Below are 53,705 nucleotides of genomic sequence, written 5' to 3'. Positions count from 1 at the left end.
CGGGCAGCTCGGCTCTGTTTAAGAGCCGGGCTGTCCGAGCGCTACCGGCTTTGGGCAGCCCCCGTGCCTCCGGACCCTGCACTGCCGGAGCCCGGGAGGGGAAGTGCCCGGCTGGGGGCGCAGGGTCCGGAGGCATGGGGGCTGCCCAAAGCCCGAGCACTACCGGCTTCGCGGTTTGCCGGGCAGCCTCCAGACCCTGCGCCCCTGGCTGGGCACTTCCCCTCCCGGGCTCCAGCTGCGCTGGGAAAGCGCCGGCTGGGGGCGCAGGGTCTGGGGGCTGCCCGGCAAACCCTGAAGCCGGTAGCGCTGGGGCAGCCCTTTCCCCCTGGCTGGGAGTGGGAGGGAGGAGGGGGCAGAGTTAGGGCGGGAAGGGGTGGAGTTGGGGCGGGGCTAGGGTGGGGAAATGGGCGGGGCCAGGGCCCGTGGAGGGTCCTCTTTTTTTATTTATGCGATATGGTAACCCTAGGCTATTTGAAAATGTTGAGCTCAAGTGTGAGGTCTTCTAGTTGAGACAGATAAATCTGCAGCCTCCAGTACAGCAGGTGAAAGATTCTGCAACAGTTTCAGCTAATCTAAGAAATGGAGGGTACTATTGAATTAAATGAGACTAAATTCACTGACATCGCCTGTGCCTTATTTTTTGTTTTATATCAGCACTGTCAATTAATCGCAGTTAACTCACGTGATCAATTCAAAAAAATTAACTGAGATTAAAAAAATTAATCGTGATTAATCTCACTGTTAAACAATAGAATACCAATTTAAATTTATTAAATATTTGTGGATGTTTCTCTACATTTTCAAATATATTGATTTCAATTACAACACAGATTACGAAGTGTACAGTGCTCACTTTATATTATTTTTTATTACAAATATTTGCACTGTAAAAATTATAAACAAAAGAAATAGTATTTTTCAGTTCACCTCATACAAGTAATATAGTGCAATCTCTTTATCGTGAAAGTGTAATTTACAAATGTAGATTATTTTTATACATAATTGCACTCAAAAATAAAACAGTGTAAAACTTTAGAGCCTACAAATCCACTCAGTCCTACTTCTTGTTCAGCCAATTGCTAAGACAAACAAATTAGTTTACATTTACGGGAGATACTGCTGCCTGCTTCTTATTTACAATGTCACCTGAAAGTGAGAGCAGGCATTCAGGCGTTGCAAGGTATTTACGTGCCAGATATGCTAAATATTCATATGCCCCTTCATGCTATGGCCACCATTCCAGAGGACATGCTTCCATGCTGATGATGCTTGTTAAAAAAAGAAGGCGTTAATTAAATTTGTGACTGAACTCCTTGGGGAAGAATTGCATGTCTCCTGTTCTGTTTTACCTGCATTCTGCCATATATTTCATGTTATGGCAATCGCGGTTGATCACCCAGCACATGTTCGTTTTAAGAACACTTTCACAGCAGATTTGACAAAACGCAAAGAAGGTACCAATGTGAGATTTCTAAGGATAGATACAGCACTCGACCCAAGGTTTAAGAATCTGAAGGGCCTTCCAAAATCCAGGGCTGGCTCCAGGCACCAGCCGCGCAAGCTCGTGCTTAGGGCGGCAGATTCTACGGGGCGGCATTCTGCCCAATCCTAAGGCGGCACGGCCGCTTTTTTTTTTTTTTTTTTTGGTTTGGTTTGCCGATCTGGCCGCCCTGTAGGGAGTGGCAGAGTGGAGGAGGGGAGCACACCGCTTGGAGCGGGCTGCGCACTCCGTCTGCCCCAGCTGGTGCCAGGTCTGTAGCAAGCCCGGCAGGACAGCCCAAGTCCTTCCCTCCCCACCGACCAGAGTGGCGCGGAGCCCTCCCAGCAGGCAGCGTGGCGGTCGGGGCTGCGTGGTGAGCACCCCGCTGAAGCCCTGGCCGCCCCCTTCTCTCTCTCCCCCCGCTCCCTCCGCCTCCTCCCTGCTGCCCGGGGCATGTCTGCAGCGCAGGGAGTCCCGCTACCCCCTGGCTCCGGCCGCTCTGCAGGTTGTTGGGTTTTTTTTTGCTTTGCCGTTGTGGCCGCCCCGGTTTTTTCTTTTTTTCTTTTTTTTTTTTTTTTTGCTTGGGGTGGCAAAAAAGCCAGAGCCGGCCCTGTCAAAATCTGAGGGACGAGGTGTGGAGAATGCTTTCAGATGTCTTAAAAGAGCAACACTCCAATGAGGAAACTACAGAACCTGAACCACCAAAAAAGAAAATCAATCTTCTGCTACTGGCATCTGACTCAGATTATGAAAATGAACATGCATCAGTCCACTCTGCTTTGGATCGTTATCGAACAGAACCCGTCATCAGCATGGACACGTCTTCTGGAATGGTGGTTGAAGCATGAAGGGACATATGAATCTTTAGCGCATCTGGCACGTAAATATTTTATGATGCCGGCTACAACAGTGCCATGCGAACGCCTGTTCTCACTTTCAGGTGGCATTGTAAACAAGATGTGGGCAGCATTATCTCCTGCAAATTGTAACCAAACTTATTTGTCTAAGCGATTGGCTGAAGTAGGACTGAGTGGACTTGTAGGTTCTAAAGTTTTACATTGTTTTATTTTTTTAATGCAGTTATTTTTTGTACATAGTTCTACATTTTTAAGTTCAACTTTCATTATAAAGAGATTGCACTACAGTACTTGTATTAGATGAATTGAAATATACTATTTCTTTTGTTTTTATAGTGCAAATATTTGTAATAAAAAATAAATATAAAGTGAGCAGTGTACACTTTATTCTGTGTTGTAATTGAAATCAATATATTTGAAAATGTAGAAAACTTCCAAAAATATTTAAATAAATGTATTGTATTATTGTTTAACAGTGTGATTAATTGTAATAACTTTTTTAATCACTTGACAGTCCTATTTTATATTAATTTTAATTTATTTTATGCTACCCCAACATTTTCAGTTTGCAACATGCTGCAGAGCTCTGTATTAAAAATGCATCACTGTTGTTAGATGTTGTCAGGTGGAAGCTGGAGGTTTTTGCTCATGAGTAGTGGACAGTTGGGTTTTGGTACATGGGGAAGCAGATTGGGATTGTGGGCAATCTCAATCGCTGGGTGTCAAAATGATTAGCAATGGAGTATTTAACAATGTTGACAACAACACTAGTGTGGTTAGATTTCAAAGTTCACACACCATTGAGAAGAATGGAACAGTTCACACCCCTCAGAAGTATCTTTTCAGGCTAGCCCCAGACGCAGGTAAATATCGTTTTATAAGTTCCAAAGTTCCATTGGAAAGGTTTTATATGCAACTATAAAGACTAGAAACTTGGGGGAGGCTTAGTTTCTGACATACAAATCTGCAACGAAGAGTGGCCTGCAGCAAAATCCACACCTGCAGAATCACTGAGCACACAGGGCCATAATTGTATTGACTCTGAATAGCACAGGATGTTGAGTCAGGGCAGCGGCACCTGTTCCAGGAATAGCCGCCCTATCAATTACTTCCTTGATGCTAAAACAACGAGGAGTCCTTGTGGCACCTTAGAGACTAACAAATTTATTTGGGCATAAGCTTTCATGGGCTAGAACCCACTTCGTCAAATGCATGGAGTGGAAAATACATTAGCAGCTCTATATATACATAGTACATGAAAAGATGGGAGTTGCCTTACCAAGTGAGGGGTCAGTATAACAAGACAATTCAATTAACAATAGAATACCAAGGGAGGAAAAATCACTTTTGTAGTGGTAATGAGGGTGGCCCATTTCAAACAGTTGACAAGAAGATGTGAGTAACAGTAGGGGGAAATTAGTATGGTGATGCTGTGACCTGTGTAATGAAGAGGTAGGCTGTTCCATGACAGGATGTCCTCTGTTCTATTCTTACTTACCACATCTCAACACAATAGGAGCTGTTATTAATTAACCCGAAATGTAGCAGGGGAGTGTGGCCTCCCTCCAAGACTGACAGGGAGGAACCCCCTCTCGACCTCTGGTGAGCAAAGCCGGGCAAGCCATGCTCACCCCACCAGAAGCAGGGGGACAGAACAAGAAGTATAAAAGGTGGGCCCTGCAACTCAGTTGGGCTGGAGCGGTGAAGAAGACAGATACCTCCCACCTGCTGCTGGAGCAGGAGCCTGAAGGGGACCTCTGCAGTTCTGAGGAGTCAAAGGGACTTCCAGTTGATGAGAATGCCAAGGAGCTGCTGGGACTGCGAGTAGCAGTGAACCTTCGGGGAGACAGAAGACTCCCATGAGACACACGTACACAGTGAGGAGGTTGTAGGAAGTAGCCCAGGGAAACCAGAATATAGTCCAATTGTATGGCCAGAATCTTGGTCAGTGTGCTTCAGTGAGATCCCCACTGACCAAGTGACAGAGCCCTCCGCCACAGTTAGAGCCCTGGGCTGGGACCTGCTGGAGTAGGGTGGGCCTGAGTCGTCCTACCCCCTGCTGCCAACCCCACTCTTGGGGTGTCAGCTCCCCACCTTAGGTCAAGAGGCTGGTGTTTGTCTGCCATCTGCCTGAATCTGGATGTCAGGCAAGAAACTGTTTGTTGCTCCGCTCCACCCCACCTGGAGAGGGAATGAGGCCCCTAGACTGTTTGGTGCTCCTTCCTGCCTGGGGTAGGTGGCTGAGGCCCCTAGATTGTTTGGTGCTCTGTCCTGCCTGGCCTAAGCCCTGGACTACTTACTGTTTGGCCCTGCCTAGAGGTCTAGGGCCTCAGAGACCGTTACTTCCCCAGTAGACATTGCCTTGACAGAGGCGTGGCAGCGAGGGGGTATGGCCTCCCTCCAAGATTGATGGGAAGGGATGCCCACAACCCCCTACACCAAATCTTTTGTGCTATAGGTAGGGCCCTACCAAATTCATAGTGCATTTTAGTCAATGTCATGGTCATAGGGTTTTAAAAATCATAAATTTCATGATTTCAGATATTTAAATCTGAAATTTCACGGTGTTGTAACTGAAGGGTCCTGACCCCAAAAGGGGTAGTGGCGGGAGTTCACAAGGTTTTTGTAGGGGGCTTGTAGTATTGCCACGCTTACTTCTGCGCTGCTGCTGGCAGTGGCGCTGCCTTCAGAGCTGGGCAGCTGGAGAGCAGCAGCTGCTGGCCAGGAGCCCAGATTGGAAGGCAGTGCTACCACCAGCAGCAGCGCAAAAGTAAGGATGGCAGGGTATGGTATTGCTACCCTTACTTCTGTGCTGCTGCCTTCAGAGCTGGGCCCTCGGCCAGCGGCCACCACTCTCCAGCCATCCAGATCTGAAAGTAGCATAGAAGTAAAGGTGGCAATAACATGACCCCCCTACAATAACCTTGCAACCCCCCGACAACCTGTTTTTGGGTTGTGACCCCCACTTTGAGAAACGCTGGTTTCCCCTGTGAAATCTGTATATTATAGGGTAAAAGTACACACAAGACCAGATTTCACGATGGACACCAGATTTCACGGTTCATGACACGTTTTTCACGACTGTGAATTTGATAAGACCCTAATTATAGGCTGTAGTACAAACACTCAGTCAAGTTAATATATTTCTGTGGTCCACATGACATTAAGATTCTGCAGAATCTAATCTCTTATTTAAAAAGTAAGTTTCCAGGCTTTGTGAATGCAAAGAAAATCTTCCAAATGTGAAGCAAGTATAGATTGATGCAGCACTGTCTTCTTGAGTCTGCAGACAGCCTAAAACAATGAGTCTTTAGAGATACGATCTCCCTCACCCATACGAAACTCATTAGGATGTTGATTCTAAAGCCTAGGGATGACACTTTAAATGTCCGCATTAACTATCTCACCTGTGATCGTTTTAGCAAATGGAATAGAGAAGGGATCGGAATGAGGCACATAAGGTGTGGAAACTGGGAGTTGCTGCAAGGAAGAAGATGCAGAGGAAAGAAAGGGAGAAAGCAAAAAGACAGGGAAGTGGGAAAGAAATGGATTCCTAGATTTTAAATCCCAAAGAAACTATCATCTAGTCCAGGGGTTGGCAACCTTTCAGAAGTGGTGTGCCGAGTCTTCATTTATTTACTCTAATTTAAGATTTCACATGCAAGTAATACATTTTAATGTTTTTAGAAGGTCTCTTTCTATAAGTCTATAGTATATAACTAAACTATTGTTGTATGTAAAGTAAATAATTTTTTTTAAATATTTAAGAAGCTTCATTTAAAATTAAATTAAAATGCAGAGCCCCCTGGACCAGTGGCCAGGACCCGGGCAGAGTGAGTGCCACTGAAAATCAGCTCGCGTACCGCCTTTGGCACGGGTGCCATAGGTTGCCTACCCCTGATCTAATCTTATCTTTCTGCATTATACTGCCCATAGACTATCAACAGTAATTCCTGCATCAAGACCATACTTTCTGGTTCAACAAGAGCATATACTTTTAGAAAGACATCGCAGCTTGATTTAAAGACTTTGAGTGATGAAGAATTCATCATGTCCTTTAAGTCATTCACATGATTAATTATCCTCACTGTTAGAAGTTGACAACTTACTTCTGAATTTGTCTAGCTTCAGCATTCTATTACTGGGTCTTTCTGTCCCTTTTTCTGTTAGATTAAAGAGCTGTCTATTATCAGACATCTCTTTCCCATGTAGATACTGTAGATCATGATCAAGTCACCTCTTAAGCATCTCTTGAATAGACTAAATAGATTGAGCTTCTTAAATCTTTCACAATAAGACATTTTAAATAGAGAAAGGAGAAGAGGGAAAGAAGAACAACAAAGAGCAGAAACCGCAAGTATCCTGAAGATGAAACAGCTTTCAGGATCAATGCTGAATGTAGCAATAAGGTCTGAAGAAATAATAACATGTTTAATTAGTAGATGCGAACCATATTTGACCATTGATCTTAGTGCAAACCTCCCATTGATGTCCATAGGAGTTCCCCAGTAGATTGAAGGGAGTGTGTAAGGGCTGCCCCTAATTAGAAATAGAATTCAGCCCTCTCCATAGGAGTTTGACACCTTTGCTGTAATATCTTCCTACAGCAATAATGGGGAGAGGGGAAGGGGCTATTTGTTTCTCCCTCTCCAACAGCCAAAGTGGGACCAGAAGCACAGAGGCCCTTGTTTGGGCACTAGCATTCTCTACAGAGAAAACAGATTATTATTTTTTCTGTTGCAGTAGTGCCTGGGAATGATTGGTACAGCCCCTACAGTGTATCCCTGTGGAGACACTGCTGTTTTTCTGTTCTGTTCTCTAGCATCACATGGCAAACCTGACTCATCAGAGCGGGCCAGGAGAAAAGCCCTTTTTAGTTTAGTTTGATGCCAGTCAGAGCAGAGTTGCTGCTCTGTCAGTGGAGCCAGGCTGCAAAATGGGGTACACCATTCCCATGGGACACTAAAAATGTACAGGAGTCACTCTTCCTTACCCATGCTACTTGATTTCCATGCAAAGCACAATGTAACAGTAATAAGGTTTATTGCAGCTGTGAGGAGCCCAGTTTCTAGAATGGTTTTAGCGCTGAACCTGTAATCAGTGTGACTATTGCCTGTGTGACCATTGCCTGTGCAGTTCCAATTGCAGGATCTTGCAGATTACCATGGTGGGCAGCCAACAGCTGTCAAAGGGTAGCCATAGCACTGTTGTGGTGGGGGAATGGAGAGGGTAGGTCTAACAGGCTCCTTCAAGCAGAATTACTCCTGGGGGAATTCTGCCTTACTATGCATGTGCATAATTAATGAGATGTGCATATTTTTATTTTTTTGCGCAGAAAAAACGTTTTGCCAAGATATTGCTGCAGTTCCAGTTTTTGCCCACCGAGGGCGCTGTGGCAATAGAATACAGCAGCAGCAATCCTGGCCAGCTAGGGAAAAGAAAGAGCCTGCCTTCTTCACAGCGCCTGTCCAGCTAGGTCAGGAGACGGGGCTGTGGGGAGACAAACAACGTGGCATGCTGGGGGTGGGGGTCAGACGGGGCTCATAAGGGTTAATGGGGGAGGACAGACTGGGGCAGGGACTGAATGGGAGTGGAGGCATAGGGCCACAGGGGGGAGGGAAGTACAGGGCCACATGGTGATGGGGGAGGGGTTGCAGAGCTACATAGGGACAGGGCAGTGGCTGAGTGGGGACACAGACACACATGGGGACTGGGAGGGGGTACAGAGCCACATAGGGACAGGGGAGTGCCTAGGTGGGGGCACAGAGACACATGGGGACAGGGGAGCGGGGTACAGAGCCACAAAAGGGACAGGGTGGTGGCTGAGTGCGGGCACAGAGACACATGGAGACAGGGGGAGGGGGTACAGGGACACATAAGGACAGGGGAGTGGCTGGGTGGGGGCACAGAGACACATGGGGAAGGAGGTACAGAGCCACATAGGGACAGGGGGAGGGGGTGCAGGGCCACATGGGGATAGGGGGAGGGGGTGTCTGAATGGGGGTGGAAGAACATGTGGGGGTGCAGGAATACATGGGGACAGGGTCAGATGTGCCTGACTGAATGGGAGAGGCTAGGGGGTCAGCTACGGTCTCCATGGGGGAAGCTCACTAACAATCCCTCCCTGCCCCTCCCACACAAAAAAAACTGTTCCATACTTTCCCACCCATACCCAACAACCCTACAAGTTCACACCCAGGCTCCTTCTCAGCAATTTATTTCCCTCTCCTTCAGCTCCTCCATTACTCCTGACTCCCCTATTTCTTTGCTCTGCTTCTGAGGGGTGTGGGAAATACGGTTCTGTATCGTAGTTTAAATTAATTATTACTCAGAGGTCTGTATTAATATGGCTAGTAAGGAATCTACTTGTCAAAAAAGCATTTCCTGAATCTTTTTTGTTGTCTGTATTGTTACAGACAGACAGACTTGCTGACAGGTATTTTGAAATAAATGACCAAAAATCATTGAAATTGATGTGATTATATTATGTTATTTTGACAAATAAAATATGCAGAATTTTAAAATATTGTATGCATAATTTTTAATTTTTTTGTTGCAGAATTCCACCAGAAGTAAGATATTTTACAAACATTAGAACATAAGAACTGCCATATTGGATCAGACCAATGGTCCATCTAACCCAGTATCTAGGGTTGCCAACCCTCCAGGGTTGTCCTGATGTCTCCAGGAATTAAAGATTACGCCCTGTGATGAAACCTGCGGAAATATGTCCAACCAAAATTGGCAACCCTATCAGTATTCTGTCTCTGACAGTGGTAGTATCAGGGCTTCAGGGGGAGTCTACAGAACAGGGCAATTGGAGGGATCCACCTCCTGGCTTCTAGCAGTCAGATGTTTAGAGTTGTCCCAAGCATGGATTTGCATCTCTGACCATCTTGGCTGATAGCCATTGATGGACCTATCCTCCATGAACTTATCTAGGTTTTTTTTAACTCTGTTATACTTTTGGCCATCACAAGGCAATGAGTTCCATAGGTTAATTGTGCACTGTGTAAAGAAGTACTTTCTCTTCTATGTATTAAACCTGCTGCCTATTAATTTCATTAGGTGACCACTGCTTTTTGTATTGTGGGAAAGGGTAATCTCGCCATTCACTTGTTCCACACCATTCATGATTTTATAGAGCTCTATCATATTCCCCCCTTCATCATCTCTTTTCTAAAGTAAATAGCCCTAATCTTTTTAGTCTCTGCATATGAAAGCCATTCCATACTCTTGATGAGATTTGTTGCCCTTCTCTGAACCTCTTCCAGTTCCGCTATACGGGGGTGGACAAACTTTTTGGCCCGAGGGCCACATCGGAATAGAAATTGTATGGTGGGTCATGAATGCTCACAAAATTGGGGTGGGGGTGTGTGAGGGGGTGCAGGCTCTGGGGTGGGGCTGGGGATGAGTTTAGAGTGTAGGAGGATGCTCTGGGATGGGACCGAGGGGTTCAGAGGGCGGGAGGGGGATCAGGGCTGGGGCAGGGGTGTGGAAAGGGGTGCAGGTTCCGGCTGGGGTGAGGACTCTGGGGTGGGGCTGGGGATAAGGAGTCTGGGGTGCAGGAGGGTGCTCCGGGCTGGGATTGAGGGGTTTGGAGAGTGGGAGTGGGATCAGGGCTGGGGCAGGGGGTTGGAGCACGGGGAGAGGCTCAGGGGTTGCAGGCTCTGAGTGGTGCTTATCTCAAGCAGCTCCCGGAAGCAGTGGCATGCCCCATCTGGAGCGCTGGAGCAGGGCCAAGCCATATGGTGCGGCCCTAACCCAGTGGTACCCCAGCTGGAGTGCCGGAGCAGGGGCCGGCTTAAAACGGTTCGCGGGCCGGTAGTTTGCCCAGCTCTGCGCTATACCTTTTTGAGATGGGGCAAGCAGAACTGGTCACAGTATAGTGTGATTGCACCGATGGATTTTTGTAGTGGGATCGTGATATTTTCTGTCTTACTTTCTATCCCTTTCCTAATGGTCCCTAAACATTAGCCAGATTGTGCTCAGAAATTTTTTATTATTTTAGTGGAAACGTTCTTGTTTGGGTTTAAAAGTCACGCTCAAGTTTGGCCCAAAATTAAGGGGTTGTATAAATGGGCTTCAGCAAGACAGGAATGATCACAGGCACTTTGGCTGGAAAAAATCCCACTGGAAATGGCTTTCCGTGCCCTTGCCGTGTTTGCGACCCACACGCTAGTGTGGCCTTGGGCAGGTGCATGAGACCCCGAGAGGGAGCTTGGCTGCTCTTGTTGTAGGTGTCCCCAAGGGAGGGAGGAGGCGGGCAGCAGCGATGAGGCAGGCGAACGGGAGTTTGACACCTAATCTCCGGGAGGCGTGAATAAAGAGCCCCAGGCTAGCAGGCGGGGCTGCGGGTGCAGGATCAGGAAGCGACAGCGCTCCGGAAAGCCAGGTAGCAGCAGCAGCAGGAGGAGGAGGAGCCCCCTGCACAGGAGGAAGGTGAGCGACAGATCGGAGTGCGGGGGGCTCCGGGACCGGGAGCCCGGGAAGGGCGGTGGGTGTCTGAGATAGGGACCTGGCTCTGGCAGGACACGTCCCCTTTAAGCCATTACCAAGGCGCTGCGTCTGTGTGGGCGGAGCTGAGCGCTGGGGTGGGTGAGGAAGTGAGTGCGGCGGCTCCAGCCGGGTCCCTGGCTCCAGCCTCCGGCTGTGCGACCTCGCGCTGCACGGGGTGTCCCCGCTGCGCTGCAGTGCACAGGGGCGCACTCGGTCCCCGCAGCGCACAGGTGCCGCCCGTCTCCGAGCCGGGATCCCGTGCTGCCTGCCTGACTCCAACTCGCTGCTTCTCTGCTTTCCCCCCTCTGCACCTCTGTCATGAACAGGACGCAGCTGAAGCGCTCTGGGATCCTCAGGATGGCTCTGAGCGGCTCCTCTGACCCCCTGCTGCAGCAGGAGGAGGGTGACAGCGGCAGCAGGGAAACCCCCTTCCTGTTGAAGGCTATCCAGATCGCCTTGGTAGTCTCTCTCTACTGGTTCATCTCCATCACCATGGTCTTCCTCAACAAGTACCTCTTGGACAGCCCCTCGCTGCGCCTCGACACCCCGCTCTTTGTCACTTTCTATCAGTGTGCTGTCACCGTCATCTTCTGCAAGGCCCTCAGCCTGCTGGCCTCCTGCTGCCCACTGGGCTACTTGGACTTCCCCTCCATCCGCATGGACCTCAAGGTGTCCCGCAGCATTCTGCCCCTCTCTGTGGTCTTCATCAGCATGATCACCTTCAACAACCTGTGTCTCAAATACGTTGGCGTGGCCTTCTACAATGTGGGGCGCTCGCTCACCACTGTCTTCAATGTCCTGCTCTCCTACCTGCTCCTCAAGCAAACCACTTCCCTGTATGCCCTGATAGCCTGTGGGGTCATTATAGGTGAGTAGAGCCTGTTGAGTCTGGCTATACCTGTGTGTCCAGTTTAATGTCTTGCAACAGCTCAAAAGTGGATGAACTTCAAAGGAAAAATAGTTGAGCTTATACCTTTTCTCCTCCCCCTTTCTGCCCCTCTACCCCCCAATTTATGGAGGAGAAAAAGATCCTGGAAGGTTTTTGGAAATGTTTGTTTTGTTTTTGTTTGTCTAGTAAAGTATGCCAACCCTTTTTCTTTTTTTACTTTAGACATTTGGTTCCTCTCTAGGCTGGAAAGACTCTCTAGTAACTGGAAAAGTAGAGAAATAATGACAACCCTGGAGCCAAGAGAGTGAAAGTTGAGCAACTGATGGAATTTTTAGTTAGACTGGTTTAGTTCTTAGGGAGCTGTCAGTTCTTAAGCATTAAAAAACCTCTATCTTATTCCAATGACTAAATAAATATTTTGTGAGACCTCATAATACGCATCCTCAAACAAAACCAGGGAAGACAAGATTTGACATTCCTGAGATTGTAAAGATTATAAAAACAAAACAAAAAAACCCAAAGAGGAGAACCTTAACCTTGGTGCTGCACTCTGGTCCTCTTCCTCCATATAAAGTGGAGGGGAGAGTCAGTCACAGACCCATTTAAAAAGCAACTAACAATGGATTTTTTTTTTTTTGAATGTGTACAGTGTTTGAATCTCTGGTGTCTCTAATTCCTTGTCAGTATGTCACTAATTCTGTATGGTTGCAGGTGGATTCTGGCTGGGCATAGACCAAGAGGGAGCAGAGGGCACTCTGTCATGGATTGGCATAATCTTTGGGATCCTGGCAAGTCTCTGCGTCTCACTCAATGCCATCTACACCAAGAAAGTGCTGCCTGCTGTGGATGGCAGCATCTGGCGCCTGACCTTCTACAACAATATGAATGCCTGTGTCCTATTCTTGCCCCTCATGCTGCTGCTCGGTGAGTTCCACACCCTCTACCACTTCGACAAACTGGGGAACCCTGGTTTCTGGGGCATGATGACCCTGGGAGGAGTGCTTGGCTTTGCAATCGGTTACGTGACGGGACTCCAAATCAAGTTCACCAGCCCACTCACCCACAATGTGTCTGGGACGGCTAAGGCGTGTGCCCAGACAGTGCTGGCTGTCTGCTACTATGAGGAGACCAAAAGCTTTCTGTGGTGGACAAGCAACATGATGGTTCTAGGAGGCTCCTTTGCCTACACATGGGTAAAAGGGCTGGAGATGAAGAAGGCACAGGAGGAATCCACTCCAAAAACAGGCGAGAAAAATGAGACTGGCGTCTAGGCCAGCTCCAGTCTGCACTTCTGCTGCTGTGCCAATGGAGTGGAGCTTCAGTGGGAAAGAAGCCAGGATCAGGAACCTTCAGGGCAGGAAAACATTGAATTATGCAGTGCATAGAAAGGAATGTCAAGAGTGAAGCCAAAGGCGTCCCGTATATACAGTGTGTTTACTAAAATTGTGATGGAGGGGAGAATGTTACTTCCTTTGGATTTCACCGTTTCTTGAATAGGAAAGGGCATTTGTTGATGGGACGAGGGTGTATTGGGGGACCTTCTGGCAGTACTGGGGCTTTTTTAAACTGCTCTACCGTTTAAACACTATATGGACACCCAACTGCTCCCCTGGTGATGGATAGGGAAAAGGGCATGAGGTGTGTGTGTCTGGGGACAGATAATGGCTACTTCTAGATTAGCCACAAATTTAAGTGATGAGATCTTGCACCTAAATGTAGGGGAGGGGCAGGTAGCCAGACTTTCCAGGCTTCTCCTTCCTCCTATTATAAGTAAGGTTAAGATTTTGTCACAGTTATTTTTAGTAAAAGTCACAGACAGGTCGCGGGCAGTAAACACAAATTTACAGAAACTCATGACCTGTCTGTGACTTTTACTAAAAATAATAGGCGGGCGGAGAGGGCTGACAGAGGGTGACTGAAGCCTGGGGAACGGGGGGGGGGGGGAGAATGAGGGCCAGAGCACTTCTGCAGGGATGGGGGGGCAGCACCCACCACCGGGGGGCTGTCCCCCCCCACACACAGCAACTGAGGGCTGCGGGAGAGGGTGGGCACAGCAGCTGATAGCTCTGGCCCCACCACCCCGGGCTGAGGCAGAAAATGTCATAGAGGTCTCTGGAAGTCACGGAATCTGTGACTTCCGTGATCTCTGTGACATAACCTAGCCTTAATTATAAATGAAAATGGATGTCCTTCCTGTTCCTACCCCATTGCAATATACACTTGGAAATCCCCTCACCAACAGTTCTGGGGCTTCTAAATTGCCTGTCCAAGGAGTCAGTATTTCTTGGTGTGGATCCTTCAAGGTTGTATGTTAACTCTGTTTTTCTCCCACACCCAAGGGGTTTGCTTGTCCAATAAATGACTAAAAGGATGGGACAGAATTTTTATCCCACTTCCAAAAGCTAGCAACATTCCTTGTGTTGGGCAGGGGGATGGTGCTGGCCCTTTCACATAATATTGCTCGGTCCTTACTGGGTACCTGGGACTTTGCCTTGGTGAAAGAGTAGCTGGCTCTCTCTTCTTGTGGGTTTCTGAACCATTTGCTGTTTTGAGTACCCCATAATAATGAATTGGGAAATTCAAGACATTTCTCATTAGCCTTCTGTATTAGGGGTAGAGTTGCCTTTCTGGCAATAATGCTCTTGTAATTAGGCCAGTTTCAGGGTGAATTGCTCTCTGCCCCAGATGGTTGCCTTACCTGGTGATCCTCACTAGAAGGGGTGCCCACTGCGTGAAAACTGACACTGTAGCATGGAAAATGCCATAATTCAGCTGCACCAAGAACTTACTGGGAAGTTGCAACTCTTTTACCAAGAAATCCCAGATCAGGGATGAATGCAGTTGGGCTGAATCCATATCCAGTCTCCCACTTAAGAGTCTGATTAGCACAGAAACCTCTGTGCCCTACTCTGTCTCATTCAAGTGCCATTGTGGCTACAGAAGAGCTACCTTTTTCTCGTCTTGATTCACAGACATCGATTTTTCCTCTCTAGTAAATATCTAACCTCTGAGCTCCTTCACCTTCCAAGGATTACTAAAGTGGGGTATGGCGGGAGCTGGTGTGATCTATCCCACAGTGCACTAACAAGTCCCAAAGAGTACCAGGCCATTATTATGAAAGCAGTAGGACATTTTTTCTCTCTTTCCTCCACTCCCACTCTTGCTGGGTGAACTGTTCCTGATTCCAGGAGCCTAAACCTCACTGGAGTTCTGAATCATATTTGCCTCATTGAAGGCCACTTTTTTTGGTAAGGGGATGGATTTTTTCCATGGTCTCTGTTAATTTTTCTACTGGGATAAATTTTAGGTTGCAAACACCGACCTGTGATTGTCAAACTTGTTTAATAAAAGTGTGGATTGGAACCTTGGGGACTATTTTGGTCTGCAAAGCTGGCGAAGTGTGCAAGATGAATAGTTGTTTCTGCAGTGCTCCTAGCACACAGGGAGACCCTAAATTCCTTCTACTTGCTTCAGCATGGTAGCAATCCTGGCCTTTCACTATTGCCTATCACTGAACCTGACACTGAATTGTCATTGTAACCTCTCCCCTCAGAGCTCATGGCCTGTAATCACTTTCTGAGAGCCATAGTTTCATGTTTGTTAAATGATGTAGTCTGGCATTTCTGATATTTTCAGTACTGAGCTCAGATGTGGCTGCATGAAGGACATTACTCTTCTCCCTCCATACCTATTCGCTGCTGTGTGTATGGATAGGACTAACTCCTGTGTTCTGCTGGCCTGAAGGAACTGTTCTGGTAGTTTATGGTCTCAAGCAACCAGCACCATGTCACCAAACAGATTCTGGGTGCTCCCTGAGTGCCCCAGATAACTGGTTTTGCAGTCACTGAGCTGATATTCTGTTCTCCTTAAGAGTGCTGCGTTAGGAATCCCCTATCATCTGCATCCCCCATACTTGCTCTCTATGCAGCATCAGACCAATTTCCCTGGGATTCATAGGACTGGTTTTCAACCTGTGGTCTTATGTCTAAGATTTCCAAAGGGGTCTGCACCTGCGCTAGAAATTTTTTAGGGGTCTGCAAATAAAAAAAGGTTGAAAATCACGGTGCTAGGAGAAGGATTTCTCAGCTGATTAACCCCTTTGCCTCTAGTCAGGTGTGTGTCTCAGTCCCACACCGTGGACGCAGCTACACTGTTAGCGCTGCTCACAGAGATCACCGAGGAACGAGGAGGATGGGAGGCAAATTAGAACACTGGGTTTTTAAAAAGTGTTGCCAAATCTCGTGATTTTAAGATCAGACTTGTGATAGTCTTTTCCTCAAAGCCCTTGGCCCTGAAGTCACGTGAACAGGGTTGAATCTTATCTTTAAAAAAAAATTCAGTCCTTGAGATTAGCTTGAAAACTTCAACCCGGAAGGCAGCTACGCACAACTCCCGGTGTGTGGCTCTGTGTAAATCTCATGAGTTTAGGGGCCTAGGAACGAGTGGAGTCCCACGGCGTGGCAAGGCCGCTCTAGCTGTGTAGCGGCGCCGGAGGGAGGGCTGCCCTCCGGGAGGAGCTCGCGGTGTAAATGGAGCTGAGCGGAGGGGTGCAGGCTCGGGGCTCGTGCACCGGGCTGCGGAAGTCACCGGGCGCCGCGGGGTTCTGTGTTCCCAGACCGTTAATGCCGGGCCAGGCCGCCCGCTAACAACGGCAGCCGCGTGGGGGCCCCTGCGCGCGAACAGCCCCGTCCCTCCCTTATGCGCCGCCCCCATGGCCCTGTTCTCCCCCCTCACCCTCTTCGTCCTGCCCCCTCGGCACGCGGCAGGAACGTGCAGCTGAGGCTTTGCCCAATGGAGTCCCCGGCCAATGACGGGCGCGGTGGGCGTGGCGCCGGCGCGCGCGGGAGGCGGTTCCGGCGGGCGGGGCGGACTTGGTGTCGGCAGAAGCGGCGCAGCAGAGATGGCGGCTGTAGGTTCGACTCCGCCTGGCCCGGCCCGCTCCGTCCACTGGTTCCGTCGGGGGCTCCGGCTCCACGACAACCCGGCGCTGCAGGCCGCGCTGCGGGACGCCAGCTCCGTCCGATGCATCTACATCCTGGACCCCTGGTTCGCCGCCTCCTCCGCCGTGGGCATCAACCGCTGGCGGTAAGGGGGGAGCGGGCGCCGCGCGCGGCTCTCTGGGCGCCCGGGCTCGCGGGCTTCCTCCCCCCCGGCCTCCCTTCTTCCCCGTATCCTGGGGGGGACACGGAGGTTCCCGGGCTGGGCTCCCCCGGGCAGCGGCCCCAGGGGGCGGGGAGTCCGGAGCATTAGCGATGCCGCTGGTGTCTCCAGGAGCCCCTCCCCTGGGGCCCGTCTGCTGCCCGCGCCCGCAAGGGTGGGCTCGGGAAGGGCCGGTAGCCCCAGCCCGGCTAGTCCTCCCGCTGCCGTTTGGGGAACAGGCCCCGATTTTGTTGCCCCTTCCCGTATATGTTGAGTCTGTACTGCTGCTGCCTTTGCTACGCTGCAGGGCCCTGGGCCCTCGCCCCCAGGACACGGGCGTTAGGTATGAGAGGCCTGGCTGCGTGTTCATTTGGTCACTGTCTTCTCCCCATCTGGGATCGGTGCATCAGGGTTGCAGGTCACCAGTCTGTCCGGGTGCCTGACACGAGGGAGGAGTGAGACACCTCTCAGCCCCGTTACATGGATATTTGGGTCATTCTGAGATCAGAACCAGCGAAAACAGCACAGGCTTCCCTTTATCGTCGTAACATGTCAGCAAGAAGCGTGATCTGCTTCGGAGTATGTCAGTGTACTGGTGATGGTTGTGCAATGTGTTATTTAACACATGGGCTGAGTATATTTTGTTGGGTAGATGTACTTCATTGCTGTAGAGGCCAAGCTGTGCTTGCCTTTTACGTCATTCTCCCACTTACTGCTTCAGTAGTGGCAGACTCTTCCCAAACACTCCCTGAGTCAGTAAAGAAGCGAATCTTAGTGGTCCACAAACAATGTTAGTAAGATGAGCTACAGCAGCAGAGAAGTGCACCACTTCATGTGTTTCATCTCCATGGTTATATATTCTCCCTAATGGTAGTTAGAACAAGCAGTGGGGTGCTGACCTGTAGTTGGCAATAGTAAACAAGTCTTTTGTCTGCTCTGAGTCATGATGTTTCTAAATAGGAAGTGAAAAGAGGAATTCTTCACCTTGGGCACCTATGGGTTTTGTGCATGGTGTTTTTAAGTGCTCTCTTAGTTTTTTCTAAGTCATTGGCCATTAACTGTGTTTTGACCAGTTTTGTGATCCCCGCTGAGATGAGGGCAGTTTAAACACTATAAATGTCTACTTTTTCACATAATTGAAGGGAATGCCCTGTGCTCCCCACTATACAAACTACAGACCAATCTCTAAAGAATGTTTATAGTGTGAAAGAACTGGAAAAGATTGGAACCTGCCGGGAAGCCCGCAGATGGGCGTAATCTTGTTGTTGATGTCTGGCTCAGCTTTTGGAAGGTGTTGGTATGTAATGCCGGTGCTGCACCTCTTTTAATTAGTAATCCATTCCTGTTCCACTGGTCTGGAAATGCTTCAAATTTGTAGCTGGCCTTGACCTGGCATATAGAATCCTAGATGTTAGAGATAGGAAAGACCTCTTATGTCACAGGTAGTTAATCATCAGGGGCCAGTGCAGGATTGTTCTAATGCTTAATCTGTGACAGTCCTGGTGCCCTCAAACATCACTCAGCTATGTTAAAAAGCAGCTGGTAAAGGACCGATCCTGGCCCTGAAAAACAGTGTGTTCCAATATTCTATGCTCCAGTGAAGAGTGATGGTAAAAGTGTTAGTCCCAAATTAGTTCACCCTTCCATTGAGAGTAGCATTTATCACATACTTTAAAGATGTGTTGCTTTAAGGGGGAAGGGAGAGAATTTCTTCCTAAATACTAGAACATTTTTGAGGAGTTACTTTATTTGTGTGGGTCTAGCTGATCTTGCTACTCTGTCTTGCTGCACAGTAAAAAAATTCTGTATGCTCCCCCTAAGCTTGGACTTTCAGTTCTACTAACTTTGCTCCAAACCAGTTCCATGCGGAAGTTACCTTGTTCATGTCACCAGCCCAGTTGGAGCCTTTGGAATCTCACTTCTGACCATGTGGGAAGGTGCTATGAGCTTTAGAAAAATCTCATAACCTACAGGATGCCCGATTATGTAAAGCAGCTGTGGCTGGTGCATGTTTCACTTTGGGAAACTCCTTTTCCCCAGTTACTCTGTACAAGTCCCTGAAACCTCAGAGCTATATGATAGCAATAAGCAACTCCCTGTCTCTAACTTTCAGGCATTGTGTGGGCTTGCACTTATACACACACCCTTATCCTCTTCCCATCTTCCCCCCCTTCCCCCCCCCAATTCTTAGGGAAATATACTTTGGCTGCTTCTGGGAGGACAGGGATTGGGGTGGACAGATTTTTTTCGTGTTTTTCCCTCAATTATGGAACTGAAGCAATATTCTGGGTGTGTAATGCCTGTGCGAGGAGCAGAATTTTTAACCTAGTAGGCATCGAAGTTGTGCTCTCCTAATATTATATAATACTGATATTACTGTCTTGGTTGCCTGCGTATTTGGACAGCCAAGTGGGGATTTACCTTAACAATGCTGCTGTGCACACACAAGCAGGAGTTCTACACCCAGGCAAGAGCAGGCATAATCTGATCTCCTTCTTTGCACCCCTTCAACATTTGTGTCCAGTTGCAAGGTTTTAATGAGGGAACAATCACTTGGTTAAAAATCCTCTGCGTGCTCTTTAGAATGTAAAAATTTCTGAATGAGATTTGGGAAATTGTTTGTAGGACTAACTCATCAGTCACTCATGTTGTGCATCACCGCTTAGTCTTTGAGTGGCAAGATTATTGCTAAATTCTGGCTTCTGATGATGGTTTTTAAAAGCACTACATAGCACAACTCGAAAGTACCAAAACTACTAGAAATGCAGAAATTCGGGTACTCAAAATTTTCTGTGAATTTTTGTTCTGGTTTAACTTTAGTTTTCAGGACTGCAATCTATCCACAAAACAGGAGTAGCCTGGGTAGAAGGGAGGATTACACTGCTGCACCAGTGACTCACTCCTGGTCTGGGAGGACCGCAGTTTTGTGTGAGAGGGGTTAGTTAATCTGACCCATTCAATCCTTGGCTTTTCCACCGACACAGTGAATCGGGAGCAACTGTGGTGCTTCTGTTTCCTACTGCGGAAGTGCCTGTAGGATCCAATCAGGGCTCCATTGACCTAGGCACTATTCTTAGTGATATGGGCATCGTTTACTACTAAATGAATAGGCTGCTTGTGACCCTTTTCACATGGGCCATCAAACAACCATAAGCAGGTGAGACTTTGTCACTTCCAACTTAAATTGAAGTAGAAAGACTCCCTATCCATTAATGTCCCCCACTCCAAGCTGTCTGGTCCCCTGGATCAGAGGTTCCCAAACTTTTTTCCTTCAGGCCTATCAGTGCAGCCGCGATAAGCTCCGTGGCCCACTATTCACACTTCTTGAGGAAAATTATTAGTTTTAATTATTGCATACATATAAACTATAACACTGTAAATAAACAATGTACATATTTCCTTTTCTTTTTGTTGTAAACAATTGTAATGATAGAAATCCCTAGCAATATGCACTCAAAGAAATGCTTCGGGATCTTTGAAACCAAACAGTTTTAGTAAAACTACAATTTTAAAAAATGTTGAGAGCAAAATGTGTCTTAAAACAGGGAAAAGACAATTTTGTATAAAACTGAACAATAAACAACACAACAATGTTAACAAAATTGTTTAAAGTGTTTGTTGATTTTAAAACAAAATAGTTGTCCAACTTTGAACACTATATTTTTTTATTTTTTAGAAATCTGAATCTCTCTGCTGTGTAAGTAAAAACCCAACCCTACTCTCTAATTAGAAAATAATCAAATATTGTAAATAAAAATATAAAATAAGTTATAACACACTGATGCAACAGGTATTCATCCAAGAATCCAAGCTTCAAGTGTGTCTTATCATATTTTCTTACCAGTTTATTTTTTTGGCCAGTTCATCTTGTGTAGTTGTGGATGGTCCAGGACTTTCATTTTCTTCTCCACTAGTGCACCCTTCTCATTTTCAAAAAATAAAGTGATTCATGTCAGATTACAATACTGCTTGCCATTTTTTTACAGTTGTAAATGATGGACTGTGTGTACACTGCTAGGTTATCTTGGAGTGAAATGCACCGTTGTACTCATGAGAATTAAACTTGACATGTTGCAGCTCTTTTTTTTTAAATAGCTTTTTCTATACTCTGTCCAACTTATATAGCCCAAAACATTACATTTACATAGCTTGTACTTAGATTACCCAAGTCACATGGAGTTAAAGAATGCAGTTGGGACAGCGGACCACCCAGGACTGTGTCATGATCCACCTTTGGGCACTGCTGCGCTGGATAACCTGTTATGAGAATGCACTTTAAATTACATAGGAATTCATTAGGAATCCCACGTTCTCCCTACAGTTACATCCCCATAGCCACAATTCTCAATGTATGAGATTATTACACCTGATTGTTAGGCAGAAAGGTGCTATGTAAATATATAATATTAATCGGGACTCAGATTGCCTCTGTGTAGGAGAGGTTTGTATTTTACTTGCTTTTCTGCCACTCAGTTGGACCAGAGAGCTACATCATAAGGCAGATATGTTAACCCATGTTTTACTCAACTCTGTGAAATTTGTCATGTTGGAAATTACATATTGTCTTAGTGCCCATACATGTGTTATGAATTTAATACCTGCATTTATTATTAATCCCCTCAATGTCTTACTGAGGTAGGTGGGGTAAGTATTATTTCCATGTTACAGATGGGGAAACCAAGAAAGAGGGGAACTGAGATACTCAAGGTAACACAGTGAGTAAGCAGCAGAGCTGGGTGTAGAACCCTGGCATTCCTGTTCTTGAGTCCAGTGCCCCTTCCTTTAAACACTGTCTTCCTGCTTCACAGGAAATGCATAGACAAGTCCTTACCACAAAAAGCTTGCAGTTTAAATGATGGACTTGATAGACAAGTGAGGATCTAACAGACCCCAGAGGATCAGAGGCGTGAGGGAGCTCATGGCTTATAAGATATAATTGTTAGCCATACACCCACGGTCAGGCCTACGTGTATGAAGACTTCTTAAATTATTGCAAGCACTGGTATTTGTGGGTGATGCTGCAGAAGTGGGCTTTTAGGAGTAGTTTGAATGAGGTGAGGTAGATGTTTGGCACATAAACTTTGGAAGGAATTCCAAGTGTCATGGCATCCTGAAGCTGCCAGTGAACAAATGAAAAGTTTAAGGCTGTCAGCATCACAAAAAAACCATTGACTATGCAAAAGCAGAACATGGCAGAGATGTAGATGGGGAGTTGCTTTTTGTAGGGCCTTGAAAACAAGGTAAAGAAACTCGAATTTGATATGCAGCATGATTTAAATCATGATTTAATTGAGCAAGCAGGAAATCTTGATTTAAGTAATTTTAATCATGTTTTGCATTTGTACTTAGTTTTTTTGTTTGTTTGATTCTCATTGGCTGTTGACTTTAAAACATGTTGATTTCTTACTACATATAGCCTTTACACTAAATTAGGTACTGCTATTTGCTTACCAGGAGGATACACTCTCTCTATGCATATTAATTAAAGTAGTTGTATAGCTTACATACATTTATTCAGATTTTTAATTTTTGTCAGAAAATGGTGAATGACGTATTTCCTATTTACTTGATTGATTTTTACTTGTGATTTGTATCAAGCTGGAAATTTAGAATTCAATTTAAAATGCTGTTTTTGTGCATTTTAAACTTGTTCTATTAGTTAAATAAAAGTACCTTAACTCTGCTGGATATACAAGAATGAAAAGTGTATCCAGTTTTGTAACTGGACTATTATACAAAGGAAGCATTAGCTATAGTTAGTGAAGTGATGTGTGTGAAACATAAGGTCAAAACACTTTGTGAGACAATTTTTGGCAGCAGCTTTTGGGGCTGAGTCAGGGGTGAAGTTAGTATCCCAGGAATGAAAGGAGATGCAGTGTGGACAAATGACCTAGTTGTCAAGGTCACAGTGGAATACAAATTTATAGCACAGTTGCAGCTGTCCTGGGTACTGATGCTGCATCTCTGAAGTCTTGGTTGTATGTTTGGCCTCTGTTACTGATGGGATAGAAATGTTTGTGTCACTTTGTGCTGTGCATGGCCTGTACCTACCCAGCACTGTCATCTTTGGGGTAATCTGTGGAACACTGCTTTGAAATAGGAGACTGGAGGAGAGAGACCATATTATTTCACATCTAAAATTCCTCCAGCGGAGGATTATTCTCTCCAATATATTCTGCCCGATGCTATGTTGTCTGAAGTTCTCCACATAGCTATTACCATGTCTGGGAAGACTCAGTTTGAAGGACGCTCTAACTGCCAGATGGGCATTAAAAGCCTGGAGAGTAACTATCATCAGTAGACAGGATTACAAGAACAAGAAGGACCTGGAGAGCTCTTGCACATCTTGCATTTGTCTGTGCTGTGTTGGTAGGGAATTGTCTGTCACAGCTATCTCTCCGTTCTGTCTGCCAACTGTTGGACTGAGCAGAATTCTTGGAAGTTGTATTTCCTGGCTTAACATTTATCTCAGAGAGCTGAATTGAATCTTAGGTTTGCTGGCTGTGTGATCTTGAGCTATACTGATAACTAGGTTTGTTTCTCCTCCACAGGTTCCTACTCCAGTCCCTGGAAGACTTGGACAACAGTTTAAGAAAACTCGGCTCCTGCTTGTTTGTGGTACGAGGGCAGCCAACAGATGTCTTCCCAAGACTTTTCAAAGTAAGCGGCTAAACATGTCTTCTATATCTTGGTCAGGAAGACATAAGATCCCATTTGGGGATCCTCGTTTTTACTCCTTATGTTCTTGTACCCTAGTCACTGATGGTCACCGGGTTGCTTTCCAGCCCTGTTTGATTTTAAATCAGCATGCACGATACCTTGATTTAAATAATTGATTCTAATTTTGTTCTACATTTGTTTTAGTTCTTTTCCTAGAGAGGTTCAATCTTATTGGTTGGTATAACTGTTAAAATATGTTGATTTGCAAACAAATGTAGCCTTTACATGAAACTCGTTGGTTTTTTGCTAACCGGGAAGATAACTATACACATTTATTTAAGCAATAATATAGCATAACATGCATTTATTCAGATTGTTTTTCCTTTTTATTGTGTTAAAAATGGTAAATGGCTCATGCTTATTTACTAGATAATTTTTTATTTGGGATCTGCGTCTAGCTCCATTTGGATGGAAATTGAAAATGAATATACAAAAATGCCATTTTAAAATTGTTTGTATATAATATAGTCTTATTTAACGTGCTGGATATTTTTCTTTTCAGTTTATCAAAACATGTTATGTATTTAAAACTCCTTTATTAAACAAAGGAAGTATTAACCTGCTCTGGCTTCCATGGGTTAGCCTTTCAGAAGTTATTTAGGCAACTAAAGTTGCAGATAGGTACCTAGTGGAATTTATAACAATGCTTAAGCAGGTTAGGTGCCCGACTCCCATTGAAATGAGACAGAGTTAAGTGCCTAACATTCTGAGGTGCTTTGTAAATCAAATTAGTAGATCTCCTCCTCTCCCACTTGTTTTATTTTTATTGACTGGAAAAAGAAAACAAGCATTTCTGCTTTCTCAACTCTGAACTGGTATCTCAGCTTTAAATGAACTAGTCCAAATGAGAAAATAGTTTCTCTGTGCCTGCTAGCTAAATTGAGACCAAAAGGCATTAAGGTAAAAGCTTTTCTGCACAACAGAAACTTCTTATGTGTGGAAAAGTGTAAATAGCTGCTTTTGTTCTATAGTAAAGACCAACAATAATATTGTGACACGTTTATATAGCCTGACTGGACCTCAGAGGTTAAAGATATTCCCCATGATTTTATATATAATTAAAGCAGCATCTTTAATTCATTAAAATTTGAGGACCTTTTGATGCAGCATTTTTTAGTTATACAACTTTAATAGATTATAATAAAGTCAGGCCTTAACATAGGTTGTTGTAATTTCATAGTTTAAAAAAAAAAAGCCTGTTTAAAGAAAAATGTATTAATTTTAAATAAAAAATCATTGATTTTTATCCACCCTGCTTCTCAAAACCTGCCATAGATGAGGATAGGGGAAGAATATGCAGTTCAAATGAGTCTGAATGCTTTGTCAGGGCACAGTAAGCAGTCATTGCTGTCCACTTGGCAAGAGAGGCGGGGGAATCAGATTACCAGGGTCAGAAGGTATGTTGCTATTCTTTCTGGAACTGTGTTTTAGCACATTACAAAAATATCCTCTGCACTGCTTTTAGCTTTCCAGAATCCAGGTTATTTTTATCTAGTAGGCTGCAAATAAATTCTAGCTAGTTACAGTCCATGTCCTCTCCTTATTTTAATTAAGGACTAAATATAATCCCAGGATTATTAAAAATAAAGGAAACCTACTAACTTGTTTCATGGAACTCAGCCAGCTGGTTTATATTCTAAATTTAAAGAATAGTAGTTGTAATTGACTTGGCCACTGAGGATCAGCCTAAACTTAGCTGTAGCCCATGGTTCCTAAGTAATTGGGTTTGTTTAATAGACAGTGTCAGGTATTTTAAGCATCGGAATAGAAATGTTTGTGAAGCTTTTTAAACTTGAGCTTATGCATTTTTTTGGGAATTTAGATCTTCCTCTGCAGAGCTAGTGTCCCAAACAGTGCAGCACTGACCTGGTATATAATAAAGGGACATAAGATTACATTCGGTTTCTTTGAGGGGTGTTCTTAGATGGTCTTAGAATTCGAGATTGTCTAGTGGTTTGTAAGGGTAAGCAGAGCATGGGGGGGAATGCCTGTCGTTATTTATAAATAGTGCAAATGACAACTCCTGGGGTAGGAAGGAGGATGCAGTGGTTTTAGAAAGAGGGAAGTTGAAGCTTGCAGAGCATGCTTTTGAGCCTTGTCTGCAATAGCAGACTTCATAGCTGTAATTTATTTCAAGCATGCAGCTCCAGCAACCAAGGAAGCAGTATAAACAGGGCTCAGGTGTTCACGCCATGTTGTCTAATGCTATTCAGAGCAGGGCTAGGTAGCACAATAGTAATGCAACAGCAGGGTCTACACTGCAGCTTCAAGTATGGTTTCTGCTGGTAGAGATGCACTTGTGGAGAATTAGGCTACAAAGGATGTTTGTTTCAATGGCAGATGGCATATGCAGCTTGCTCTGCTGCTTTGTCACTACCACAAGGTATCTTTATAAAAACAAAAAAAAATTCCTCTTTCTCTAACCAGTCATTTGGAGTCTGACCACCTGCACTGAACCAAACCCTGTGGTCACCAGTTAATTAAGAGCCACCAGCCCCCCCCCCCCCCCCCCCCCCCTTGTGCTTGTGTGCTGTAGTAGTGTTTTGATCTCTAGTTTATTTTTGTATGCATGTGGATTTGACCTCAGTCTGTACCATATTCAGACACCAAAGATACTGGTTGATTGCTTGTACTTAAATTGTCTTCGGGAGTTCAGTGTTTTGGGGGAAATAGTCCTGCCAGGCATTCAAGGCAGCAAAATGGCTTGTGGTGACTTTTTTTTTTATAGAAATACTAAATCCTAAATGCTTCCTTGCCATAATATGGAGGATGAAAACTGCATTTGAAACTTCTAACTTACTCTTTGTATATTTTGAAATTTATCAGACAGTTTCTCGGTTTCTAGTCATTTATGTTTTGTTGCCTTTTACTAGCCCAATGCCATTGTTTTCAGCTTTCCCGCACTATAAAGAAATATCAGAATTTTGAGAGGTTTTTAACTTTTTGTCATGATAAAATGTGTTCCCTCCTGCCCTATGCATACATGTTCTTTTAAACCAAACCTTTATTTTCTGTGAGACCGAGTGGCATTGTCCCTTGTTAATCTATCATATAATTAAAAGTAATATGACCAATCAAATTCCAATATGGGGAGAGGACTGGCTTTGAAAGGCATCTAAACACTTGGGTAGTAGGTTTTGTTAATGCTGTACTTCCTAGTTTGGGGAAAGGCAAGTTATAGCCAGGTAATGTGAAGCTGGAAGGGGTGGATATTGACTTTGAAATGCTCTGCCTCATTTCATATCTAAGACTGTTTTTTATAATGTTATCCCTGGAAAACCAGCTTTACCTCCGTTTTGAGGAGAGGACTGACTTTAGAATTGAGTTTCCAGGGGGAGCGGGAAACATGGGAGACAAGTGGGGTGTTGCGTCCTGCTATGAACTTTCCCAATACTGCCCCCTCCACCCCAGCATCATTGTGTCTGTGTAATTTATGCAAAATTACAAAACTTCTGCTGTCACATTTAGCTTGTGTTGCTGGCTGTGCTAAACCCTCAGCTCCTGTTCAGGAAAAGGCAAAGCGTCCTGCACAACTAGTCAAAGGAGACTAGGCCTCGGGGTAGTGGGGAGAGGGTATCCCATGCTGTTTCAATTGGAAAATGTGACCCCATGTTAATTGTGTTGCCTACTATTTGTGACTTTTTAAAGCCCAGCCTCCCCCACCCCACCCCCAATGGATTTCTGGCTAAGCTCAGCAGAGTGTTTTCCGCAGCCCACAGATGTGGTTAGCTCTATGTTTGACAGTGAGTTCAGGAGTGTCACTGTGGAAACCATTAACTCTCCTCTCATAGCATTCATTTGCTGAGAAAACTAGGCCATGAATTCAGAGAGGAAATCATGTTCTGCAAAGGGCTGAAAGAGACAGTGCAGCTCTTCTTCTCAGGCCTGTGTGTTTCAGAACCAAGTCCTTGTAGTCTATAAAGTGTTTTAGTGGTGTATTGTCTGATATCTTGCCAGGTTCGTAGCTTGGATAAGGCAAAAGCAGTACCACTATTTGGAGGATGAATGCCCCAAGTCTGGATTCCTGCATCTTTCTTTACCGTTCTGGGGAAGAAATCAGTCCCTCTAGTTTTGATTTCTCCTTCCTCTAGTGAAGAGTTGCTAACAGTCCTGAATTATAAGGGACGTCCCTTATTTAAGTAAAAATGTTCCTGTCCCTTACTAAATCAGTACAAAATCACTTTGCAAAGTGCTGCTGGTTGGCAACTTGACTAGTCATGCCGACAGAGTGGGGGCCAGGCCAAATTTAAGTGACATTGCTGACTGAGAGGCAACTGGGACAAATTTGAGTGGCATTGTAACCTGGCACACACTGTCACAATGCCACTAAAATTTGAGCCGACTGCATTTCGATCCTTGGAGCACCACTGAAAGTTGCCCCTTCCATTGAAATCTGAAATGGCACCCCTGATGATTGTAGCAAAGTCTCCTTCAAATGCTGCCTTCCTCCAGTCCACATCCATTCTTTCCGGCCCCACCGCTGGTGACGTGGTGCTGCAGCTGGCAGAGATCAGCAACTTCACCTCCAACTCAGCTCCTGGTGCCTGAACAGGAGCTGCTGCCTGGCCTAGCACCTGCAGTTCCCAAAGCTTGAGAATCTCCAGGAAGGAGGGTAGAGGAGAAGGGGCTTTTCCCCAGAGGGGATGTCTAAGGTCTGTCCTGTATTTTTTGAAATACAAAGTTGATAGCCATACTCGTGTTCTCCTTAGTCATTCCTTATTCTGGTTTCCTCTGTTCCTCACTTCTGGCTTCCAGGGTTGGACAGAAGTTCTCTTGTATGGTGGCCTTAAAGGGATGTTGGAAAACTTTACTTCAGAACCTACATTTTTGGCTTAAACTTCTTGACAGTTTCTCTGTATAAATACATAAGTTTTAAGCAGTTTGCATTGACAATTTCCCCTGCACTTTGTAGCCCCAATATTTCAGCCTTGGAGTGGTGTCAGAGAACTGGGAAATGAACCATGCCATTGCAGTCTTACTGGCCAAGCTGAGGGCAGTGCAGACAAAGGGAGAATATGTATTGGGGGAGGAGGGAAGAATGAGGTTCTTAAAGTTCTGCAATCTTGGAGTTCAGTAACATGGATGAATTAGTATAATACTAAGATTCTTACCCTGATCTTTTATAGTGGTGATAAAAACAGAATACGTCCCTGATTCTCTATTCCATGTCTGTTGTTACCACATTTGTCCACAGGGCTCCCTCCATGGTTTCTCTCATCATGTCCTAGTTTCCTGTAAAGCAAAAGACTCCAGGACTTCATTGGCATGACATTAAGGAACCTTTGTGATTCTCTTTAGTGATCATGCTAGCTGCTGAGAGGGCTGGTATCTGTAATGATAACTTTTTGTTTTGTGTTCTTCACAGGAATGGGGAGTGACCCGTCTCACCTTTGAGTATGACTCCGAACCATTTGGGAAGGAGAGAGATGCAGCTATTGTCAAACTGGCCAAGGAAGCTGGCGTGGAGGTGGTGATAGAGAATTCTCACACTCTCTATGACCTGGATAGGTAAGAGGTCAAGGAGAGGCAGCTATACTGCTTAGACAGGGCTCATATTGTGCTGTCTGAAGGGGACTGTAGGAAAGTTCTAGTCTGGGGAAGGTTTCAGTCCCCTGATCCACATAATTTGGCAACTATTTAAAGCATGATTTGCATGTGAGCGCAGATGGGGGTTGTAGGGATTATATTTCACTGAGTCATGCCTTTTACAAGAGCATCACAAAGTGTTGATGGTGATGAGAGTGTTGGGATAGCTGTTGCCTCAGTCCTACTAAACTGTTCTCTTCTGTGGTCATTGAGTAGTTCTAGTGTGTCCTGCTCCCTGCAGCCCGGCCTGTGATGCCCCCTTATTGTGCTCTTTCTGATTGAGACGCCTGAGATAGGTTACCCTTCAGATATGTTTCTGTTAATACTTAGAAATTGAAGGCTTTTCGTTTCGTTGGGATGGCCTGCACAAACTTGCGAAACAGGAATTGATTGTAGAAAAATAATCATGTTCGGCATAAATGGTATAACCCATTTTAAGAACTGGTAGTCCTCAGTGAATGCTAACTACGCTCAGATTGTTGAATTCAAATTGAAAAGATAATAGCTTAGATGTTGGCTCAGTGTGACCCAAATCCTTGTCTCACAATTGCTGTCTGACAGCTCCCTTCTGTTTGATGGCAGGTCATTTTCTTCCTCCAGTTGGGTCTCCCTGCTTTTTGTTCCCTGGGATCTAAATCCTTCATAGTCCAGACTTGCTGATGGCCATTGAGAGTTTCTCCCTAATTCCAGGCCTGGCCTTAAAAAAATAAAATAAAATCTATGAAGTGATCTATAAGGGGGCATTATGATCTTGTTTGACCCCCTATTGTAGCACAAGCCATAAAATTTAACCTGGCAGCTCCTGCATCAAGCCAATAACAAGTGGCTGAGCTAGAATAGATATTTTTTTTAAAAAAGGTATAATCTTGATTTGAGGACATCAAGTGATGGAGAATTTCATATCCCCTGACAACATACTATAACCCTCAATGTCAAAATTGCATTTTATTCCAATTTGAATTTTTCTGACTAGAGCTTTCAGCCTTTGGAGCTTGTTAAGCCTGCCTGCTTGATTAAAGCCCTCTAGTATCAGATATCTTCTTCCTATGTAGGTACGTACAGATTGCTCAAGGCGCCTCTGAACCTTTGATATTCTTATATAATGTTTTCCCTGGTGCTGTCTGGAGGAGTGGAATAGTCTGTCCTTTGTACACTGGCTGTCTGTACATTGCAGTTACTTTCCAGTTCCTGTCTGAACCTGAAGAAACCCAGTTAGGGTCCCATTGTACTAGGCACTGTACATACAAATAATGCACAGTCCACACTTTAGAGAGCTCATCCAGTATTTGTATCACAGTAGTTGAATAAACTGACATGGGAAGACTGAACAGTAGACAGGTTCATTTGCCCAAGTAGTCTCAGATTGTCAACCTATCCAAACCTGTGTTGCCAGTTGAGCAGCATGATCCTCAAGTGTTGGCTGAGGACGCCCTCACAAATAGGAAATGCGTGAACATGTCTTTTTTCATCATACACAAGAAGGGTTCCTATGTACAAGCCAGCCAGTGGAATGATGCCACTGAAGAAGGGGCTGTGGTGAACCCAGCAGAATGGCTTTTGCAGGTGATTGACTGACTCGGAAGGTAAAGTCTATGGGGCAGGCTATAGTCCTCGAATCTGCTGCTGTAAAGAGAGATCTGTGAAAGCCCTTGCATTGGCTACCAAAAACTGCCTGTGGTAACCCACTCAATGAATTCTCATAAATGTGCTTGTTCATGCCTAGATTGCCGTCCTCCCTGAGGCAAAGTAGCACTATGGAGAAGGGACTGCCAGACACTAATAGCCTCTGGAGGCCTTAGCCTTTGTTCTAGGTGCTGTAAAAATATGTACAAGATAACATCCATGCCCCATCATTTAGGAAGGCTTCTGTTCCTAAGCCTGCCCCAATAACTTGCTTGGTTGGGAGATGAGAAGGCACAGAAGGTTTTCATCCTTGTTTTTATCCTAGTGAAAGGAGGGCTCATCGCAAAAGCCACAGTTTGATCCAAATTGCAGTTTCTGTTCAAGGCAGATCCTGTGACTAGGGGATTGCTACTGTCATGATCAAGGTGCATTTGTGCATCAGCACATATATGGAAGAGGACTGGGTAGTGTGGCAAGGCATGGATGAGGTGCCTCTGTAGAGCAGGATTGGAGAAGAGGGAAAACTTGCACAGCACTATCAGATTGTCACACTCTGGCACAAACCTGTTGAAGGAGCAGTTGCTGTACTTGTCAAGGCCTCGTGCTCCCATTACATCAGTGATGTAGATGTTGTAAGAAGCGTCTCAGTACATATTGGAGGGACAGATATGAAGGTCTCAGGTTTCTTTCTCTCCTGCCTCTTGCCCCCTGGAACTCCACACTGGAAAGTGGCATAGTGCAAAAAGTGGGGAAGACTGTAGGGGATTAGGGTGTATTCATAAGGGTGGAAATTTCTGAATTACTTTTTGAAGAATGCAGGGAAGCAAACAGCTTCCTTCAAGCTGCACAGGGCTTGTTTGGGTGACTTTGCTATATACCGGCAAAAGCTTCCTCCTTTTCAGTGTTTCCTACCCTGTATCTTACCTTTCTTATCTACGTGAAGAAATAAGAAGGAATGTGGTGGGAGTCAGTTGAATATCTTTAACATGACCATGCTCCGCCTTTTAAAAGGCTCTGTCCCTCCCCCAGTATGCCTGAGAGATCCTGGCATTTATGACCTAGATCCAAGCAGCAGCTATGATAGATTTATTAGGGAGCAGCTTCCTGCCTTCTGGCTGCTGTATAGAGCTGGGAAGACCTGTCACACAGTATCACATGTGACCAGCTGCTCTGTGAAGGCTCCAGGCTAGCATGGAGCTCCTCCCTTCTACACGTGCAGCTGATGGGGGGAGGGGGAGAAGAGGAGGAGGGCACGTGGCATCGCCTGAAACACTAGGCTCCCAGCTCACTCCTTGCATAAGTTGTTGACTGTCAGGATGGGGAGGGTAGCAGCCATTGCAAGTGCTCCTGCAGGAGTGCTGGCTTGGCTGTTTCAGCCTTATATAAACCTGACACTCTGAGCTCTCCCTGTTTTCCTGTTAACTCTTTTGCTCCTGGCACTGTGCCCAGACATTTTCCCTCAGCACTGCCCTTGTTTCTACTCATGGAGGCTCTGCCACGCAGTCTTCAAATTCTTTTTAGCTCTGTTCCCCAGGGGCGAGAGACAGCTTTTCTGGGACGCATCACATTTTATTCCCCAGTAGAGACTTGGGCAGGTTGTGGGCACTTAAGAAGGTAGAAGGGAGCTGTGGCTACCTTGCAGCCTGTGCTCCTGGTTTGAACACTAAAAAGTAAATGGCATATTCAGTATGTGGCAGTATTGCTTGCAATCGTATGGAGTGAGGGAGGGATGGGGATTTTTCTACTCCCAGGAGAGGAGTGAGGCACACTGGGATTTCTCTCCTCTGAGGGGGTAGAGGAGGGGAGAGTGACAGATGGACTGGGATTTTTTTAGTGTGGAGGAAACAGGAACAAGCACAGGCTGGGATTTCTCTATTGCAGTGAGGGGGCCGGATGCAGGCTGGGATTTCTCAACAATGGGTGGGGAGCACATGAAATGATGGAAGCTTGGATTTTGCTGATCTAGAGAGTGAGTGGTTGGACAAGTAAACTAGGATTTGTCATCTGGGGAAGCAATAGAAAAGAGGGTGACAGTTGTAGGTTGGGTTTCTCACTGGGAGAGGGGGGGCACAGATTGTCTCAGGCTTGGGTTTTTCTGGGAGCAGGCCATGGCTTGGGGATTGGTGCAGGCTGAGGTGTCTTTTCCTGGAAATGGGGTTAGCCTGATATTTCTTTCCCTAGTTGAAGGGACGGATCCAAATGGAGGAGGGTGAGTCTGTCTGGGATTTCTCTATCCAGAGAAAAGTGTCCCTGGGTCCAAGGGGGCTAATGCTTGAGTATTCTTCCCCACACCTCCCATGAGAATTAAGCTGTTTTCTAACTCTGTCTCCTGGGCCTGTGTCTCTAGAATAATCGAGCTGAATGGCCACAAACCACCTCTCACGTACAAGCGTTTCCAGACCATCATTAGTCGCATGGAGCTTCCCAGAAAGCCAGTGAGCAGCATAACAAGCCAGCAGATGGAGAAGTGCAAGTCTGAGATCCAGGAGAATCATGATGACACGTATGGAGTCCCATCTCTGGAGGAGCTGGGTATGTGTCCAGGGTTGAGGGGGCTTAACTACCAACCAAACAAGAATGTTTCTTCTGGCAGGAATGCTTCCAAAATGGTTTCACTGTTTTCATCTGACCTGGGCAGGCTATAGCCTTGGGAGTAGCACACAGAATGAGCCATGGAATTTGGGAAAATGAGCCACTGATTGTCCATCTGTCTGTGTTATGCTTGATTCTAGTGCAAACTCATTTCCTTCCTTCCCATATCTCTGTTGATACCTCTCAGGTGTGATCTGCCATCCTTTGCACACTTTTTCAGCCCCGAGGCCCTCACAGTGCTGCTCAGTCCTGACCCACTGCATCCTCTGATATTCTGGTCCCTGACAGGCTGCTTGTGACAGAGATGGAAGTGTTAATCCTGCTAAGCTGAGACTATCACACTTGCTTTACTTTGACTAAAAAGGATTAATTTGGAAACTCAGACAAAAGTTTTTGTTAAAACTGCTACCATCCACCCTTAAGTACCCATTGGTGTCGAGGGAATCGGTGTTTGCTTTCAAGCTGTGTAAGTGCTTGGATTTGATTTGGAGGAAAGAAATTGATGGTAGAGGGGAAGGAGAAAATATGGATGAATAGTTCCTGTCAGACTGTCTGGAATAGTTCACAAGCATGAGTGCCAACCTCAGGACAGACTGTCAAGAAGCAGGACACTCACCCAAATTGGTTGAGAGTTCTGTACTTAAATTTCACCAACCAAGCAACAAGTGATATCTCCTCAAGCGTTATAGCAGCTTAACCATGAAGTTAGACAGTCCTCTTGGGTACTGTCTATCCTGCCACCCAGGCAAACTTGCCTTTGTGATAGATGATCCTTTACACCAAAAAATCACAACAGTACTCAAGTTACTCCCAGGCCCAACGGTCCAGTTGCTCATTTCAGGTAAATTACATCATAAATCTCTCACTAAAGACAACACTTGTAGCCAATCCTATAATTTATTAACTAAGAAAAAGGAATATTATTTACACGATTAAAGTAGGTAAATCCACACTCTCTCTCTCTCTCTCCAGCAGTGAGACTGAGGCTCAGGAGTTGCAAGTGGCTCTTTGCAGCACATGGTATTAACACACTGATATAATTATTAACCAATCAGGATGCTTTTATTATGTTAATCAATTGTAGTTGATAAAATACTTGGTCATTCAGGAGACCAAGAATTATTTATATAGTAAATGAAACCATGAATTCCCACTACTGTGGCTCTTTTGCGTAATGTTTAATCACTAATTTGGCTCCTGAACCACTGAGGTCGGAGTATCCCTGAATTAGTCTTAGATTCCAAAAGGTGATAGAAAATGCTCTGATATGCAAGCTTTTTATGTCCTCTAAAGCTAATCCAAGCCTAGCAGCTTGGGAATCCCGTGCTTATGCTTAGAAATATTTCCCTCTCCAAATTCCAAGCAGCATAATGATCCAGTTATTTCTGGTCAGCAATTTGTATTCCCTGTTTGTGCCATCTCCTCTTCATAGGTTGTGGGGGAGCAATCAATAGTCTTTGTCCTTTTGATGTTTCAAAATGGCTCATTTGGTTTCAATGGGCCGCCTTGTGTGCAGGCCCAGCACTTTACAATAATTAATGCTTCTTTCCTGTTTTGTGAGTTACACAGTTAGAGGGTTACAATGAAAACACTCAATATAACTTTATACCAAGGGATACAGATGTTGTAAGTTAGATCAGTACATGCAACATCCTACAAACATTTCATCAAATCTAACCACTAAACACATTCTTATGAACTTAACATCTATTTAAACAATGCTAATGCTCAGATAAGCCAGGCCGGTTTCTAGCTATGAATTTGTCAGTGTTCAGTGATGCCTAGTGACCTTGGCATGAGCTGGCACCTGGTCTGCCAGTGTCACAGTTCCATGCTTGTCAGCTTCAGTCTCATCAGCTGCTGATGGCTCTACGGCATCAAAAAATGTTCAAGACAGAGGGTGATGCACAAATCCCAACCCCAGATCAAGGATCTGAACCTAAATGTAAGCAAAGGGCAAGGTTATTGCTTGCATTTGGAGTATTGTTCATATGGAGATAACAGTGCAGCTGACAGCTTTCCAGTAGTATCTGGGTACTGTGAGACATTGAGGGGCTGGGAAGTGGGAGGGCTGTGTGAAAAGTTGGTAGGACTCAGCAGAAGCCCTTATGAATGAAAATCATGGGGGATTTGGCTCTTGAGAATAGTCTCAGATCAAAATGAATGTATCTGAACTCCCCTATTGTTTTGTAAGTAGGGAGCTGTATAGGAAAACTGCATTGCTGCTGCCCATATTGTACTTGTTCTGGGGATTAATATGATGTAGGTGCTCAATGCTGTTTAGTCCAGTATCTTCACTAGTACCAGATTGGGAAACTAAGAGTCTCCCTTGACTTGCAGACTGTGTGATGAGATATTTCTGGGTTGACTGGAAGATATTTCATAGATTAGCAAATCTGATAGGGCAGAGATGCCTGTTGTGATAATTGGGCCTCCAGGTTTACCCTAATTGTGAGCTCAACTGTAAAAAGTGTAAGTTCATAAGATGTCACACTAACATATAACAATAAATGTTGGTCGGAAAAGGTGCAAAAGCAACACAGACTGAATTAGTCAAACAAAAAGGCCTACTGATACAACTCAAGAACTGTGCTAAGATCATGCTCGGTATACAAGAAAAGTGTGGAGCCGGAAAACTAATAATCCAAAATTGGTATATTGGCTATTGGGCCTAACTGGTGGACTAAACAATGAGGGGGTGGGGTGTTCCACCCATCGCTCCCTTTTGGGTTCCTAAAGAATGAGACTTTGGGAAGGAAAATTTGGCTACTGGAGTGTGTTTCATTATCATGGCTGCTACTCCCACCCAGGCATTGTGATCCTGAGAGATGCCCTGATGAGGGAGGGACCCAGATGACACAGCCACTTCCACCAGTTCCAGCTGAATCCCAAACACCAGCTGGGATGTGAGACTGTCTCCACCTGCTCCCCCATCTGTCCTTTTCCTTTCTTTTCTTCTTTCTTATCTCTCTCCTTCTTCCTTTTCTCTTACAAGAGTCTGGCTTAGCCAGCGAAGACTCTATTTTGCAATGCTTGTGTAAGCCTGTGACCAGAAAGAGCCAGTTAAATGCAATGTCTTAAACAGCCTAGTGCTGGTACAACTTTGCCAGGTCTTGGAGTGGCTGATAAGACTATGTGCCGTGTCTTGTGTTTTTTCCGGCAGTGAGGGTGCAAGTAAGAGTCAACGTGAGATATAGAAGCTGCATTTTCTATCCTTGTTGTCCTTTTCTCTCTTATTTTGTGTAAAGTTTGTGTTTAATCTTCTAGAAAACAGGATCTGACTTTAACAGCGGCAGCTCTGGTCCATCTCCCCAAAAGGGCAGTTATTACCATCTTTAGTACAATCTAAAACACGATCAAACATGAGTTTTTAGAAGGAAAATCACCCAGCTCAAGTGAACGAGGGATGTTGTTAAAATGAAAACCTTACTCAATACTTACATTTCAAATGCTTTAACTGTTTTTTCCTTTTTTCCCCCCTGTATCTTTAATAAACGGTTAGAGGGATTTCTAATAGTGTTTGCCATGGTGCTAAGCAGGGTGAGGTTTCTGTACAACAAATCCCTAAACTTGTTTAAAATTATTTAATGTTGGAGAGTGATTGGGTTATGAAATCATAGAACAGTAGGGCTGGAAGGGACTTGGAGAAGTCAAGTCCAGCCCTGTGTGCTGTGGCAGGACTGAGTAAAGCTAGACTATCCCTGACAGGTGTTTGTCCAACCTGTTCTTAAAAACATCCAATGATAAGGATTCCACAACCCCATTGGAAGCCTAGTCCAGAGCTTAATTACCCTTATAGTTAGAAAGTTTTTCCTAATGTCTAACCTAAATCTCCCTTGCTGCAGATTAAGCCCATTACTGTTTGTCCTGTCTTCAGTGGACATGGAGAGTAATTGATCACGGTCCTCTTTTATAACAGCCCTTAACAAGACTGTTATCTGGTCCCTACTCAGTCTCCTTTTCTCAAGGCTAAAAGTGCCCAGTTTCTTAACCTTTTCTCATAGGTCAGGTTTTCTAAATCTCTTATCATTTTTGTCACTCTCCTCTGGAGTCTTTCCAATTTGTCCACATCTTTCCTAAAGTGTGACACCCAGAATTGGACACAGTACTGCAGCTGAGGCCTAACCAGTGCCAAATAGAGCAGGAAAGTTACTTCCTGTGTCTTACATGTAGCACTTCTGTTACTACACCCAACAATGATGTTAGCCTTTTTCACAGCAGCATCACATTGACTCGTATTCAGTTTGTGTTCCACTGTAATCCCAGGTTCCTTTCAGCTGTACCACCACCTAGCCAATTCTTTTCCAGTTTATAGTTGTGCATTTGATTTTTTTCCCTTCCTAAGTGAAGTACTTTGCATTTGTCTTTATTGAATGTCATTTTGTTGCTTTCAGGCCAATCTCAGAGGTCGCTGTGAATTCTCATCCTGTCTTCCAAAGTGTTTGCAATCCTTCCCAACTTGGTGTTTTATAAGCATACTCTCCACTCCATTATCTAAGTCATTAATGAAAATATTGAATAGTAACGGACTGCAGTGGGATCCCACTAGATATGCTCTCACAATTTGACAGTGAACCATTAATAACTGCTCTTTGAGTATGGTCTTTCAACCAGCTGTGAACCCACCTGATAATAATTTCATCTAAACCATATTTCCTTACTTTGCTTATGAGAATATCTTTTGGGACTGTCAAGTCTTAAAATAAGACACATCACATCCACTGCTTCCCCGCTATCCACTAAGCAAGTAACCTTGTCTAAGAAGGAAATTAGGTTAGTTTGCCATGATTTGTTCTTGACAACTTCATGCTACCTATTCCTTATAATGGTGTTATCCTCCAGGTGCTTACAAATTGATTGTTTAATAATTTGTTTCAGTATCTTTCCACATAACAAAGTTAGGCTGACTGATTTATAATTCCCCAGGTCCTCTTTTTAAAGACAGGTAACTGTTTGCCCTTCTCCAGTCTTCTGGGACCTCACCCATCCGGCAGGAGTTCTCAAAGATAATTGCTAATGGTTCTGAGATTGCTTCAGCTTGTTCCTTACGTACCTTGATGAATTTCATCAGGTCCTGCCAACTTGAATATATCTAACTTATCTCAGTATTCTTTAACCTGTTCTCTATTCTGGCTTACGTTTCTTTCCCCTTGTTGTTAACTCAACACAATTAATATTATCTGTTCACCATTAATCCTTTTTAGTGAAGACTGACGCAAAATAGGCATTAAACCTTTCAGCTTTCTTGATGTCATCAGTTGTTTGCTCTCCTTCCCTGCTAAGTAGAGGACCTACGCTTGGTCTATCTCTTGCTCTTACTGCATTTAAAGAACTTCATTTTGTTGCATTTTATGACCCTTGCTAGATTTAACTCATTTTATGCCTTAGCTTTTCTAATTGTCAATATCTTCAACTGTTTGGACCCATATAATCTATCTGAATTAATACAACATGCCCCCTGCTGGCTGTTCTGTTTATCATTGATACTGAGCCTGATAGAGGATGCAGTAGATGACCACTCTGCATTGATAGGCTTTGTGTATGAATGATGGTGGGGTGCCCCAAGAATGCTGATTGGAGAACTTAATTTGGGGACAGACTTCGTACTGGGGTGTCAGAGCAGTCATGCTTGCTTTGCTGTAGAAGGATCAGAGCAGCAACAATAAACCAAATATTCAGAGAACTCAGGAGCCATCTTTTTCAAGTCTGATACTGTTGCTGCTGGAGCCCTGCTGGGCCCTTTGCATAGTGTTGGCTTCCAGCCTTACCACCCTGTTTTGTTCCTCTCAGGTTTCCCCACAGATGGTCTTGCCCCAGCAGTTTGGAAAGGAGGGGAGACAGAGGCCTTGGCCCGGCTGGATAAGCATTTGGAAAGAAAGGTAACCAACCCACTTTAACTCAGAAAATGATATTTTCTGCATGCTGAGGCCTCTGGCTAAGAAATATTAACATTGGTTGTCACCCTTGTTTCTGTTGCTTGTAGCAGCAGACACAGCTCTGTGTTGAAGGGAATGCCTCTGTAGGACCCAGGCTTTGTGGGGTATAGGGAATGTTCCCTCCCCACTTCTAGGCTTCAAACGACCCAAACTGAAGTGGAAGTTCATTGATGTACATGCACTTGGGGTGGAATGCACTCACCAAGCAATCCTGGTGTTGCAGTGCCCTTGGAGCATGAAGGGTGTTGAGCCCCATTCTCTCTGGGATAGCATAGATGAAGAGAGCCTCCTACCAAAGTACAGTGCTGGCTGCAGACTGCCTTCCACCTCCTTTTTAATCTTCACTTAGAGACATTTGTGCAGGTGCATTAACAGGACAAGTGCAAACAGCCAGGCTTTTCCCAGGCAGAGCATGTGAGGACTGTTAATACGACATATGCCATTACAATGTGTGGCTCAAGGTATAGCATATCTAGACACTCTCTATTGACCCTGTTCTCTTTATTGTTTCACACAAAGTAAATAACAATAAGAACAGGAGTATTAGGTGTTACTAGTAACAATACAAGATAAAATTACTCAGACAGAAATGACTGAGTTGTCTCTTCAATGCTAACCTTTCTTAATGGTAGTTTTGCAGTTCACAACTTGCATGCTGCATTGGGGGGAAATAAAACTTCAGTGTAATATTCTGCAGGTAGTGCTGAATCTCAGCTTTATGTAATTGCAGGCTGCCATGTTCAATGATAGTCTTTCCTCCTGGAGTCACCTGCTGCATATGCAGGGAGACAGTTAAGATCTCTCCTCATGCAGCTCAGAGTTGGATGTAGACCTCTACTTCGATATAACGCTGTCCTCGGGAGCCAAAAAAATCTTACCGCGTTATAGGTGAAACCGCGTTATATTGAACTTGCTTTGATCCACCGGAGTGTGCAGCCCCGCCCCCCCGGAGCACTGCTTTACTGCGTTGTATCTGAATTCGTGTTATATCATGTCCCGTTATATCGAGGTAGCAGTGTACCTGAAGTACTAGGATGTACCTTTAGGAGGTCCTAGGCCCAGACTACGCTGTGGACAAGAGCTAATAGCCGCCTCCCAGATCAGCATGACTAGATCAAATTCCCTTTAAACGGGAAGTGATTTGTGTGCCTCTCACTGCTGTGGGAGTGCTGGAATATCCAGCTTGAAACATTTCCAACAAATGGATGAAGCCAGTTCAGTAGGGATACTGTCAGAGAAATGTAAGGGGCTTTAATGAACCTACTGGCGATAGTTGTGTCCCTGCCCAGCAGCCTACTCCTTGAACTACTGCATTTCTGAAACGTATTCTCTTTCCCAAATGCTCCTAGGCTTGGGTTGCAAACTATGAAAGGCCAAGGATGAACGCTAACTCGCTGCTGGCGAGCCCCACTGGGCTCAGTCCCTACCTGCGCTTCGGCTGCTTGTCCTGCCGCTTGTTCTACTACCGCCTCTGGGAGCTGTATAAAAAGGTGAGAAAAGGGGGATGAGAGGGTGGGGGATTCCTCCAGAGCAGGCAATCCAGGGACCAGGCTGGTTCTGAGGACGGGGGTTGTGTTTAATTCTCTTGCAGTTCTGTCATATTCCATTGTTTCTGACTCAAGAAGCTGTAGATTGACATTCCCTCCTTCCCCCTGCCTCTCGCTCTTCTGGCTATGAAGCAGTGCTCAGCTCTTTAAATATAGTTGCCCCTCCTGGGGGAAACTTACAAAAATGGTGGGACTCTTGTAGACCTAATTAGTAGATTTTAAAAGTAGCTATCTGGATTCTCAAGCCTGAGCCCTCATAATCATTAGTTCTAGGTTGGCTCTAGTGCTTGTCCTCTTGTTCTGGACGGATCAGTTCCTTCAGTATATCAGACTACATTAAAGACAGGTGCTTTCTGCCCCAGTGAGTCTGGTTTCTGGTAAAGGACTGTTCAGAGGATAGCTCCACAGCTCCAAATGTTACTAGCAGTCTTGGTCCCTGAGTGGGAATTACCTGTAGTGATGGGGCAGAAGGAGGGTTGAGCTGAGCTGCCCAGGTGCAGGAGCTGGGAAAAGCTAATATCTCTTTGCCCTTGCTTCTCCTCTTCTACAGGTGAAGCGTAACAATACACCACCACTCTCACTATATGGGCAGCTTCTCTGGCGGGAATTTTTCTATACGGCAGCCACCAACAATCCCAAATTTGACCGCATGGAGGGGAACCCAATCTGCATCCAGATCCCCTGGGACAGGAATCCTGAAGCCTTGGCAAAATGGGCAGAGGGCAAGACAGGCTTCCCTTGGATTGATGCTATCATGACCCAACTGAAACAAGAAGGCTGGATTCACCACCTGGCCAGGCACGCTGTGGCCTGCTTCCTGACCAGGGGTGACCTCTGGATCAGCTGGGAGTCTGGAGTCAGGGTAAGTCGGGCATTTCCAGAATTAGGCAACAGAGCATGGGGAGCGCGAAATCCTGTTGGCACATTCTGCTGGGATGACAGTACTGTCCTAGCAATCATGGAATAATGTGGAAGAGAGGATGATCTAGCTGGCTTTGCTTCGGTCACGAGCCTAGCTTTTTCTGCCTAGTTCAATTCAGTCCTAAAAGCGATGATGGGATAGTCTGCAGTTACCTAAGTAAATGTAAATGGGACCCATTGATTAATATGGGCTGTTGTTAAAAAGTGCCCCCAGCCCAAGTGGAGGCAGAGGCATCCCTGCCCCGAAGGGCTGAAACTCTGATAGACGGTTGAAGTTGGAATACGCAACTCCTAGGAACCAAATTGGACAGGAATTCAGTGGGTTATTACTAATCTCCTGCTTCCACTCAGAGTGGGGAATGGATAATGTGAGGCCTAGAAGCAAAAACCCTTATTTACTTTTGATTGTTCTGCTGCACAGAACTGCTCTATTCTGCATACTTACATTACACTTCCAGGTTTAAGGTTGGTGTCCAAATCTTGCAGTAGAACTGTACAGCAGAGTCCAAAGCAGCAGGAGCTAACCGGTAGTGTCTGAAAACCTGACCAGACAGGGCTTCTCATTGGAAATGATGGAGATGTAAGGAAGCATGGTCTGGTGTCTGCATTACTGCTCCTGTTCCAGTTACCAAGATCTGTTTCCTGACAACCTGATACTTAGCCTCAGATACTATCTTCTAGTGTTCCCTGCTACTGGGTCTTTCCCTTGGAGGTTGGTTCCCTCAACATCTTTCCCTCTGATTGCTGCAGGTGTTTGATGAGCTATTGCTGGATGCAGATTTCAGTGTGAACGCCGGCAGCTGGATGTGGCTTTCGTGCAGTGCTTTTTTCCAGCAGTTCTTCCACTGCTACTGCCCTGTGGGTTTTGGGCGCCGCACAGATCCCAGTGGTGACTATGTGAGGTGAGTAATATGGGTGGGTGCTTCCCACATACCTCCTAGCATGCCAGTGACACAGCTGCACAATCTGCCTGCCTGGGTGGCTGACTTGTTGCTTATCCCATACTTGTGAACTCTTTGTGGTTGTACTCTGAATAAGATATGTCATCTCTTTATATTTGCTGCAGGCGGTATTTGCCCAAGTTAAAGGGCTTCCCCTCACGGTACATCTATGAGCCATGGAATGCCCCCGAGTCAGTGCAGAAGGCAGCCAAGTGCATCATTGGAGTGGACTACCCCAAACCCATGGTGAACCATGCAGAGACCAGCCGGCTAAACATTGAACGCATGAAACAGATCTACCAGCAGCTGTCACGCTACAGGGGCCTCTGTAAGTACAAGACCCTGTGAGACACTTGCTTCATTGTGCACTTTAACCCTGTATCAGCTGAAGGAGATAAGATGGTTGGGATGGGAGGGGGATTCACAATACAGCAAATGGCAGCTGTGCGCCTGACCAGCCCTTTGCAGGAGGAAGTGGCTTCTGCCAAAAGTTTCTCTAAAGATACATGTTTTCCCTGGGAATGCAGATCATGAGCACCTCAGTATGGCAAGCTGTGGAGGTTGGCAATAGCTCTCAGGTAACTGAAATTGGGAAAGGAGCCTATTGGGGACCAGAAACCCTGTGCTTCGCTCCTAAAGCCCATGCATAAGATCCCAATGAGAAGGGATCATGGGGGGCTGGGACCTGGGTCCCCAGCAAGCACTGTACCAACTGAGCTTTAAACCCAGCTTGTCTTTCATCAGCACGTGCACCACTAGGTGTTTGCACCCAGGGCGTTCTGAGCTCCCCATGAAAAGCAAGAGCCTGTTCCTCAGTGGAAGTCTGTGATCGTTCTCTTCCCAGGTTTGTTGGCCTCCGTCCCTTCCTGTGTGGAAGATCTCAGTAGTCCAGTCACAGACCCAATGTCAGGCCAGGGCAGCAGCACCAGTACAGGTGAGCAGGAGTTGTTGGTAAACTACCTAGACAAGTTAATGGGCACTTGGAGCCCATAACTGGAAGGTTACTTCAGCAAGGAACAGGTGTGTGGGGGGTAGAATAGTGTAGATCAGGGTTGGGCAATTTTCGCAGGGGGGGCCCACTCCACGATTTTTGGTAAGTCGTCATAAGCTGCACATTTCTACTATATTAATGGAGGGGGTAAGCGGACCTGGGAGGGACTTTGGGTGCAGGAGGGAGCTCCGGGCTGGTGCAGAGTGTTGAAGTGCAGGAGGGGGTGTGAGGTGCAGGCACTGGCCAGGAGGCGCTTACCACAGGCGGCTCCTGGCCGGCAATGCAGCAGGGTGCTGCAGCAGGGTGCTCAAGCAGGCTGCCTGTATGTCATGGCCCCCATGCTGCTCGCGGAAGCAGCTGCGGCCAGCTGCTTCTGGCATGTCTCTGCGCACTCCTTGCAGGGAGGGAGGCAGCGGGTCTCTGTGCGCTGCCTCTGCCCGCAAGCACCGCCCCTGCAGCTCCCATTGGCCGGCTTCTGGCCAATGGGAGCTGTGAGGACAGTGTTGGGTTGGGGGCAGTGCACGGAGCCACCTCCACCAGGGGTGCGCAGAGATGGTAGCAGCAGCTGCCCGCTTCTGGGAGTGGTGTAGGGGCACAGCAGACAGGCAGCGTGCCTGAGCGCCCCGCTGCGCCACGGGACTTTGAGGCCTGGACTCAGATCGCAAGGGGGCAGAGGAGGCCAGACAGAAATGTTAGATGGGCCGGATACACCCCACGGGCTGTATTTTGCCTGCCCCAGTATAGATCTTCTTCACTTTCATTTAGATTTGCTGGGAATTCCCAAGAGAGCTCTTCCTAAAAGGCCCACAGAACTGTAGTCAGCGATTCTTTCTGGCATCATGTACAACAGTTCCATGGAACCTGTCTAGACACACAGGACATGGAGGAGTGGGGAGATGGAAATAATTTTTCTATAAAACTAGCCCTTTACTAGAGCAGGAAGACTGTAGTGATTGTCCTGGGCTGGAGTTGTTGAGATTCAGTATCCTGTCTGTTAAACATTGGTGTCCAAAAAAAAAAGTGGGGGGAGGTTGTGGCTGCACTTCCCGTTGCTTTGGCATTGTAGGCTCTCCTTTTTTCCCTGCTGTCTCGGCACATAGGTGTCTAAAGCAGTAAATGTGAGAAGCCACAGGAAATGTTAGTGACTCTCCTCTCCCTCTTGTAGTGCAGAGGCTGTTGCATTGTGGCCAGACCTCTCCAAAGCGTAAACATGAGGGAGTGGAGGAGCTGTGCACTGAAGAGCTGTACAAACGAGCCAAAGTGACGGGTCTGCACATTTCAGAGATCCCCAGCAAGAACTTGTGAACGTGAGTAGCCCCATGATCTTGCTCTGGGATAATTGTAGGGCTGTGGCCATCCTCAGTTGTTTCTTGACAGTTGGTGGTGCCCAACTTTAAGTGCTGTCAGTTTAAATCCTAAACTGTTTTACTGTGGTTTGATGGCCCCACAATACTACCAAGTAACTTCTAGTGGGTCTCCTGTCTTATATTCATGTTGCTATATTGCTTGGCAAGGTTCTAGTTTAGCTGGCCAGCAGAGGGCAGCAGCATAGTTAATTTAGCAAACACAGATTGCTTTTAACTTATGAACCTGTTCTGCAGGGTTTTGCTCCCTTCTCACAGGAACCAGCTGTCCCACATAATCTGTGAAGACAGCCTGGTTCCAATCTGCTCCAAAAGTTGCAGGCTGGGAGGGAGAGCAGCACATCTTTGTGGGGGCAAGATGCTGTTCCTCATAGTCCACTTGAAATGCTCCTGACACTGCTGTTGGAGAGAAGCTGACTGTGTGTGTTCTGTTCTAGCTTGAGTTCTGCAAAGAGGACTGATACCTAAATGCTTCTTTTTTCTTTTCCTGCAGCCAGAGATGGGAGAATCACAAGGGAAGAGTTGGGGTGCTGAAGTGTTCGCCACAGCAATGGAGGGGTGCTGCTTCCAGAGGGATCAGAACTTTTGACCAACAGCTGAAAATGTGGGGTGTCCGTGTGAATGTTTAATTCTGGTGGCTGCCACACAGATATTGCATCACTTGTGCTTGAGTACATTTTGGCTCATTGGCATACAGAAGCCCTGGGACCTAAACCTGTCTCTTCTCAGCCAAACCTGGAATCTGCTCAGATTGGAAGGGGGAAGAGTTTTCCATTCACTCCCAGGTGTAACTTTCCTTCCCATTTGTTTCATGCACTGGTCCATTTGCTGCCTAATTACAGGGAACAGCATCTGCATGTCAGAAGAAATATTCACCCTTCCTATTAAATGGCAGGCAGTGAATTGTCTGTTGCCCCAAAACAGGCCAATTCTCCTGTCTGCATAACAGGGTGCTCCCCAAGGCATCAAGGAGGCATCTGTTTGAACAACTCCAGTATCAAAGCATGTTGAAATGTGCACCTGTATGAGACAGTCAGCAAAGTATTGGCATTGGGAAAAGGATGAAGCTGTAATAATGGGACATCAGTACAGTAGTAACCATGATCACCCTCCCTGGACCAGGGAGCCTTTTAAGATTCATTGAGCAAATAACATTCATACTGGTGCCTGATCGTGACCCTGGCCAGTCTCCAAATGGGGCAGATGCCTAGAATAGGCAGTTGAACGCAGGCTTTTGCCTCTAGGGGTCATCTTGAGAGGAAATTTCAAGAGAAGGGTGACTCTTCTGAAAATAAGCCTATGACTTGATCATAGGTGAAGCTTTCTCCCAGAAATTTGCTCCTCTTAGTAGCAGAGAAAGCTACACCTGGTGGGGAAAACCATTCTGGCCATACTGGGCTCTGGACTCTACCCTTCCTGCACTTTTTGCTTCCTTAAGAAGCCACCCTTTCAAACAGTGAGCAATGTCCAGTGTGGAGCCTGTGCAGTGTCTGATGTGGAGTGACTATACCACTAGAATGAGGCTGGGCTGTTGGGCAGCTCCTATAAGCGAGTCTTCCTTGGGCTCCATAGCCCATTCTTTGTGGATGTCAGCTCCCCTTCCTGTAGGTTGCAGTGCATTTGCATCTGTGTGTTTGGTTTCTGCATTGTGTAACCCTATGGCCATGTACCCTGCACAGCATCCTTCCCCCAACACCTGCATTCAGTGCTTTGTATTCTAACCTGACCGCTTTGTAGGACATACAGACTGTTAACCATACATCCCCTGGTCTTGTTCTGTATTTCATGCTCTGTTTCAATAGGGTGCTCACAGGCCCTCAGGCTGCCTCCCCAGATGATGGGTGGAATAGAGTAGAGGAGCCTCTGTTTCTGCAGCCTTCATAAGGAATTGTCTCCAGTAGCTGTTCTTGACACTACATATTTATTCAGTCTGAAACCCCTACTTGGCACAGACATAGCCCCTAGCCAAAACAGCTGCTTAGATTCACATATAGCCTCACCTACTAACAACCTGCTCCCTTACTGTGACAGTGGAAGACCATAGTTTCCCATCTTGAATAGATTTTGGTTCAATTCTGGGACCCTCGTAAATGATGCTGGGGTTACAAGTATCCACTGATTCAGGAGCATATGAAAGGTTTACAATATGGGGAGGTGGGGCAGTTGTATCAGAACCAAGAGTTTATTAAACAGCAGATAAATAATCTTTCCTGCCTACTAACACTAGGGCATTGACCCCGGATTTCCTTTTCCAGTGGAATCTATTGACCAGGTTTTCCAAGCAAACAGTGAGTTACCGCCCTGACCTTGTTTTGGTGTCTATTTTTCCAGACTAATCTCTTCTAGAGAGGATTTAGAAATAACACAGTAAACCAGCATAGCTGGGGTTTGTCTCCAAATCTACCCAGAGGGGCCCCTGTAGTCTAGTAGCTGTAGCGATTAGGGGAAGGAGAGACCCCTGTCCTCTGCTGCAGAGAGAAGGGGAAAGAAATGCACTTTGTACACTTAGAATTTAGAAATTGTGACTTCTGTCATATGGAAGGTTTCATGGTTGTCTGTAAATATGACATTGTTTTATAAATGTCTTTAACCCTCTACTTACTGTGTTTTCACTTATTTCAAGTGAGTCAGGTGTCGGTTGGAGGGACTTTCTGTGTCGGGGCAGAAAGTCTTCAAGTAGCCTGTTGCAAAGCTTCGTGGCTGTCAGGGGAGGGGAATGTGTGCTGTTCTCCTCCCAGTCATCCCCAGTATTTGTATTCTGGCAGCCAGAGCACCCACAGTTGGCTAGGTGCAGTCCATACAAGACAGAACCTGCTTTGAAGAGCTCTCAATCTGAGAAGATATAAATGTGAAGGGAGAAGAGAGGCAAAGTACACAGTTTATTTTAGGTCTTGATGAGTGTAGTGACTTTTTCAGACAGTCTTAGAGGGTATTCCACATGGAGAGGGTGGCATGGGAAGAATAGAGACAGGGCCATCCTTACCCATACCCAAAGTACACAGCTGCGTAGGGCACCAAGAAATTTTGGGGCATTAAATTTCCTGGTGCTGCTCCAGTCCCTGCTCCGCCTCTTCCCCATGGCCCCTGCCCCAGCCCTTCCCAAAGCTCCAGCCCCACCCCTTCCTGCCCCTAAGGAGTGCAGCAGGGCTGGGCCTGCACTCACCAGTGATGGTAAGTGCAGGGCCCAGCCCCAACTGCACTGCCAGTGAGTGCTGGGGGGCTGTTCCCCTGTGCCCCCCAAACCAGTCCCCCCATGGAGGCCTGGGGCCCACACCACACCCCACACCACCCCTGCTGGGGGTGGGGGTTCTGCATAGGGCCCCAGAATAGCTAGGGACAGCCCTGAATAGAGACTACCCACTTCAACAACCAAGGGGGGTTGAGACCACCATCATTGGAGCAGAGAAGATGAATGACACACTAGTATTCACAAATCTGCCCATTCACCAACTCCACTGGGCTGGACATTGTGTGTGAATGCCTGACTCTCGCTTTCCAAAACAAGCCCTCTACTCTCACGCATGGTGAGAGATCCTGTGGTGATCAGAGGAAAAGCTACAAAGACATACTGAAAGCATATCTCAAGAAAACTGACGTGGACATTGCAAACTGGGAGGGGCAAGCCACCAACCAACCTCAATGGGGCCTCATCCTCCATCAGGCAGTGGCCTGCTTTGAGGAGAAGCACCTTGCCCTCGAAGCTGAAAAAAGAGAGAAGGAAGGAAAAAGAAACAACTTTCTCCATGCAGGCAGCTGACCCACCAGGAAATGTCTGTACCATACGGCAGATATGCGGTTCCAGGATCAGACTCCTGAGTCATCTCAGGACCCATGTGTAAATCTGTGGTAGAGATTCTCGAATCGAGGGATTGCCACTGATGACAGCTCTCCCACCTTAATTAAAAATATAGGCAGAAGAGGGTCTTGTCAAATTTTAGCTGTGTGGGTGGAGAAACGGTTAAATCCTAGATGTTATGGAGGAAGTGGTGGAATTTGGACACTGCCTGGATGGGAGGAAAAAAGGAGTGGATGGTGGAGTTTCAAAGATGATACCTAGATTGAGTCTGAGTGATGGAAAATGGATGGTATCGGTGACAGAACCATCTCTGATTCACTCAGCCAAACCATGAACTGATTGTATGCAAATACAAGGGTGATTGATTGGCTTAGCTAGAAACTAATAGGTGGAGAACTATCCCCAAGCAATGTAAAATCTGGGAATAGTTAATTGGGCACAAATGCTGGAGATAACCTTAAATTTTGTATTATGCCTTTCACTTCAGAGGCTTTTCAAGTGCATTTGAACAGCCTTGGAGCCAAGATGGCTTGCCTCTTGGTTTTATCTTTGTATGTCACCAGAAGTAAGGGAAATTGCAGATAGACATATATTTTCAATGGCAAAAAACCTACGCTTACGTAGAGTTAAAATTACGTGTTGGTATGTTGTCCCCTTGCACAAAATTAAGTAAAACTCAGGAAATTCTAAAAACAAGGAAATACAGATGCCTATTAACACATACCTTTACTATGTCAAACCGACAGCTGCAGAAATGTACAAACTTTTCACTTCCTTTCCACCCATTCACTGTCACCTATTCTAGCTAATATTATTAAAGGACAAAAGGGGCAGGGGATGAGGAAAGATTACCCACACTACCTCCCCTCTACCCTCTTTCAGCAACACCTCAATGTGCACACAGCACCTCCTCACACTGGCCCTTGGCATTATAAAATTCAGAAGGTTGTATGAAAAGCTTGTACGTTTTAGCAAGTGGGGTTGGCAGAGTAAAGGTATGTGTGCTAATAGGCATATTGGGGCATTGCAAAAGAGGGCAGAGTTAAGGTTGTATGGGCAATCTTAATTGTATTTCCTGGTTTTTAGACTTTAGAGTTTTGACAATTCAGCATGGTGAAAGGGGACAGTATGCCACCAACCAACCTTAACTCTGCATTAATGTATTTTTCTTGCTATTTGAATTTCTTAGCTTTTTGATCAGGAAAACATACGTTGTTAGGCATTAGTAAGGATTTAGAGAGTTGTATATATGTCTTGTAATGAGCATACTGAGCCAGCTGCATCTCTCTCTCCCACCATGTGCACACCTATTGGCTGCACCCCACTTGGGGTTGCCACCTTTCTAATTGCTGGTAATTAGCCCTCCCTTGCTCGCTGAATCATCTCCACTCACCCAACCCCCTGGGCTCCCTTTGGGGCTAGGTCAGGAGCTGCTGCAGCCCGACAAGGAGACTGCCTGCAGGTAGGAGGCAGTCCTAGCTGAGCAGGGGCTGGCCTGTGTTAATAATCAGATGCTTCCTCCTGCCCTGTGGTAACTGGACTTTTGGTGTCCAGTCAGTACCTCTGACTGGACACTACCAGGTCCCCTTTTCTATCGGACTTTCCAGTCGAAAACCTGGCATTGGCAACCCTAAATGGCACCCAGACACAGAAGCCAAAGACTGGACTGTCCAGGTAAAACCTGGAGGGGTGGAAACTCTAACCCCACCAACCCTGTTTCTTTCCCTGATATACTGTTGCTGTTACTTTGCTGGAGTGCACTTAGCAGGGCTGTGGGGCGCAGTTAGACTGAGCGGCTAGAGGGTAGTTGGGGGTGCATTGACAGAACTGGAGCTGCAGGCTCGTTGGGTGTGCACTGGCTGGGGTGCACTGGCGTGGCTGAGGAGTGCATGGGGGTTGAGGTGCACTGGCTGAGCTAGCAGTGTCATGCTTCCCTCCTTCTCTTCCCCACCCCTTAATGCCCCTCTCCTGCCAGGAAGCATTCACAGGCCTATTCTCCCCCCTCTCTCCCCGCCAAAGACTTGGGTTACATTCTCCCCCAAAATAAAATTGCTGCTCATGACTCTCAAATCAGAGCAACGTCCAGAGGCTCAGTTCAAAACTCTTTTTGCCTTAGGTGGAGACTTGGGATTAATTTAGCCTTAGTTATGTTAATTGAAGGGTGGATTCACAGCCACTACAGGGGTTTACCATGGGGCGGGGCCCAGAGTCAGAAGGGGCCCTGCCCATCCTGATTTCCCCTGCCCCCAAGCTGGCTGAGTCGGCCAGGAAAGCTGCTCCACCCCACCTTTTCCCACCCCTGCTCTGCCCCAGTCTCGCCCCCACTCCGCCCCTTCCCTGAGCTATGTCCCAGCTAGGGGACTGCAGCAGGGGTCGGGCACGCCCTGCACTCACCGGGGGGTGGGAAGTGGAGCAAGCTGGCCACAGCCCACTCTGCTCTGCCGGCTCCCAGCTGCGCCACCAGTGAGTGCTGGGGGGTGGTTCCCCCCTGTCCCCGAAGGCTGGGTCCCAAGGCTGGGAGCCAGGGGAGCAGAGCCGAGCGGGCTGGGGCCGGGTCACTCCACTTCCTGCCGGCCGGTGAATGTGGGGTCAGGCCTGCCCTGCAATCACCGGGCGGCAGGAAGTGGAGTGAACCGGCCCCAATCCACTCCGTTCCACTGGCTCGTACTGGGGGGCGGTTTCCTTCCTGAAGCGAAGGGGGTGGGATGGGGAGGAGATGGAGCAGTGGGGAAGAGAAGGGGAGGGAGAAAGTGGGGGCAGGAAGGAAGCAGGAGCCCAGCAGGTGGCATCCCCTGGGCAGAAGGTGGGGCTCCCCTGTTAAGCAGGTCCATTGAACCCTCACCCTGACAAGCCCCACCCCTCCCTGCATCTGTACCACACCACTGAGGCCCTGCACCTGGAACCCCCGCCCCTGAGCCCCAAATACCTTCACCTGGATCCCCTGCAGAGTCCCATTGCCCCTACACCTAGATCCCCCCCATGAGCTGCTGTGAATCCAGATCTCCCACTGGGCCACCCACACCCAGACTGCCCCACAGAGAACTCTTACCCCCACCTGGCTCCCCCCACACTAAGTCCCTCTGCACTTGGATCCTGCTGCTGGGCTGAGCTTAATTACACACACCAGGGGGGCAGGGCCCCAGGGTGTTTCTGGGGCAGGCCTGGCCCTTGCACTGCGGCAGGGCTGGGTGCAGTCTCGCTGCTGAGTCCCTGGGGTGGGGTGCGGGGAGGCTGCAGGGTAATCTCCCACCTCCATGCAACCAGTGGCCTGTGCTCCCCATTTCCACATTGGAGCCTCCACATGCACTTATTGATAAATAAAATTTGCAGAATTTTAAAATATTGTGTGCAGAATTTTTAATTTTTTGGTGCAGCATCCCCTCAGGAATATGGGGTGCTGTGCAGCTGTGATGGTGGGACTGTGAGGAAGGAGGTGGGCAGTGAGGAGGTCTATGGGCGGGGGGGCATTGGGCGAGTGGTGTGGTGTGCAGGGTACTGTGCAGTTGTGGTGGGAGGCCAGTGGGGGAGGTCTCTGGGAGGGGTGGGGGATGGGCATACAGATCTGGGTGGAGGTGTCTGGCGAGGGAGCGCTGGGCATAAGGGTGGGGCACTGGGGGGGGACAGTATGGTTTGGGAAGGGTAGGCTGGCAGTACAGGGCTGGGCAGTCCAGTGTGCGTCTGGCACCTGCAGGTTCGTAAACAGTGCCCTCCGGCTGGGCAGGGCAGAGCAGCGCTGCTCCTGCCACGCTGTGCCTCATTGCCTCCAACCTGCCCTTCACGCTGGAGACTGACCATCCTGCCCCCCTACACTTTGCCCCATGGGGGCCCACAAAAAGTTAATCCTTCCCTGTTCACAGCCATCAAGAGGCCTGTTGCGATTTATCCAGTCATTAGTGCCTCTCCCTATAACAATACAAGGCAGTAGAAGGAAACAAGGCTTTTTTGAGGGGGAGAGGGGCTGTAACTCAAACGCCTCAAATAACCCCAATTTTGGATTACTGCCGCAACTCCATACGGCACACCAAATTTCAAAGCAATGCGAATAACCACTCAGATTTTAGAATACTTAACAGGGGTCAAGCTTTAAAGCCTGTAAAATAGTGGGAATGGAAATGGTCTAGCTGTTTTTCCTGTGTTGGTGCATGTGCAGTGTAAAAATGTACACTGTCTTAAAAATTGTTCCCAGTTTGGGTCCCCCAAATATTTAGTGGGCAGCATGTACTACCTTGGGGTAAAATTTGATAGATTGAGATCATTTTGGCCTGCATCACATCAATAGTTTGATCTCTAGCTCTGTGCAAAAAAAAAAAAAAGAAACTTTTTTTTTTAAATTGCTATTTATTTTCAAGGCTTGTATCTCTGGATGGGTCCCTTGGCTCAAATTATTAAATTTTTGGGCCACTAACCTGACCTTCCTGAGGCACACCAAATTTCAAAGAAATCCAACTAAGCATGGCAATTTTAGAGGACTTTAGGAAGATCAACTTTTAAACAGTCACAATGCAACCTCAAGTATGGTGGTGATGCAATCATTTTAAAACCCTTTGACATCTAAAATATGAAGATTGGACTCCTTTAGATGCAAATGTTTGAGAAGAAATAAACAGGCAAATGGCTTAAAATTAAAATCAGATTACCTTAGACAAATTTGGATGTGAACGCATGGCCACCTTATCCACATGGAACACTACATAAGAGGGACATTAATCATGGGATATGTCTCTCCTTAACTGTAGGCTGATATTATGGCTATGATAAATGCCAGCTTTATAGACAGATGGTAGGGAACAGTTTGATAGAAGCCCCATGAGCTTTGTGAGAACA

General features: G+C 46.3%; 2 protein-coding genes across 6 annotated transcripts; both read left to right on the top strand.

Moving 5' to 3' along the window:
* Positions 1 to 10,654: 10,654 nt before the first annotated feature.
* Positions 10,655 to 15,088, top strand: SLC35C1 (solute carrier family 35 member C1). Of its 2 annotated transcripts, XM_034769642.1 has the most exons (3): positions 10,655 to 10,779; positions 11,163 to 11,704; positions 12,437 to 15,088. In XM_034769642.1, exons 2-3 carry the CDS (start codon positions 11,194 to 11,196, stop codon positions 12,994 to 12,996), a joined length of 1,071 nt encoding a protein of 356 aa, XP_034625533.1. In that variant the 5' UTR covers positions 10,655 to 10,779; positions 11,163 to 11,193; the 3' UTR covers positions 12,997 to 15,088. The 2 variants fall into 2 exon arrangements, with proteins under 2 accessions (XP_034625533.1, XP_034625532.1); XM_034769641.1 differs by lacking the exon at positions 10,655 to 10,779 and having other exon boundaries at positions 10,833 to 11,704.
* Positions 15,089 to 16,494: 1,406 nt separating this feature from the next.
* Positions 16,495 to 47,682, top strand: CRY2 (cryptochrome circadian regulator 2). Of its 4 annotated transcripts, XM_034769567.1 has the most exons (12): positions 16,495 to 16,810; positions 23,416 to 23,524; positions 28,950 to 29,092; positions 33,141 to 33,325; positions 39,176 to 39,264; positions 40,671 to 40,811; positions 41,419 to 41,730; positions 42,540 to 42,691; positions 42,856 to 43,058; positions 43,575 to 43,664; positions 44,887 to 45,028; positions 45,579 to 47,682. In XM_034769567.1, the coding sequence occupies exons 1-11, from the start codon at positions 16,533 to 16,535 to the stop codon at positions 45,024 to 45,026; spliced, it is 1,842 nt and encodes a 613-aa protein (XP_034625458.1). In that variant the 5' UTR covers positions 16,495 to 16,532; the 3' UTR covers positions 45,027 to 45,028; positions 45,579 to 47,682. The 4 variants fall into 4 exon arrangements, with proteins under 4 accessions (XP_034625458.1, XP_034625459.1, XP_034625460.1 ...); XM_034769568.1 differs by lacking the exon at positions 43,575 to 43,664; XM_034769569.1 differs by lacking the exon at positions 44,887 to 45,028.
* The last annotated feature ends 6,023 nt before the right edge of the window (positions 47,683 to 53,705 follow it).

The sequence above is a fragment of the Trachemys scripta genome, chromosome 4 (genome assembly GCF_013100865.1).
Source record: "Trachemys scripta elegans isolate TJP31775 chromosome 4, CAS_Tse_1.0, whole genome shotgun sequence".
Taxonomy (NCBI): Eukaryota; Metazoa; Chordata; order Testudines; family Emydidae; genus Trachemys; species Trachemys scripta.
This window is presented reverse-complemented; position numbering and strand designations above follow the sequence as displayed.

Excerpts from the sequence above, each read along its gene's own strand:
- CRY2 (XM_034769567.1), top strand. The coding sequence starts at position 16,533 with ATGACGGGCGCGGTGGGCGTGGCGCCGGCGCGCGCGGGAGGCGGTTCC. Across the intron at positions 16,811-23,415 it reads GTGGGCATCAACCGCTGGCG|GTTCCTACTCCAGTCCCTGG; the intron begins GTAAGGGGGGAG and ends TCTCCTCCACAG. Across the intron at positions 29,093-33,140 it reads ACTCTCTATGACCTGGATAG|AATAATCGAGCTGAATGGCC; the intron begins GTAAGAGGTCAA and ends CTGTGTCTCTAG.
- SLC35C1 (XM_034769641.1), top strand. The coding sequence starts at position 11,155 with ATGAACAGGACGCAGCTGAAGCGCTCTGGGATCCTCAGGATGGCTCTG. Across the intron at positions 11,705-12,436 it reads AGCCTGTGGGGTCATTATAG|GTGGATTCTGGCTGGGCATA; the intron begins GTGAGTAGAGCC and ends GTATGGTTGCAG.